Raw genomic sequence first — 70,376 nt, 5'->3', positions numbered from 1 at the left:
AATAAATAAATAAAAATACTTTGCCCTTGGGCTGGAGAGATGGCTCAGAGGTTAAGAAAGAGCATTGCCAGGAGTTCAATTCCCAGCAACCACATGGTGGCTCACAACCATCTGTAATGAGGTCTGGTGCCCTCTTCTGGCCTGCAGGCATACACACAGACAGAATATTGTATACATAACAAATAAATACTAAAAAAAAAATACTTTGCCCTACACATACACTGAGCATACTTATTTTCACATTTGCAGAATAGATTTCCTGTGTTTAACTACTGTTCACCTATCAATGATAGCTTTGTTTTAAGCCAGGTCTGGTGATGCCTGGATGAAGTGCAGCATGTAGGAGGTGGATGCAGGGGGATCAGAAGATGAAGAGTTCTCTCAAAATCCAAGACTGGTGTAAGCCAAAAGCTTGTCTAGCATGTACGAGATCCTAGGGTCCATTCCCAGCACCTAAACGGTGTCAGCATTTCCCTTTGAGAACTGCAACAACCAAATAAAGCTGATCAACATAGCCTAGAATAACCTCTGAGCTTCAGCAAGCTTACATGGGAAGACACACAGAAAGATCTTATTTCAGGTTGAAAAACATGGATCACAGGTTGGTGAGGTCTTTGAAATATTAAAAAAGAGATGGATAGTCAAAATAATTTGGAATCAAAATTCTTAAAACACTAATAGGAACAATATCAAGAGAAACCCAAAGGTTCGTAATCTTGTTAAGACTGGATTTTTTTTTTTTTAGAGGAAGAGGGGTTAGGACTAGAAACAAAGTCATAGAAACTTATGAAAAAATGAACCATATAAACTGTTCTCAACAAAATGGAAATGGCCACCAGGAAAACATTCCAAGTATGTAGGTTTTACATGGAGAACAAAAGGAAAGAAAAATACTAATTCTGAGAACTAAATGTTCTCATGGGAAAATAAAGTAAAAAAAAAATACATGCTTAAAATAAATTCAGTGTATTTTCTACAAGAGACAATTAAAAACAAAATAGATAAAAACAAAAAAAAACTATGTTGTGGGAAAAAAGTATGCTAGGTGCTAATGAATGGTAAGAAAACAAGGGTAGGATTTAAATATAAAATAAATATATCATATATATATACATAGATACATATCTGCATGTGCAGATAGTTAGAAAAATATTAGGTAGATCAATCAATAGATTCTTTTGAAATAGAGTCTCAAACTGCCGAGGTTGACCTTGAACTAGCTATATATAGTTGAGGATGACCTTGAACTCCTAATCTTCTTACTTCACCTCTGAGTGTGTGGATCACAGGCATAGACTGTCACAATGACTTATGAAACTGCTGGAATTAAAGGAGCCACACCTCTTCTTACAGCCAGCAAGCAGAGCCTATCTGAAAATATGCAGCTACCAAGAAATTCCAATTGACTTCCATTTTTGTGGGTCTAGAAGCCTTCTCTCTCTCTCTCTCTCTCTCTCTCTCTCTCTCTCTCTCTCTCTCTCTCTCTCTCTGTGCTTTCTTACATTGGAGTTTGGGAATTGGAACTTAGGTCTCATATGCTGCAAATAGTGTGCCAAATAAACCATCTCCCCAGACCCTTTCTTTGTGGTTTTCTCTGTTTGCTAGTTTTAAAATGTGGTCCTCTACCTGCTTCAGCCTTCAGAGTGTCAGGGTTACTTTGGTGCCTGGTTTACAGGAATCTTGAATATGTGATCTTCCATCTTGTAGTTGTTAGTATATGGAGTTCAGTCCTCCTAGTCACATAAATATTTTTTACATTTTCTCACATGACATGAGCACCTTGAAGTTACTTCATTATTTAATGGGCTTTCTGAACATCATCCTAATATATTTTTACACTCAACATCTGTACACATAAAATAGAAACAGCACGAGCTCTTGAGTAGGCATGTAAAAGTGCTCAAATTGTCAAGACGTGTAAATAACTTGAGTTATTCCCAATTTCAGGTGGGTTTATTATATTTAAGAAACTATGAAGAACATATACAGGGAGTCAGATACTCCCTCCGGCTTGAAAAATAAAAGAGAAAAGAAAGGCTATGGGAAAATAACACGTAAACTGGAGAAACAGTCCAAGGGGCTGTGGCTTCTAAATGGATGAGCAGCCCGGCCAAGGCTGTCAGGGACTCAGCACTCAGACCATCAGCTCAGACCTGAACCAGGTCTGTCAGGGACACAGTACTCAGATCATCAGCTAAGTCCTGAACCAGGTCTGTCAGGGACACAGTACTCAGATCATCAGCTAAGGTCTGAACAATTGAGATGGGCAGCAAGCAAGAAATTGGGTAAAGAAGAACCCTAGAAAAGAGATGCGAGGGAGAGCTAGGATGTGCCCGCTGAGCAGTCCCAGGAAAGCATGCCCCAGGTCAGATGTCTCTTCCATCTGTCACAATTATCTATCTTTCGTTTTTATTTCTTGCTTTCCAGGCAACCGTCTCCTTTAAAATAACACTTTATTAATTCTCTGAGAATTACATAAAATGCAGCTTGATCATACTCTCTTATCCACCAAGATCTACTCCCACTTCCCTACCAACTCAACTTCCTGTCATTTTTTTTTTAAAAAAAAAAAAAACATTATGTAGTCATCTGGCCATGATAGTGCACATCTTCGTCTCCAGCACTCGGGAGGCAGAGGCAGGCAGATCTACATAGTAAGTTCTGGGGCAGCCAGGCTGTGTAAAGAGCCCCAGTCTCACACAAACAACAACAAAAAAAAAACAAGCAAATAAAACCTTGTGGAATCCAGTTTGTGCTGCTCAGGTACTCCTGAGTGTGGGGCTTTTCCTGGAAGGAGTTCAGATTCCCAGTGGTCACACCCTTAGAGAAAACTGACTTCTTCTCTAAGCAACTACCAGTTGCAAATAGCTATTCAGGTGGGGGGAATTTCGTGCCCAGCTTCTTCATCCATCCTGGGATTTTGTCTGGCTGGATCTTGCGCAAGTCTTGTGCATGCTGTCACAGTATCTGTGAATTCACACGTGCCAATGGTCATGTGTCCATGAAACACTATTTGCACGTAGTCATCTATCACCCCTGACTCCTACGATCTTTCTGCTCTCTCTTCTCCAATGATCCCTTGGACTTGTTGGAGGAGAAGTGTGATATAGATGTTTCATTCCGGGCTGAGCATTCTGAAGCCTTCTATTCTTTGCAAACTGAGCAGTTGTTTCTGAGTTAATTGCCATTTACTATATAATGAAGCTTCTCTGATGAAGGCCGAGGAATGCACTAATTTAGGGGCATAGTAATGCCATTGGAATTAGTTATAATCCTATCTTCATTTAGCAGAATAATAGTAGTGGGTTCTCCCTAGCCTAGAGCTGTCTAGCCACAGGTTCTTGGCATCATAACCAACAGGTGTTGGCTCCATCTCATAGAGTGGGCCTTAAATCTACTAAAAAAATATTTGATTATTCTTAAATCCTCCATGTCATCAGTGGCTATATCTGGACAATACGCTCGTTTTTGAAGCTCACAGCTCACAGGGGAGGATTAGTAAGTACATGACCCCTTGCAGCACCAGGAAAGCTAGCCAGCAAGGAAGTTCCAGGTCAGTTCCTGCCTGGTTTCTCTATGCTATCTAACTCAAGCATGCGGTGTCTTCAGCAACAGAAGAGTTGGAGAGTAACCAGGAGCAATTATGAAACTTTTTCATAATTCTAATTTCCAGCAGGAATAAAGAATTCATTAATACTTTTCTTTCAGTAACCTTATTACTTACAACAAGTGAGTATCTTTTTGGTTTGGTGCGTATTTATGAAAAAACATGATGAGAGTAATATTGATTCATGAACGTGTTCAGGAAACGACATATTTGTAGGTTGCAATAGCACTTTTCATTAAGTGACAACTGTTTCATGTTGAGATGGCTTCTCATATTTTCTTAGAGCCACTTCCTTGAAACTTGTTAGATACACAGTCTCGTTACATGTTGAACCTGAATTGTCCTCTGTAAGATCATGTTTTGAACCCTTGGACCCAGCTGTTTGGGGAGGTTCTGGGGACTTCGGGATGTGGCAGCCACCTGAAGGCAGTAGGTTACTGGAGAGAAGTTCTCAGAGATATGATAAGTTCATGTCTCACTGCTTCCAGATCAGCCTAATGAGAGCAACCTCCACCACACACACACTTTTGCCTTCATGATCTGATTTTCTGCTGCCTCGAAGACAGGAGTCAAGAGTGCTTTCTTAAGCAACTATGGTCAGGCATTCTGTTGCAGCCTGACAAAGGTTAATAAACCCTGCCTGGCTTTGGATATTCTGGCCTAAGAACTATTGCTAGTGTATGATGTGAGATTTTAACTGTCTCAGCAGACAATGGCTAGTCTGACTTTTGTGGCTGTGAAGGGCATGTGTGTTTCTAGGCAGCACGGGTTAGTGTAAGGATCTGTTCACAAACCAGGATCTAGAACTACTGGACTGATGCTCCAACTCACAGTGCATTTCTGCACATTCTTATTTAGCAGGACACTGTTACTTCTAGGACATCTCACTGCGTTTTCTATTTATTTATTTATTGGTTTGTTTTGAGACAAGGTTTCTCTTTCTCTGTGTAGCACCCCTGGCTGTCCTTGAACTCATTTTGTAGACCAGGCTGGCCTTGAACCAGATCTACCGGCCTCTGCCTCTAGTGCTGGGATTATGGGAGTGCACTACCACCACCCCCTCCCTCCTCTCCTCAGTCCCCCCACCCCAACCTCACCCCACCCCCTCCTCTTCCACCATTTCTCTTCAGTTACAGGCAGGCCTCATGGGTACTGGCCAGTCGTGCCATATCAAGTTGCAGATCTCACTGTATTTGCAAATATGTGCCTTGCTTTCATGACTGTAAGGCAAGCCCTCTGCTGGAGGTTTTCAGAGGAAATAACCCTGTCGAGATCCACGTGACGCTGCTCTCACCTCCACCCCCTTGACTGAGGCTAAACGGGAACAGTCACGAGAATGCTGTACTTCTGTGAAACAGCTATAAGTGGACGACGGCAGAAGGGGAAAATATAAATTTCTATTAGGAAACTCAAGCCTGCTCTAAAGGCAGTAATAGGTCTCCAGGGCTATACTGAAAGATGTTGCATATGGAAACAAACATACAATCCAGGATGGCAGAATATGGTGAGAATGCAGACAGTTTATGCTTGTGAGACAGGCTATACATTTTCAGAGAACTTAAAACATAAGCATTCACGTTCATCTCCTGGGCTAGTTAAGGTCACATTCACTGGCAAAGCAGAATTCCAGAGAGATTACAAGTAAGACCAACAACACAAGCTCTCCAGCTCTACTGGAATTGGATGATGACATTTCTAAAGCAGTTAAGAAGAAGGATTACAACATCATTTTGAGATCAGATTGTCAGAAGCTACTTTTTTAGGTACCACAAAACCAGAGTTCTGAAATATACTAACATTTGTGAAGCAAAACAAAACAACACACACACACACAAAACTGTTAAGACCATGGAAAGCACTGGAATCCCCTAAAAAGGTCAAAATGAAAAGTTCAGTGCAACTTCAAGGAATAACAACAGTACAGACATAAGTGGTGATGGGTACGGGAAAATAAATAAATAAATAACAGCAGTGTTTCCATGGGGTGCAACCTCTCTATAGCAACACAGCCCTGGGCTGCACTCTCACAGGACACATGCTTTGCTGCTTAGATCTAAGATTAAATGAAGGGTGGAACCTGCATTTACCTTGAGGGGTGCCACCTTTTCTTAACATTGGAAACACCATTGCTAGTAACTTTAAGGTAGGAATGAAAGAACCGGGCATTGCTTACTCTAAGTGTCTGCCAAGTCTGAGACACCCAAGAAGTATGTAAACCACATAGTTTAGAGCTGACTGCTTCATCTCTTGACCACTATGTTAAGAACTGCTTGCAAGAATTTCCATCTCATCCATAAAGATTATAAATTAAGCTACTTAAAAATTTTGGCTAACGACAACTTAGTGAGAGTATGACAAACATAAGAGCCACCGATAAGTAGGCATTAGTAAGTCATGCTTCCTAACTGTGAATAATTAAGATAGGTAAATTTATAACGATTAAGCTTTACCAACATCGCTTGATTTTAGTGCACATTCACTCAACATGATTTTTTGCTCTCATGGTGCTGAAGACCAAATCCAAGACCTTAAGATGAGCAAGCAGTCCAACTAAGATATATTCCCAACCTGCGTATTTTTAAAAGCCCAATGATATATGTAAATCTGTCTAAATATTAAAAGACAACAGCTATTTCAAGCCTACCTATTTTAAAAAAAAAAAAAAGGAATGTAATTTTAGACCCCCAAAGCTATCCCTACATGTTAACTCTGTGTTGAGTCTGACTTTGACCAAGAATGTGACCAATGCTCTGATTTGTGTTGACATCCTTACTAGAATGCCTTTTTGGAAGCATCAGTTTTCAAAGGGGCTACACAAGGCATTCCTAAATCTAATCTGTGAGGACATCACCATATAGACTATTCAGCCCCAGTCATCAAAATGCTTCTAGAGACAAATGTGCAAATAGATTTTGTTATCTTAGGCCCCAAAGTCTAAAAACGATCATTCACACAACACACAGAAGTTTCAACAGAAAGATGTGGATAAAACAAACAAAAATCCAGAACATACTGCTGTAATAGAGAAAATGCTGTTGGAGGCTACAAATGTGGAGACTTATGTCTAAAAACAGCAAAAACCATTGGCCATACTAGCAAAGCTGCCTGCCATGCTTGCCAAAGTTGTCAGGACATGCTCGAAGCATGTCAGTTGGCGTATTTTTAGCTGTTTTGGTGATGCAAGATAAGACAGAGGAAACAAATCCTAAAATGTTCAGTCTTTGAGAGTAACTTAGCTGAAATAAAGCAGTTATTGTACTACTCAGAACTGTGCTCAACAAGCTGAAGATTTTGAGTATGGATGTTGTGTGGTAGAGATAAACATAAAAGTCTCTGTGAGACTCTGTTAAGATGTCACTGTTAAGTCAGTTTGCTGAGCTAGAGAAAGTGACCCCTACAATTGTTGACTTACCTAACATGATAATGGTTATGGGCAATGGTTTTTCACCATAAACGAGTCACAGGTGCCCATTTTCAAATCTACATGACAAAGTATGGATGTTCTAGAAAGGCAATCAAAGAAGTGGAGCTATACTGACAGGTGACACAAAAGCCTTAACATCTCCCCTTCTCTCCACAAAAGCCTTAACAGCCCAAGAGTAAAGCAAACACTTAAGTTTCAGGATATAAGAGCAACAAATGAACATTAGTGAAACGTGACGAAACAGTGGCATCAGGCAACACTGAAACATCTAAGAATAAAGTGCCTAGGGAAGGACTTGCATACCAAAATGGTAAAATTCTGAGAACTGACAAGATGGAAAAAGAACCTCCTTTATGGTTTACCAGAAACAATACTACCGAATAGGCAATATTCCTCTAGTGATTGACATATTCAATGTGATCTGTACCAAAATCCTGACGGTCACCCCACCACCATCAAGTAAATGTAATAAAATGTTTTAACTAAGTTTATCACAAGCTAGAATTGTACGCGAAGAGGAACTTCAATTGAGGAGTTTCTATTGGTTGTCTTTGGGAAATCATGTAGGGCCGTTCCTGAATTAATGATTGAAGTGGGAGGGCCAGAATAGGAGGAGTGATACCACCCTTGGGTAGGCAGCCCTGAGTTCTATCAGAAAACATGGTGAATAGGCTGTGGGGAGCAAGCTAGTAAGCAGCACTCTTCTATGGTCTGTTTCAGTTTGTGCCCTGACTCCCTTCAGTTATGTGAGAGTTAAGATGAAATCCTTTGCTCCCCACGTTACTTTCGGTCATAGTGTTTGAACACAGTAATAGAAACTACGTAATAGAAAATGAAGGCAGAAGTTATCAGCAGGTTTGTGGGATATTGTGGGACAGACCCGCCCATGTTTTGGTAGTATTGTGGAAGGACCTTGGGACTCTGGGCTGTTGTGGTTGTGAGAGCTTAGAAGATGGGAGCAGGGCAGATGACGTGGTCTTGGCTTGTTCAGTATCAGAAGTTTTAAGAATCTGTGGTGTTTGGTCAGCTGAGACTGTGACTCAGAGGCACTAACAAGTGACCAGATGCACTAAAATGAAATCTTGGCTTTGCTGCAACAAGTCAATACTGGCCAGTTGAGGTAGAAGAATCAATTGCGATTAAAAAGGGGCCAGCACCATGGAGGTAAACTCTGCTAGAAAATGTTTCCTCGGAATCAAGACAGAAGCTGTGATCCAGAAGGTCCAATGCTATCCTCATGGAATTGAACTTGGTAATGTAAAAGACAGTTCAGATGTGAAATCTCAGAAGCTGCTCGGCTAGCTAAGTGCCATTTGCCACCTCTGCTCTGTTACCATGGACTAGTATTCTTCTGAAACCAGAAACCACCAACCTTTCTTCTGTAAGGTGCCTTGGTCATGTCCATTTTTCACAGCTGATAGGTAAATATAGTTCACAATCAGATCTTAATATCTTACTCTTAAATTTTAAGGGGGCAAGTAAATTTGTGGGAACAGACACTTAAGGAACACTTACAATATAAAATTATATGTTAAAGACCAAGGAAACAATGACGGGGACATAGAAATTCACATTATCCAGGCATGGTAGCACATGTCTTAAGCCCAGCATTTGGAAGGCAGGTGAACCTCTGTGAGTCTGAGGCCAGCCTGGTTTACATGGTGAGTTACAGGACAGCCGGGGATATAGAGTTCCTGTTTCAAAAGCAAAAGTAAACTATGAAAAATTAGAGGCTATTTTTTAAAAATCTTTTATACCTTGTTTGTTGTCATTTATCTTACATCCTGGCCATAGTTTCCCTCCCTCCACTCAGTTCCACCCTTCCCCACATCCCGATCCACTCCTTCCCACTTCTGTTCAGGAAAGAGCAGTTCCTTCAAGGATAACATAATATGGTATATCACGATGCAATAAGACTAAACACCTTCCCTTATATTAAGGCTGGGCAATGCAACACAGTATGGTGAAGAGGATCCTAAATTCAGTTTAGCATCAGAGACAGCCCCTGCTCCCACTGTTAGGAGTCCCATAAGAAGACCAAAGCACTCAACTTTAACATATATTCAAAGGGTCTAGGCAATTCCCCTGCAGGCTCCACAGACTGCAGGTTGTTGGTTCAGTCTGTGATCCCCTGTAAGCCAAGGTTAGTTGATACTGTGGGTTTTGTGTTGTCCTTGACCCCTCTGACTCTACAATCCTTCCCCCCTTCTGCAAGATTCGCTGGGTTCATCCTAATTTTTGGCTGTGAGTTTGCATGTTTTTATCAGTCGCTGGATGAAGCCTCTCAGATACCTTATTCACTATTTCAAAACAGTACAACTGTAAGAGTTCTGTACACTGCATTTATTTTTCTCGGAGACAGAGTCTTGGAGCCCAGGCTGGCTTTAGATTTTGGATCCTCTTCAGATGTTTGAGATGCTTGACTTATAGGCGTGAGTCAGTCAAATATAGTCCTTTTATTATTACAAACTGATGTCACATGTAACATGCATTTTTCTCTGTGAAGCCCTGGCTATCTTGACAAGTTGGTCTTGAACGCAGGGATCTGTCTGCCTCTTTCTTCCTTCCAAGTACTGGGATTAAAGGCATGTGCCAACACTATCTGACATCCTTATCTACAAAGCCAAGCTCCTGGACAGTCAGGGTTTCACAGAGAAAGCCTGTCTGGGAAAACCAAAAAGTTTATGGTAAAAAGCTTTTTCCCACCTGCTCTTTAGATGGGCTCTTCCTTTTGCTCAAGCACTCCAACCTCAGCCTCCTGAGATGCTGGAACTGAATCTGGCCCCACCAAAGCTACATTTCTTTTGCCACATGACAGTACTGTCCATATAAAGAAACTTTTATATTAGTTAACATTTGTTGAGTATTGAATATTCCTAAATCTGCTTAAATCACTAATATTTATAATTTGCATTAAAAGTGCAAACTACATTATGTAGGTTCCATTACCCTGTTTTAAGCATGGTACAAATGAGGAGTAAGTTTATGGAAGTCATCTGAGACTGAAAGTTATGCATTCTAGTTCCAAAGCTCATATTGCTTCGAATTGTACAAAACTAAGACTCAATGAATTTAGCTTCTTGGGAATGTTTTGTTTCTCTTCTAACAAAATTATCTCAGCTTTCATTTTATTATGAGATGTGTGAACACTGACAAGATGAATGTGAATGCACCATGTAACAAAAATAATCAACAACCACAACTAACATTAAGATCAGTATTAAGGAGAAATTTAGTGTGTTACAGCAATAATTCTACAGCATAATACCATATATTAAATCTGAAGAGCATTAAGTAAAAAGGCCTGAGACTCAGACACAAACACAATTGTTTAAAAAAAAAAATACAGTCATTTCTGACATACTAGTAGTTACTCCATAAAGATGTCATCGAAGGATTGAATAGAAACGTATGAAATCATTTGTTCATTTATTCAGTAATGTTGTCAAATTCAGTATTCTATACACTATGTTTATTCTATTTTCGTTCTATTAGATTACATACTTATAAAAATATTCAACTTATTTTTATGAAGAAATTAAATATTTCTGAAAAAGAATTTCTTACTGCTCTCTAGCAATAACCCTGAAGACATTCTCTCCAATCAACCAGCTGCTTCAGCACAATCAGTGCAGTGCCAGCTTCTAAAGCCCGACTTTACAGGGTTCCCTTCCAGAGAGCACCACTTCACTGTTACATATGATACAAACAATATTTTTATAATTAACACGTTTCTCTTTGATACAGACATTTTTTACCCTTCCCGGCAATCACACAAATAGATTAGAAATGTAACCTTCAAAAGGCACACACATTTACACTTTCAATTCTTTATTGTCTTAAAATTGTACAGGTCCTTTACAATACAGTATTTTGTTATTTAAATGACCTCTATATGTTAATGTACAATGAATATCTTTATGAGTTCATCAATATGATTATTTGAAACAGTTCTAAGATGCTGAGACGTTTGAGTCCTGCACTTGAAAATCTCAGTGGTGCAGACTCTCCTTCCCCAGAAGAACGGTGGGCTGTCTGGAGAGTGCTTCTGAAGATTGCTCATCATTTATGGCTGATCTTAAAGTCAGTCAAATTACACTGTTATTTATTTTTTGAAACATCAAAGGGCATTTTAAAAAATTAAAGAATTTGCGTTAGCAGTCTTTTGAGTCAAACTCAAAATTATGATTATCTGCATGCAGTAACACTCCTCTTTAAATAGTTTGGAAGGATTTATACATTTTATAAAGTACGTGTTAAAGAGTGAAAGGACTCTTGAGTTCACAAGAGAACAGATGCTGGTAATGACAACACTGGTATCTATTCAGCTAATGTTTATTAACAGGCAATTAACGAGGCTAGTCTCAAGCCAAAGTGCAGGCTCCGCCCTTGAAGAAATTAACTAGTTTGGTCCGCATTTCTAGTTATTTGGGTGGAAACAAAACAAAACCATTTCGATTCAGCCAAGAATTTTGATGAATTTATTGTTCTTAAGATGTATCCACTTAAATGTGCAGATCACCAAAGAAGTATACTGTTGTGTTGACTTTTGTAAAAAGAGGATGGCCAGTTGTTTGAGTGATTTATTAGCACTGGAGGACAAATCAGAAAATGATATCAGATGTAGATTTCTTCTGTGGCTATACTTTCTTATTCCATGACACAGCTTTCACCCTGTAAAACTTTGTCCCCAAAGGAACTTTAAATCTGTTTTGTGCCTAGGAGGGAAAGAAAAAATGAAATCACTGAATGACTAAATCAACTCATACAAGTCCCCCTCAACCGCACTGCTTACTGCTAGAATATTGGGGAGGGGCGTAAAGTAGAATCTTTCCTACAGACTACAAAGGACAACGCTCCTGACCAAGTGAGAATATCCCGGGTAACTAACACTGGCGTGGAGGGTGGGGTGCTACAACTCCTCCTCTCTCTAATGCAGTCTTATACCCTTGATGCCCTGCATTCACTATGCTGATTAGACTCGCTTCCAATTTGCAGACTCCCAAAGGTTAGGATTACAGGCATATATATTCTTAACCCGGAATGGCTTAAAACTATTGATCATTCTGTCTCTGCCATGGCTTCTTAATTGATATGATTACAGTGTACTACCAATCCTGGCTTGTTAATTTCAGTTTAACCTCCAACCCTGAGAACATCTTTCACCAATGGGGTAGCATACAGTAATGAGTAAAGACTAACTCTATACACAGAATTCACTTTTGCTTGCAGATACACAATGTGCTTTCAACATGAGTTACACTAGCTGTTCTGCTTTGTAGGTGAATGGAATGTTTGTAATCTATCTCTTCTACCTAAACACAATAGCAATACTTACAAGCTTTCCAGCTTAAACTAAGTTTAATAAAACTCAAGCTCTAACTAGACTTAGCAAAAAATCTCAAAATACTAGTAACTATTTCCATACAATAAAATCCCTAGGTTATAGGGTATAATGACAGGGTATAACTATAGTTAAAAGCTATAGTTTTTTTACCTTTTTGGCTTGACAATATTCCTTTTCCATTACTTTTCCAAGGACCCAGGGTCGTCGAGATGCACCTGAAGCTAGTGAATAAATTGTTAATTTACTTTTCAAAGTTCACGGGAAAAAAGGAACTGCAGAATCAAAATAGTAATGGTGTTCTCAAGAACATTCAATACTCTAAAAAGCATTGAAATTACTAAAACTAACTTTTTTTATTTACTGAAGAAACAATCTGTTGCACTTTCCAACATGCAAAACGTGATACTCCCCTCAAGGAACACTAGCAAACTAGGTGGATATCATGAGCAAATAATTAACTCAACACTGCCACCTACTGAAGGAACTATTACGATGACCTCTACTTCCCAAAGTGGTAATACAATTCTAGGGTCCAAGTGAAAACAGATTTCTGTCCTTCAGTGTGGATTGGAACCTGCAACCACAGTGCCTAGCACAGCAATGTCAAGACAATTGGGATTCAGTAAGCAATTAATAATGAAAAACCAAATTAAATCCTGAAGTGGACTTCCTGTGCAGAGAGACTAAGAGTGGTGGACAGTACAGGACACCTAATGAGGAGGCAAGCCATTTCTTTCAGAATTATAGTAGCTGTGCACATTTCCAGATTTACATGTTTGGAAATATACATAGGAAATAAATTAAATTAACCATATGCTAATTGTCAACAGAATGAACATGAGAATTCTTAATTATATCATGTTTGAATATGTATACCATTTGATCAGTTGATCCGCTGGAGAGCACTACCATCAATTTTAGATTTATTAAGTCCATAAAACTTATGTAACTAATATAGATTTTGTAACAAAAAGTGAACACTATTTCCTCCAAATGACTTACTTTGTGTATATAATATACAACATGAGACTATATATATCCTCCACTCAAGATTAGTATTTTAGAACTGTATGTGACACTTACCTCCCTCACCTGGTTTGAGGTCCAGGGCAGGAAGAGACTCTGAATGCAGAAAATACAAAGTAGGACTAACAGTAAACAACACATAATTGTCATGCCGTTCATCTAGGATGATGAGAACCAAATCTCCCACCTGAAAACTAAGGAGAGGAAGGTTACTGTCCTAGAGAGCGTTTATCACATGTGATACAAACTTGATAGTATCCAGCTGGCTCTGACTCTGTGGGTTCTATATCCACCGGATTCAGCTGTCCAGGTGTAACTGCTATGGAAAGAGGTCAGTGTCTGCTGACCACGGAGATGCTCACACAACTTCCCTTTGTCAATACACGATGTGGTACAGGTTAAAACTATTTGTACTGCATTTGTATTAGGTGTTACAAGCAATCTAGAGATAATTAAAGTAGATAGGATGTGCATACAGGACACACATAAATACTGTACAATAAAATAGAAGAGATTGGAGAGGGTGGGAAGCTGTCACAATGGGCAGAGAAATCTTTTCACATATTTGATGTCCTGAGCTCAGTTCCTAGAACCCAATGGTGGGAAAAATCTGCAGACTGTTCCCTAACCTTCACACACATCCTGTGATGTACACCCATTGGGATGACTTAAGGGTCCCCATAAGTCCCTTGCATTTAATTGTACAGATGTTCAAATCAACAGCCAGAAACTTTTAAAAGCCAAAAATTTTCTTAATAAAATTTTCATTATCTAATTAAAGGAAAGAAAAGAAAAAACGACCACATTTTTATCAGGTAGGAGAAATATTTAGCCACGGGATAAGTGTCCCCCCCCCCCCCCGTAATCTTTCATTTTATACAAAGAAAACAGCCTGACACTCTTTATTCTAAAAGAAAAAGCAACTGAATTAAGTCCATGTGTTTAGTTAGGTCTCAGAAAGCCTCAGTATAAACCTTAAAGAACATATGAAGATGAAGTTGCAACTCTTACATGCACTTACTAGTGTCTACCTGTCAAATTGTGCTCAAAATATTAATGGGTTCTAGAGAGAGCCTCAGATTTTAGTAGTCAGGGTAATCTGATGCCAGGGCCGGAACAGATATCTAAGAACCATAAAAAAGTAAACAAGCAAACAAAAAAAATCTCAAACCAATTAACAACAAAAATCTATTGTAAATACAATCAAGGTCTTCACAAACATTTAATTCAGAAGCTGGGTCCTAGGATCCACTCCTTTCATCCTAACATCTGAGGCAACAATTCAAGAAGATGGTGTGTGGGGGCCAGACCAGCCTGGGCTACCTCTCAAAAAAACCAAATAAATGTTTAAAAGTTCAGCAATTCTTGAACAACAGGCCAGGCTTCATGAGCAGCTATGCTTCTTTTCTTTATTACTCTGAAGCTCCTGCCAGACAACCCACAGCAGAAACAACTACTTCAACAGGCTAGGTTAATTTGTACCAGATAAGCTATAATGTCAAAGGAGGACTAAGGAAGTTTTTCAGAGTAGATGGCAGCTCAGGTATTAGCCAGTACAAGAAATGCTGCAAGCATATTATGTCAATGACACAACGCTAATGACCCAGAACACAGTGCGCAGGGCTCCAGGATAATTGTGAAAACCCTTGTTTTCCAATGAGCTTTTACACAAGGCACTCAGCATGGTCTAAATGATCATTGTGATGACAAAGTCTTCATTAACTAATAATTTGATTCAAAACTCACAAAATAAAAATTAAATACTTACTCTCGAATGGCTATTTTTTCAGAATGCCTTGAAGACACTGAGGACATGCTCTGAGACATCTGGACAAAAGAAGGAATCACGCATGAGCTGCACACATCTAAAATACCACACTCCCCAGAAACGTTCAAGCTGAAAAGACCACACTTAAGTAATATTTACATTCAGGAATAAGTCAACAATGAAATCTAAACTTGGTGTACCAACTTCATTCATTCCCTTCCAAATACTATCTGGTACAGAGCAGAGCTTAGAGAACAAGGGAGTTTAGTGACTAGGAAGGCCTCACATCTTGCAGAGATTTGATAAAATTAACCAGAAAAATGACATATATTCTACCAGTGAAGTTCAGTCTTACACAGGTTCACTCTATAAATAAGGCTCTAAGTGTGGAGAACAACACATAAATACGTCTGTGTGAAGACAGTGGGAAAGCACACTTCTCTAGAAACCAGGTATGGATGCATGTGCTAGCTCTCTGGGTCATGTGGGAGTATCTGTTTCTCTTGTTACTACTATCCTACATGCTAGAACAAAGCAGCTTAAAAATGGTTCTTAAACCCTATTGCCCTATGAAAACAAAACAACAAAATATTAGTAAAAATCTTGGCCAAATGGGGCTTATTTTCCCTTGGGGACACTATATTAAAAAAATGTATTGGATAATATCTTTAAGGCCTTAATTTGTAGTCTATAGGTATATAACATCTAATTTTTGTTGTTTGTATATTGGCAAAAGAAAAAAAAAGAGGCTGTCAATGGTGGTAAAAGCCTTGCTGGAATTACTAAACTCTGGAGCTGGGACTACGCACTGCATGCAACTAGAAAGAGATGCTGTCTCATAAACAAAGGAAAAGAGAGGATATGCTTCACTACTACATTTACTTTTGTTTCTTGACGTATCACAGAGATTCTCTGTGTAGCCCTAGCTGCCCTGGAACTCACAGAGATAACCTGCCTCCCGAGCACAGGGATTACATGGACAGTTAATTCTTTCTGAGACAGCTTCTTTCTTTCTAGCCCCAGGTGAAGGGACACTTTCTATGTAAACTAGGCTGTCCCACGACTCAGAGATTTGCCTCCCTCTGCCTTCTGAGTGCTGGAATTAATGGTGTGTGTCACTAGAGTCGGCTCACTGTTACCTATTAAAACAATCAATTGCAGGGCCAGTAGAAATGGTTAATTGGCAAAAAAGCGCTTGTAGCATAAGTCTTGGGACCATGATGGAAGGAGAGAACCAACTTCTAAAAGTTAACCTTGTACAACCATGTATGTATTGTGATATGTATAAAAAACTGTTTTAAGTGCAAGGAACACAATCTGATTTAGGGAGAAATAAAGTAAAATATGAATGTCTCTACAGTGGGCTGCCAGAGGAATTAAAGTCACATACAAGATTCATCAGAGTAAATATAAATGTTAAAAAGCACTCCTAATTCACTCAATTATATGCACAAAGATCACAAACACAAATAAGGAACTCCAAGAAATATAGTGTTCTTAAATAAATTACTATATTATTTTTCATTTTCCCCCTAAATATTCTAGTAAGGTCTACTTGGTTCAATTTCTATGAGGATTATTTTCAAGTCAAGAAAAACAGAATGGGGCTGGAGATGGCTCAGTGAAGAGCACTGATTGCTTTTCCAGAGGACGTGGGTTCAGTGCCAACATCTACATGATGGGTCACAACTACCACCGGCACACACAAGGTACACATACAGAAATGTGGGCAAAATATTCATACAGACATCTATGGTGTAATTCTACAACCAAGTATTACTATGACCTGACCTCATCTACTAAGAGCCAGTGAGGGCCAATGTCCAAATGGCTTTACAAACACTAGTGTGAGTTAATCATATACATTCTGGGCTGGCAAGATGGCATAGCAGGTTGAAGGCACTTGCCACCAAGCCTGATGACCTGAGTTCAATCCCCAAGCCCAATGGTCACAGAACGTATTTTGTGAAGTTGTCTTCTGATTTCTGTACTCAAACCATGGTGGCACATATGTTCCCTTCCTGTTTAAGTGTTTTTTAAAAATTGGTAGAAGATGTCTATAACATTATAGAAACTGAGGGCTGGAGAGATGGCTCAGAGGTTAAGAGCACTGGCTGCTCTTCCAGAGGTCCTGAGTTCAATTCCCAGCAACCACATGGTGACTCACAACCATCTGTAGTAAGATCTGGTGCCCTCTTCTGACCCGTGGGCATGTAGGCAGGCAGAACGCTGTATACATAATAAACAAATACATTTAAAAAAATAGAAACTGAACAGTTTTGAAAAAGACATAACGAGAGACTCTTACCAGCCTCTGATTTAACCGCTTGTTTTCTTCTTCTTTCAGCTGCAACGTCTGCAGGGAGAGAGCGAGAGAGAGCCATGGTTTACCCAGAACAGCTGGCAAGGTTCTCATCTGTACACTGTGTGTCTGTCCAGAGACTCTAACTGTTCTCATCACTAATCACTTTATGAGAACGACAACACTGCTGGCTACACTGTCCCAAGACTTGCTTTCTCAAGTTTTCAAATTTTGTCATTAGCTGTGGAATTTTAAACACACAATAATATCTGCACTTATCAGAAAAGATTCTCTAGTTCAGAGGTGGAGCCTGCATTACAGTGTATTACTACATGCTGTGTGATTCTAAGCTAAACAAAAAAGAAAAAATGGCTGAATCATTTGAATAAGATGAGACAGTCTTACTTTGGGTTATTGTCACACATCTAAGCTTGTAAAGAATGAAGACACTGGTAAGAAACTTTATGATGCAAAGAATGAAACTAGTCATGGAGAGTTCGTGCTCTTTTCAAAGTACTTTTGATTCATAAAAATTGTCCAATTTTTTATCTTTTTATTTATGGTATTCATGTCTATGTGTTTCTGTGAGTTTGTATATACAATTTTGTTTGCAACTGGAATCCCCTTACTGCCAACTTGTCTTCTTTGCTTTAATTAATATTTATTAATTTTCTTATAGTCTTGCTCATTTAAAAAAAGAAAATCTTTTTAAAAAGCAAATGCAATGAAATTCTTAATCTATTGATTAATCACTGATGATTCCTGGGCTGTCATTAATAAAATGTATGCTCTTTTCTGACTCTATAGATGACATTCACTGACCCAATTGCTAGCTGTTAATGGAGAACAAATGAGAAAAGACAATAACATAATATTTAATTCATACAGCACCTCAAAATGTAAAATGTACTGGTCTCAGAAAGAAAAGCATTTGAGTGCTTTTATTTTGTACTTGTCATATTTGACAAGCACTGCACAGAACGTCTGCTCACCCGCTCTAGAAGCATGATCCTCTGCTTCTCTTCGGATAGCGTGTTTTCTCTGAAAGTGGGAGGATGTTTGTTAATAAAGTTTAAGAACTTTAAAACTTTGAATTAGACAATCATCAACAGAATTTTAGAAGTTTAGCCAGGTGTGGTGATGCAGGAGGGAAACAGATGAATTTCTGTGAGTTCAAGGTCAGCCTGGTTTACACAGTGCCAGGACAGTCTGGAGTAACCCAGTCTCAAAAAATAAAAGAATTTAGAAACTTAAATACTACTACCAATTCAGATAACTTTAGTAGAATAAGAACTTGTACTAAATTTTTCAAAAGTAACCCTTATAGATCAGAATAGCTATTAATCTGTATGTAAACTCAGATACTTCCTAAAATAATAAGCAAAACTTTGCATACCTTTTTATATAGAGAATTTCTTCAAAATCCATACTTTCCCAGATATTAAATACTTTTTAATTAAATCACTGCTTGGCTGATCACTATAGCATATTCCCAGCAAGCTCTTACATATTAAATTAACCCATTTCTATTATTTTATATTTTACCATGAGGCTCGTGGCCTACCTACCAGCAAGGTTCCAGTGATACTTTTTAATCTCAGTCAATTCATTTCCAAAGAAATGTATATGATGCAGTATAGCTCTCTGCAAATATTATAGTGACTGCACCTTATTTTGGGTGTGTATGTGTAGTCTATGCATGTGTGTGTGTGTGTGTGTGTGTGTGTGTGTGTGTGCGCGCGCGCGTATGTATGAAGACCACAGGTCAGCATTGGAGTCTTCGTTGAGAGGACTTGCTACCATTTTCTGACTTTTCTCATTGACCCTGGAGTTCAATAATTCTGCTGGTCAATGAGCTCGAGATCTGCCAGTCTCTGTTCCCCATGCCACCACCATCACACTGGGAATACTAGATAAATGCTCTCACTGGCCTTACACTGAGCTTTCTACATTGTTTTAACTGCCTCTCCTGTATATAGAATATAGTTAGGTTTATTTCCCCCTGAAGGTTTTTCCCACTCTGGATTAATTTGTATCATTTATGACTTCTAATTTCAACATTCTCTTAGCGTCTTTTACTTTGTCCTTTAATATCACACTTTTACATGGGCTGAGAACAATTAGTAAGGTAAAGAGGCAGGTGGATCTCTGAGTTCAAGGCCAGCCTGGTTTGCAAAGCTAGTTCTAGGACAGCCAGAGCTTTTAAACAAAGAAACCCGATTATCACAAAACAAAAAATATTAGAATATTTCCTTTTTTGTTTGTTTGTTCTGTAATTTTAAAACAGATCCTCAACTAAACTGTGTACTGTGGCCTTGAACGCGGAGCTTTCCCCTGTGATCTGCCTGCCTTGGCACCCTTCAAGGCTGAGATTAGCCGCCTGTGACAGCAGGCTCAGGCCCAGTGTGGCCGTGATGAACACAGTGGAAGACAGAGCTACTTACTGGACAGACATCATGCTGGTCTCCATCGCTGAGTCCACCCTTCCTCCATCAGCTATCTCTGTGGCTGCTCTCTCTGTTTCCCCAGGCAGCTCAGGTGCACAGGCCCCGTAGAGCTCTGGGGCTGCAGCTGCAGAGGCCGAGGGAAGGAAACTGCTGGTGCGCAATTTGCTCACTTCCTCTTCAAGCTTCTTCTTCTCTTCAAGCAAACGAGCTCGGTCTTCAGAAAGGGACTCTATCAAATCTAAGACCCCAAGTTAAAGAAGCATTACTTAATAATAAATAAGTGCTTTACAAAAAATTTTTAAAATCATATTATAAGACACCACTAACCTTTATCACGCTCTTGTTGCTGCATTGTACTTTTTAATTTATCACTGAGATCATTTATTATGTTTTCTTTCCTCATTTTCTCTCTTGTTAAAACAGTGTTAAAATTGGTCTGAAACAACAGTAAGAGTCAATCAATCATCTGCACACACTTAGCAGCCAATGCTATGAAAAAAGGTTGCGGGTACTCTTTTCTGAGGTATATTATGGAGTCACACAACAAAGCTAGTGGTATGTATTCCAATAAAGGTTATATTTTCTTGGTTCGGACTCAGTATCTTGAAAACAAATTTTATTTTCTCATTTTGCCTGTACTATTAGAAGAAAGGTATTAGCAAATGCTTGATATTTTAGGGAAAATAGTAAAAGGATGCACAATTTAAAGAGTGCTGTTGCATACATGACTTTTTCTTTGGGTAATTTTCCTTTTTCTGATATCTTTGATCTTTGGCTAACTCATGATTACCACACTGGCATCTAATTCTCTTTCTCTCGGTCTTATTTGGACTTTGCGATGGCCTCTGGAACCGTACAGTAACGAGACTTATTAATCCCAAGGTTTCACCATTTCTCACTGCAAAGACGTTCACATACCCAATTGCTTAGAGGGCTCTTATAACTGACAATTTTAATTACAGTTTCATTTACAAAAGAGGCTAAATTTGTTTATAAGAGTTCATTAAAATTTTCCTAAAATAGAAGATACATGAGAGAATGACCTACCCTAACTCTTTTATCAGCTTAGCAAACCTCCTTGCCTCACACTTTTAGGAATCCATTAATGGCAACAGAGAGATTTAACTGATAGTTTTAGACAATATCTATTAGTAAAGAACAAATTAAATTATGATTTCAGGCAAGGAAGACACTGAAAAACCTCTAAAAAGGAAATATTAATAATTAATAGTTTAGGGGCCAGATGGTGGTGGCACAAACCTCTAATCCCAGGAGGCATTAACTTGGGAGGCAGAGGCAGGCAGATCTTTGTGAGTTTGAGGCCAGTGTGGCTACAGAGTGAATTCCAGGACAGCCAGGGTTGTTACATAGAAAAACCCTGTCTGAAAAAACCAAAAATAAAAATTAAAAAAATGTAGCTTAGTACTATTAAATTTGTTAATATGTAGAAAATTAATACATATAAAAGCATATTAACCATTTTGAAAACTTTTCTATTTCTGTAATATGAAATGGATTAAGATGATAATCAAAATTTATAATAAGTAAATTTACATAAAAAGGAGTAGTGAGATTAAGAACCAATTGGCCTTTATTTGAAATTGTTAGATATCTTAGAAGTCATCTCTAGTATTTTTTTAAAACACAATTTTTAACTTAGGATAATTCAGATAGTTGTTAGCTTCACATATTTTCAGTTAAATCAGTTAATTCAGCCCCTAATCCATTATGGGAATTTGAAATCCAGTATGCTCTTTTTATTTTCTTTATATTTTTTGAGTATGTGCTTATGAAAGAACACAGTGAGAATTTGCAGAGAAAGAGCCTGGTCAATTACATATAGAGTGAGTTGTGCCAAAGAAGCTCTAAGTTCACATGCTCAAAAGCAGAGATTCCATGTCAGCCTGAGCTGAAGATTCTTACATAGTCTGCTAGCTACAGTCCTGTGACAAATCACTGTTAAGTTTTCCTTTTAAATAAATGCTTTTATTATTAAGAAGATAAACAAAAATTAATAAAACCAAGCAATGGAAACAAATTAACATCTAAGAACCCTCCTCAGCTGCACAGAGAACTAGCTTGGCTGGCTTCTATCCTGCTTCCTCAACTCTGAAACACACCTGTTGTTCAGCAATCAAAGATGTTCGGACATTCTGCATTTCTTCATTCTTTCTTTTTTCTTGTTCTTCAAGCTGTTCTAGAAACTTAGCTTTTTCTTCCTGAAGCTTCTCTTGAAGTTCAGCAACTAAGCTTGAAGAATCTTCTCTGGCTGATTCAAGAGCAGAACTTAAAAATTGAAGAGAATTTTTAAAAACAATTACAAACATAATCACAATCTATCAAATATTATACTTAAGGCTATTTACTTCCCAGAAACCCATGCTAATGGGAAATGTATTTCCATGTGAATCCTGTCCTTAGGACTGAAAAGTAAACTATGAAGTATGAAGTATAGGCATGTTAAGTAACATGGCTGATGACAGCAAGGAACGTGGCCCTATGGTGTTATCAGGGCTTCCACAGGCATCTATGAAACCAATGTGCTTCTCAGGCACTTTAAGATTCAGCTTTTCTACCCCTAAAACTGAAGAGAAAGCACATACCAGCTGACTTTAGATGGAAAGTTTTACTTTCCATAACATAGATTTTTGGCTTATTTTGATACTCAATGAATAAAAGTGAAGCTAAAATGAATTCTCCAGACAAAGGAAACGTATGTAATTCTGAACTGACTTATTTCATTCAGTCAAAATTTGCTCATCTTTTAGAAGTTGCTGACAAGGCAGCAGAGATAAGAATGGGCAAGTAAACAAAAGCAATACTAAGTAAATGATTACACCTTAGTTACTAATCTTAAATCTTAATTTGCTTCCAATCTTTAAAAGATTTCTAAAATTCTTCAAAGCTGTTGAGACAAGCCAGGCATGGTCGTTCATGTCTATAATCCCAGCATCAAGTTTTAGTCAAGTTTACCCAAGCCTGGGCTTCGCACAGTATCAAGTTAGCCTGGTCTGCACGACCAGACTTTCTCAATACCTCTCTATGTAATTCTTTAAAAATGCTACAACAAAATAAAGGCTATTGTGTTATTATTAGAAAATTAATTTTCAGTGTGTCTTTGTTTGATTTTAAAAGACACTGGATTTTTTTTTGGAATAGAGATGCATTTATAACCAGAGTTTTTAGTTTGCTCACTCCTAAATAGTTGTCTATTATAATAATGGTAGCAATGTACAACTAATATTATAAGAACTGAAATAATGTAGAAAAAAATCACTGGGAATCTTTTACTTATAGAGAAAACTTACTCAAATCTCAACACTCAGGTAAATCTTCCACACACACACACACTTAGAGATGTCTGATTTGTGGCTTAGTGCAGAAAGGTTGGGATTTTCTAATTAATGTAACACAACCAATTAAAGGTAAAGGATTTATTTCTATTTCTCCTTTGAGTTGAAAGAAAGGGAACTGTGAAAGTTAAAGCTTTGGCATAGCTAGAATGCAGTTAGCAGGGCTGCACACAGGAAATGTTAATGAAAAAACAGAATATAAGACTCAGGACTGTAACAATGGATAACCAGGCACGGGTAGGGCTAATACAGTAGCTGAAGAATTATCCCTACAGCTAGAGGGGAACTGGCCACATAAGATAATCAGACAGACTGTATAGAATGAGCTGAAAGAGTGATATGTTCAAATTTTACTGTAACAAAATGCCTTCTGAATGATACTATGATAAAAGAACAGAACATAGCAAATAAGTCTAAAAAAGAGGTTTGTATTATTATTTCTTTTTTTTTTTTTTTTGGTTTTTCGAGACAGGGTTTCTCTGTGGCTTTGGAGCCTGTCCTGGAACTAGCTCTGTAGACCAGGCTGGTCTCGAACTCACAGAGATCCACCTGCCTCTGCCTCCCGAGTGCTGGGATTAAAGGTGTGCACCACCACCGCCCGGCTGAGGTTTGTATTATTAAGAATAAAACAGATTGTGCCACTGGGGACATGTATGCACAGGAGCAAATACTTTATCATTCTATGTTTTTTATCTTTGTATTGCCAGGTGCACTGTTTCAGGATAAATGCTGGGCTGAGAGGGCGCAGCTAGAAGAGATGGTTCTAGTCAAGCAAGCACATACAACCACCACACTTACTCCCTGTGATTAGCACGGGTGTACTGCACAATGAAAACTAAAAAAGGCCTAAGATACAGAGAACAACCAATAATTATCCCGGGACGCAAACTGATGTTTTACACTGGCTGGCCTCTACTTCCCGTCTGCTGTTGAGGGTGACCTTGGCCTTCTTTTTGCTTCCACCTCCTGAGTGGTGGGAATTGAACCCAAGGCTTTACTCCAACTAGATAAACATTCTACCAAAAAGACATCATCTCCAGCCGTCTCAGAACAAAAAGCACATCCCGTGCCAAAAGATATTCTACAATGAGTTTTTACTGGACATGATTTTACATGGTTATCAGGTACGTAATTTTATTTTATTTTACCTGAAGGCCTGAGATGAATTAACTAACACAGTAGTGAAACCATAACTGCTTTGCTTTTCCACACCACCACTGGCTTGCTTCGGCGTAGCCAACTGCCTTCTGGGAAAGGGGTGGTAGTGGTGATGAAAGGAGGCACTGAAAATCCAACACTAATTGGCTGCCATCCTTAAGCTTAACTGGTTCTGTTTAAGCTCAATCAGACTCAGCTTAGATATGAGTCTGAAATGACAAAGTGGAACACCAGATCAGGCATTCCATACTCAATTTCATATGGAAAAGCAACAACAAACAAACAAAAACCAAAAACCCAGGATAGCCAAAACAATCCTGTACAGTAAAGGAACTACTTCTGGAGGCAGCACAATTCCTGATCAAACTCTACTACAGAGCTAAAGTATTGAAAACAGCCTGGTATTGGCAAAAAAAAAAAAAAAAGATAGGAGGACCAATGGAACCGAATCGAAGACCCAGATATTACTCCACACACCTATGAACACCTGACTTTTGACTAAGAAGCAAAAAATATCAAATGGAAAAAAGAAAGCATATTTAACAAATGGTGCTGGCTAAGTGGGTATCAACATGTAGAAGAATGCAAATAGACCTTTATCTATCACCATGCACAAAACTCAAGTCCAAATGGATCAAAGACCTCAACATAAAATTATAGGTTATTTTCTTAAGATGATATCATGACTTTTTCATCTGCTACTTGTATTGATGGAAGTCCAGGCACCAGAACAAATTAAAAACTACTTCAGAACTATATATCTGACATCCTACCCTTCGTTATAATGGTGAGAAGAGGAAGGTATTTCTTTTAGTTAACACAGTAAGAATTAATTCTTCCTTAAGTATGCAAGATTCTATGCTGGGTCTGGAAAAACAGCTCAGCAGTTAAGAACACTGAATGCTCTTCCAGAGGATCTGGGTTCAATTTCCAGCACCCACACACCAGTTCACAGCTGTAACTACAGCTCCAGAGGATCTGACACCCTCACACAGACAAGAAGCAGATCAAACACCAATGCACATGCAATTAAAAAAAAAACCTGTGCCATGAAATGAAAAATATTTATAAAGTTCTTTGACAACTAATCAAAATATAATAAATGCACCTTACACTAAAATACTTATACAAATATTTTGGATATGTACTGCCAGCTTCATTTTACAACATGTCAATATTTGTATAAATTAGTGAACTAGTGTTCATGGTGCTCGCAAAATCACACAGGATTTCTTTTCAATGTACAAGACATTGGTGTGTGTGTGTGTGTGTGTTTGTGTGGCTCACTGGCAGTTTCATGTCCCACAATGAAACCAATGAAAATTAACACTTACTGCATTTTAATTCATAAGAAAGGGCATGCAAAATTATGGGAAGACTACTAGGTATGTATTAAATAATGTTATATTTCAATCAAAATATACTGCTAAGTTAGCCATGGTAAAATCCTATTTATATCAAGAAAGGTTTTAAAATAAATCTGACCTATTATTAGTAGTATGTTTTTCATTTGTATAAGTATATACATATGTTCAGGTTCAAGTAAAGATTTCTTAGGTAAAAGGGGACTGAATAGAAAATGTCTGAAAAAAAAAATCCTGCCTCTTCTGGAAGGCATCGGAGAGCATTTCTTAAGTACACCCTAAGAATGTTTAAAGGAATATTTCCCCAATTATTCAAAAAACTTAGGACTAAAGGACTAACTCTCTGTGGGTCACAGGCTGTCGAGGTTAGATAAGAGCTGAAATGAAATGTATTTAATGAAAATAACTGGATTCTGCAGTGGCAGAGAACAATTAAAGGCAAATCATGGAGACAAACTATGACTCTTCTTCAGGCAGCAGATCCAAAGCAGATATCAGAAGACACATCCTAGACAATCTTTCCCAGTGGTCAGTTAGTGTCAGCCCACAAAACAGGGTGGATAAAGACTTACTAAAATAGAAAAAAACAAAACAATAAAGTTTTAATTGGGTATTTGGGAATCTAATTAGCTCTAGAAAATTACATTTTCCTCTGAATAACAAGACCTGGGCCAGCAATTGACTACTCTGCCTTCCTTAGACATCTGAGAGGATATCGTACCACACAGGTCATCCTGAGCCTACCGTGACTCATCAGGAAGACATTATGTATTGAGACTATGTGCTACGGGGTTGGAAAGCTGGCTTAGTAGTAAGAGCACTTACCACTCTGCTCCTGTAGAGGATTCTGCTTTGATTCCCTGCACCCACATGGCAGTTTATAACCACCTTTAACTCCAGTCCCAAGGGATCTTCTGAACTCTGTAGGCATCAGTCACACATGTGGTACATATTTATGCATGCAACCAAAACACTCATACATACAAAAGCAACAACAAAAAACCCAAAGATCAAAAATCCTGGCACCGGGCTGGAGAGATGATAGCTCTTTGGCTCGGAGGACTTGGAGCTCTTGCAGAGGAACCTACTTCAGTTACTAGGACCCACCGGGCAGCAGAGAAACCCTCTGTAATTCCAGTTCCAGGGGATATAACAGCTTCTTTTAGCATGTAAAGACACAACAGGCACATATGTGGCACAGACATGCATGTAGGCACAATACCCATACACACAGAGATCTTCAAAAAAAAAAAAAAAAGTTGATAAGACTCTAGACCAGTAAGTCACCCACCTGAGCTAGCGACCCCACTATTTGTAGCAGATACAAATCACTGTTTGTTTCTTCACTCGTGATGAAGGACGCATAGCAATATGCTGGATGCTACAGGATAATCATAATTAAGAACCTAGAGTTTGGGAGTATTTTTCTTTTGCTTGAGAGGCTAAGTCTTTCATGATTGGAGGGAAGCTGTGGCAGCAAACAGAAGGCAAAGATGAAAGCTCACTCTCAATCACAAGCATGACGCAGGATTAACTAGAAATGCACAAGGCTTTTAATCTCAAAACTAGCTCCCAGTGATGTACTTCCTACGGCAAGGCCCCCAAATCGCGATACAAACTGGGCACCAAGTGTTCAAATGTCCAAGATTGTGGGAATCATTCCTTATTCAAACCACTATGCTGTCTTAATTCATTAAGAGGATTATACATAGCAGCATTTATTTTGTTTTTTATACACCTGAATTTATAATATCCTAATTATTCTAAATATCCTAATGATTCTGCCTAAATGCTGACACCCTTCAAAAGCACAGGTGAAGCAGCAAAGCCACACAGATGGGCAGCAGAGCAGGCGGGAAGGGTGACCTTCCCAGAGGAAAGGCTGTAGAATCATGCAGAGCATTTGAAGTTATAAAAAGAAAACAAGGGAAGGAGTATGGACCTATGATTCATTGAGGGTGGGTGAAAGAATTTTTCAGACAGTAGACTTAAGAGATCTAGGTTAAATTTGGTAACAAGGCTATTTATAGTGGTACAGGACTATTTCAAGCACAAAAGAAGCTAAGGTGGGGTTCTGAGTTCAAGGAAAACCTGGACTGTGCAAGGAAACCATAGTCCTCTTACGCACCCAATTAAAAAGTTCGTGACAAGAAGCTAGTTCAGTATAATAACGGCTGCCTGATATCTTCTAGCTTTAATTCAATTCTCAGTACTGAAAGGATGGGGGGGGGGGGAATAGTGGCACTTCATGGAAAATGACCATGGATGTATCTCTGAAGATGGAAATCCTACCATGTACAAAGCTCTCGTGTGTACACACACAAAGATATGAGTCATGCCTGTCAGGTGAATTACAATCAGATAAGGTAATGACTAGAATGGGTAATAGAAGAAAGCTCCAAATAAATATTTAGAGTTCCAAGGGTAATTACAGAAATTACCTAGTAATTAAGTCTATCCACATTAAGGCATTTGTTTTTTAACCACTTTCATTCCCCCAATTTATGAAGTAAAGTATGATAATGGTGGTTACCCTGAATTCTTTTCAACTTATTTTACAGAATTTCAGTGATTGTAACAGGAAAGAACAGATGTTCCATTGAGGAAAGACAAAATAACATCAATTTTAGTCTTACCTTTGAAAAGAGAGAGGATAAGAAAATCTCAGGCATATGTGGGACAGAAGTTGCATCACGTGAAACAAATATGACCCTGAAGTGTCTTTATTTGGACGTACAGTATGGGTAAAGAAGTATGTACACTTGAGAACGGAGTCTAAAAAGGGCAATGTCAGACTGCTCTCTTCTGCTACTCCTTCTGCAATCTCACGGAAACTTCAGGAGAGACTGCGCATTTCCCAAAATCCCTTGAAGAGCTTCAAGTATAGCGATAAAAGAACACCCGCATGGTGTGGAAGACAGGAGAAAGACATAGTCCTATTCTCCAAAAGTGGTTCTAGCCAGTTCTCTCACAAGTAACTGAAAACTATTAATTTATGCTGCAGATTAAGCCAACATGTGATGCTTTGAGAGATTCCTGAGTGCTGCCTTAGCTTGTCAGTATGATGAGGCCATGAGTACATCTGCCTGGCATTTCACTGAGAGCTTGCTTGATACAGACTCACTAACATTAGTCACTCTCTTCTAGGCCCTTTAGACTCCAACCTTGACAGCTTGCACTGCTCAGTTGTGGCAACAAGTTTGGAGAGATTTCTCCACTCCTGTAATCTGATATCTCTGAATACTTAATCTCCTACCTTGGTTTCTTATCACTATAGCTTGCCAGAATCTTGGCAGGTCAGTTTTGCTAAGTTTCCTTTTGTTTGATTGCTTTCTCTTTATAAGGCTCCATCTACTGATCCTGACCCTAGTACCTAGAATAACCTTGAACTAGTCCATGCTGTACTTAGAACTAAGCTCACTTCTACAGTGATAATTTATTTTGCCTACTGCAATAATTCCTTAATATAATATTATCATGTTATTATCAGTTCTGGTCCTGAGATTTTCCATAGTAATTAAACTGTTTTAACTTTTGTCTCCCATAGTACTATAAACATCCCCCACAATGCTTATTTCTCTATTAAACCCTCTCATCTCTTAAAAATACAAAAGGCTATTTTAAAATTAGCATTATATTGCAGCAAGATAATTAAGAGTGTTTAAAAGTGGTGATGTGAGAGGTGGGAACTAAAAACAAACATATACACACAAGCATACACATATATATTACACGTAACCCTTTAAAATATTCAATTTGAGACTAACGACAGTACTAATGATACACCAACCATACTCTACAAAATGGGCAGAATTCAATTACAGTGTTTCTAAACCAATCTGTGGTAGTGAAAAAATATTAACAGATGGCAATAATAAAATATAATTAAAAAAATCCTTAAGTCTGGAATTTAAAAATATCTTTCCAAGCAGAGAAAACAATGAAACTGTGGTATCAAGAAACGAATAGCGAGGAACACTGTGCATATTCCCATCTGATTTAGCCTCAGCTAAACCACAGGCACAGGACACTTAAACTCTCATACCAACACAGGAAGAGAACAAAATTGCAACTGAAGAATTTAGTAAAAGCAACAAACCTAAGAGAAATTTTGAACAATTGATCTATTTTGTAGCTTGTTTACTCCTCAAGACAAGGTATGGCCTAGAACAAGTTCACTCTGTGTCCCACGATTGGGCCCATAGCAATCCTCATGCTTTGGCCTTCCAAAGTAGTTGGATTACAGGCACAAGCTATCATACCGAGCTCTAGCAATAGTAAATTTATGCAATGTCATTTTCACAGTTATAATGAACAATATTCTAAGTCTTTACTTTGTAAAAATGCCTCAGTTCCTCTAGCTACAGCAAATGAATACATCAATGCACTATGATTAAAACATACATTTGAGTCATCCGTAATAATCACACACTAAGCTTAATACTTACCTTTTGGCTATTTGATTCTCTAGATGTTTAACTTTTTCTAATAACGCTTTCTCAACAAGTTCTCTCTCCAACTTAAATTCATTTAGTGCAGTTTGAATAGCTTCGTCTTTTTCGTAATTAAGCCTCTGAATTAACTGTTCTTTGTCGTGTTCATGGCTCATGACCAACTTTTCCTTGTCTTTTTCTAGGTTCTGGATGAGAGCCTCATACTTCTCTTCTTGTCGGCTTAGTTTTTCATCTTTTTGTCTTTCAAGTGCACTCAATTCTGAGTTCAATTTACTCTGCAGTTCAACTATTTGTTCTTTCAAGTTTTTTTCTATTTCAAATGCTTGATGATGCAATGATGTTACACTGTCTAATTCAGCCTTAAGTATATTAGATTCTTCTTCGTGTCTACTAATTAATTCGGAAATGCACTGATCTTTTTCAATTGTCATTAAAGCTCTTAACTCTGCTAAGCCCACCTGATAATTCTCATTATTTTCATGAATCTTTTGGTTTAGTTTACTTATTTCTGTCCTCAAGTTTTCTGTCTCTTGCTCAAGGAGAGTCTTCAAAGTTTCCTTTTGCTGTGTTCTGCTCTCTTCCAATAAGATCTTTATCTCATCGGTTTCTGCTTCTTTTAATGCAAGTTCAACCTCCAATTTACACCTCATGTCTGTCAAATCAGAAACCTTGAGTTTCAATTCCTGCAACTGTTGTTCTTTTTCCTGGAGAGTTGAGGCATGAGATTCTAGTATCTGGTCAATTCTTTGTTGATTTTCCTTTTTCAATCTCTCCAACGACACTTTGTAGTCTGTCATAACTTTCTCAAACTCATGTGTGTGTCTGACATGCATTGTGTCCTCTAATTCCTTTAGGTGGCTTTGCTCTAAGCACTGAAATTCAGCTCTCAGTGACTCTATTTTCTTATCATTTTCAACATGTAGCTTTTTCAGGTCTTCTAACGCCATCTCTCGTGACTGCTTTAATTCTTCAATTTCACAATTTTGAGTACGCATAATATTTTCCATCTCTACCAACTTCTGGTCCTTTTCACGCTGCAAGAAGACGACAGCATCCTTTTCATGTTTAATCAATGCAAATTCACTGTCTTTACTTTGTAAAACTTCCTCAAGGGATATTAAATCTCCTTTCAATTTTTTAATTTTATTTGCATTTTCTTCACTGTCTTTTACTAGAGCATCAAGTTTACATTCATACTCACTTTTTAAAGACTGGAGTTCTTTCTGATGTTTTTCCTTTAGTGTTATTTCTAGGGAGCATTTGACTTTTTCAATAATATTTCTTATTTCTATTGCTATACATTTTAAAGAATTTGATAAATCACACTGTTCTTTTTGTACGAATGTTCTGAGATGGCACAGATCTTCCTTGATGGTTTGTATACCGATGTGAGAGTCTTGGGCAGCAACTTTGCATTTCTCCAGCTGGACATGCAGAGCAGCACGCTCTCCCAACCCCTCTTTTCCATGTGCACTCGTGTCCTGCAAGCGCCTACTATCTATGGCATTGATGACTGATGAATAAAGTGACTCCACCATCATTTCAGGACTTTGTGGATCACTTATAGGGTTTGGAGATGATAAGTTTTCCTCAATCACAAACTCATTCACAGCAGACATGAAATCAGACTCAGGACTTTCTGCTAAAGAATCCAAGTCTAACGAAGCTTGGTGAATTGTTTGTTCTGCATTTGGATGGGAGATGGTTTCAAAGTCAAATGTATGAGCATCAATGCTATCTGGAGACAATTCTTCTAAGGGACACACTGCTGGATATAAGGGATCCTGAACAGTTAGTGGAGGAGGAGTTTTTGGTGAGGTAGTTGTTGTACTTTCTATCCTTGGAGAAGCAGCTGACTGTGGGGATGCTTGACTTGCAGACACCTGGAACACAGAATGAGACTTCTAAAAATCTGTAACAAGGCAAACATCTTATATTAATAAAATTATTTAAAACTCATTTGCCTTTTGTTCATTCAGCAGATCTGTAATGGTCTGTGACATTTCATCCAAACTTTGTGCTGCTTTTACCAAATTATGTAGGGCAAGTACATGCTGGTGTAGAGGTTCAAAGTCACAAAGTAAGGGAACCCTGGAAAAGAATGCAAATAAACTACACTGAATTTTCAGTTTCTTAAAAGAACTATAAACAATTTCATTCTTTCAAAAACAACACAACAGCATGACCTTAAGCAAGGATGGGCTAGCTGGAAGAAGCCCGTGTCCTAAAAAAACATGTATGCCAGTCAGGAGAGTCAAAAGAAAACAAATAACTTTTAGCACTTCAAGATCAACTAAACTAAATGGCCTTTACCTGAGGAATGGCTGCACTTCTGAAGGACAAAATGATTGGAGAAACTGTAAATCTTTTAATGATATGTCTGGAAGTTCACAGTCAAATTTTCGAGGCTTCTGAGTCTACAAAAGAAAAAAACTTTACCAATATAAAGAATAAATTTAGATATTTCTTGTTATAATTGAATCTAACATAAGAGACTGACAAAATCACAGCAGAATTAAAATCAAAAACCATGCAAAGATTAAAGGGCACACTAGCTCTGTGAACCTTAATAGTCCGGACAATGAACTGTTTGGTGATAACCAATACTCTTATTCTTTCTCTTTTGTTCTTGCACCAATTCTAGAATCCCATCAACACTAAAGGGTGCCATGTGTTGGACTGTGCATAGGTTATTTCCAGATTTCCCCTTGACCCACAGAATGAACATAAAATGCCTCCCCATAGTACCTAGGAATATTTCTTTCTTTGCTTTTCACGCTTTAAAAAATACTATGGGTCAACTTTTAACTCTAAACAAAAAGTATTAATTGTAAAGTCCTACTAGTTGTTTTTTTTTTATAATACTGGCAAGAGTGGTATCTTTTAAAAATAACTTCAATTATCTTGGTTACTAGTCAAGAAGATTTAACTATGTCAGGACAATCTATATAAAACAGATAAATAAATACATACGTGAATTCCAATTATGTTATCTGTGTACACTCTTAATATATTGCCTTGCAGAAACATTTAAAAGTGAAATCCTTGCTGGGAGGTGGTGCAAGCCTTTAATCCCAGCACTAAGGAGGCAGAGGCAGGGAATCTGTGATTTCAAGGCCAACCTTTAGTTCAAGGCCAACAGTTAGTTCCAGGACAGGCTCCAAAGCCCTGTCTCAAAAAACAAACAAACAAACAAAACAAAACAAAACAAAAAAAACCCTGAAATCCTAATATGGGGGAGGGGTACAAAGCATTTCACGATTTTTTTAAAATAAAAATACCTCATTTGAAAAATGAATAGATCCAGCTAACTGTCCTTAAAATATAACAAATGGTATTTTCATGTTTAATTTTAATAAACATCTACTGAAGACTCAAGTTACTCTGACTTATCAAATAATGATATGGGGACAAAAGGATGAATGGGCAACAGACAACAGATGAGAATACAAAAAATAAACGGAAAAACAAAACAACTAAAAATGGCATTCCCGTTGCTTGACAGCCTAACGTGGGCTGCTGGGTGATGAAGGAGCAGCACACATACTTTGCAGCAATCAACAGCTCTCTAATTGAACTTTAAAGAGCTGTTCAACAAGAAAGGGAAAGTACCATGTCTGGTACTGGAAACACTCAGTGCTAGTGAAATCCTGATTCTAGGAGATTTGCTAAACTAGCATATATATCCATACCAACAATCTATAGATATTTGTTTTATAACCACAGATAGATATACATCTTTTGCCTTCAAAGAAACTTCTCTTTGCAACACAAACCACTAAAGAAAATCACAAGCAATCAATGTGAAGAGTTGTGGAAGACAGTAGTAAAGGTACACTCCATTACCACAGGACAACTGTAAAGAGGGGGTGGAAAACTATGCGAGGATTGGGGAATTTGCCTTTTAGTAACACTAAAAGTTACATCTGCAAAGTTTCACCAAACACGCAGATGTGAGCTAAACAAGGACCCCAACCTACATGGGGGAAAGGCCTGAATCCCACACAAAGAGCTACAGGCAACTGAATTAAAGTTGGGAACCAGATAGGTGGCCTTCCCCAGGGATGAGCCCACTAATCAATTGTCCAGTACCAAACTGTCAACTCTGAAATATACACATAAGTAGCATTAAATGGACTCATTAGGATATATTTAGGAATATATGACACATACAGTAACAACTGATGAAAAATGGCCATGAATTTGAAGGAGAGCAGGAAGGGTTTATAAGTTGTTTTAGAGGGAGGAGAGGGAGGGGACAGGAGGAGAGGAAGAAATACTATACTTAGAATCTCAAAAATTAACAACGAAAAATAACTGTTAACACATATCAAGGCTTACACCAGGTAACCCCCAAAACCAAAACCGTTATATGCTGATTTAATCCTATTCTGTTTCTGATAAATGCTTCTAATCCTGAAAAAGGAAGTTTTACAAAACACAAATTTAGTCACAGTGAGAAAATACATACACAAAATGATGGGGGCCAGGAGTCCAGTCCCTTAAATAGACGATTTCTTAAAAAGGACTTCCCTGTGTGAAGAATTAGAAACATGGTTATTCTGGAAATTACTTAAGAGGTAAAAATAAAAAAGGAGAAGGATAAAAAAAATTAGCGCTTACTAAATAATTTCCCAAAGGATTCCCTTTTGGACTTTTCAGCTTCATACAATTGTTTCCCATCTTTGACTAAAGCACCGGCCCACTGAGAAGAAAAAAGTTTATGTTAATGACATATGCCAATTATTAATGTTCATATATAATTACACAGCTAGAACTGCTTACCTCTCTGTAGTGTTTAATGAACATTTTTCTCCGCACGACCTCGACCACAGCTAGGCAGTACATCTGAGGGACTGTGCTGAGAGCCTCGACAATTCTGACTCTCTCTAACAGCTCTATGACAAGGCGCAGCAGTGCTTGTAGCTTTTCTCCATCTTGATCAGCATGAAGCATCACAAAACAACACCACCTACAGAATATGGGTTATTTTGTAATTCACTGTTTTCAACAGTCCCAACACTTGCTAAAAATTATCCTGTAGGTAAGCTGTGAGGATCAAGACTATGACATCTAATCTCAGGGTTAATCAATTACGATGAAATCACTCATTATTGGGAACTAAAAGCATAAATACTCAAGAATCTAAATTAAATATGACAGAATCTCTTACTTCAGTCTGACATGTAGGTTGTTTGCTAGCTCTTGTTTGGCAGTGGTACACTTCTGTTTAATATCCAACAATTTTCTGTGGTTTTGCAACATAATCATCAGCTGATTTGCATGACTCAGGCACAGATCAGGCAACACAGATGCATCCTTCAAGTTTTCAGCTCTCATCTGATTAGCTAAAAATCCCTTTGAGAAAAAAAAAGTTTTAAAAGTATTTAATTTTGTTAAATAAATGACATAAGCACTCAAGAGAAAAACAGACAATGGTGCACTTTCTATTTTGTCCCCTAAAGGACAAACATATAAATGGCCAGTTGAAGGACCAACTTAAAATAATCTCTGTCTTGAAGGCTGTACTAAAATAACTATTCCAACATAAGCCCAAAGCAAGTTCTTTTTAAAATGTCAGTAAAACATTTAATTTTTTAAGCATTAAATTTAAGCTACCTTAGATTTTTATCTTTGTTTTTTCTTATTAAAAACAAACACACAAAATATCAGTATCACCAGGAATAAAAATTTAAAAATGAATAGAAGCCACAGCACTTTAAAACCAGAGACAGGAAGGAACAACATGGGCTACACAGTCCATGACCTACAGAAGGCAGGAGGGAGGAGGAGGAGGAAGGAAATGGAAGAAGGAGACAGAGCAGCATGAGATGAAATTCAACTATTCTTCTCAGGGACTGGAAAACAAGTGCTCATAAATATGAAGAAGTTAATCAATTTTCAAGATTTCTTCTTTTTCTTGTCCTTTTTTTTTTTTGAGGGAGAATACAAGGTGCTAATTAGTTCAGCTTCTTTTATCTTTTTTTTTAACACCTTAACAATAATCTTTTCCACTCCAGCTGTGGAAAGTACTTTCCTGGTTTGTATTTCAGTTTTCATTCATAGTACCTGACCTCACGTTAGCAAGTTCAACCACTAGGAGCATGCCTTGGCTGTGTGTGATGGCTGTCAACTGTATTCACAACACACAAAAAAGAGGCAGATAGATGCACCTCAGGCTGGGTAACAGAGTGAGATCCTGCCTCAGACTGAATAACAACACAGAACATATCTTTTGTTTTGTGGTATCCTGTTATAAATCTGATTTGTGCCCACAAGCTCACTTTTTGAGTAATGGCCCTCCCTTGGTGCTGTTCTGAGAAGAGATGGAACCTTTGGGATATAAGACTTAGTCAAAAAATGGATCACTGTGGTAAGGGTCCAGCCTACTCCATCCTTTGCTTCTGTATCCTATTTTCTTCTTATCTTGCAAGGAGGTAAGTTGTACCTCTGCTACTACTGAAGCTGCTCTTCCTGAATCTGCTCCTGGTGCCCTACATTTATCATCATTTCAGACTATACCCTTCTGAAACCAAACAAAATAAACCTCTTTTCCCTTAAACTAACCATAGTGTTAGTTATATAGTCATAGAACAGGCAAACCTAATTAATACATGAGAATAATAATTCATTACCAACAGTGATGGGAAACATGTATAAATGTGTACACTAAGTAGACGTTGTACCTAAAGTATACCAAAAAAGCCAAACAAAATACCTGAGCAAGCTCTTTCTGTTCATTTACCAGTCGGCCACAGCTAGCAATCATCTGGTCCAGGGCATACAGACGATCTTCAAGTCCTTTAATGGCTTTCATATTCTGATTATCAAGTTTGGCAATAGTTTGATGGCATTCTAATATAAATGGTTGAATAATCTTTGGGTCAAGCTAAATGAGAAAAAAACATATAGGAGTAAAATCTTCTGGAAATAGTTTCAACTATATTTCACACTAATTGAACAGGGTCAGATATAAAAGTGATAGAAAACGACACAGAAAAACCATGCGTAGGAAATCAAGTTACACTTCCAAAGGAAGGTTACTAAGACTCGTCTCATCCTAAACAGCTGGTGCTAAGCAAATACAATAAAAAAATCAAGTGCATAATCCAGTAATCACAAACCTCAATCAATGCTATAATTTAATCATTTCTCAATATCCTTAAGAAAATGCTATTTTCAATGTCATCAAAGTCATATAAAGTAGAGGAAATAGCAACAAACTCATTCTTGGGCCGTAACTTTTATCAGTTCAACTTCTCTCAAATAACCCTCCACAATCAGGCACCTTGGCATACATTTGCAATTTAGAGATAAGGAAGCAATGCAGAAGAAAGGCCTGCACAAGCAACTCACCCCCGTCTTTAAAAAGGCAAGATTTTTTTCTTCCTCAGTAATACAGAAAAACTTACTGCAAGGAAATAGCTTAATCAATGTGCTATCTTAATTTTAATCTTTACTGAAAGGAAACAGCTTGATCAATATGCTTTCTTAATTTTTAATTCTACCTATTATCTGGCTTTAATTCTACATTTATGATGGTGACTATTTTCTAATAAAAACTAGTCACAACTATCGAAAAACCTTGTTCATTAAAGGCAGAAAACCTTTGCCAATCTCTTCAGGTCTGGCTGGCTCCTTCACAGGTTCCTTCACAGATTTCTTCTCAGAATCTAACTTCCATTTACAGTTATAGTTTTAATATTAGGCACAACATTCCATCCATGCATCCATCCATGCATCCATCCAAAGACAGGGTCTCACTCAGGGATTCAAACTACATTGCCTAGGTTAGTTTTCAGTGTTGGTATTATAGGTGGGAGATATTGCCAACAGCGAATTGTTCATCATTACTGTTATTGCGGTACTGGACCTTGAGCCTGCAGCCTTGGTAGAAAGTGTTCTACTTCTGAGAGCGGCGGGGCTGCGTCCCCAACACCCCAGCCGCCTGCTAGCTCATGCCCGAAATAACAACACACAAACTGTATTCATTTAAACACCGCTTGGCCCATGAACTCTAGCCCTTACAGGCTAATTCTCGCACCTGGACTAGCCCATTTCTAATGATGTGTATAAGCACCCCAAGGTGCGCTTACCGGGAAGATTCTAGCCTCCGTCCATCCTGGGTCGGAGCTGCCTGGGAGAGCGGAGCCTGGCGTCTCTGCTCCAGAGAGCAGAGCTGTTGGGTCTGTCCGGGAGCAGAGCAAAGTCTGACCTTACTTCCTCTTCCTCCCAGAATTCTATTCTGTTTTCTCCTCCCACCTATGCTTTAACCTATCAGGGCCATCCAAGCAGTTTCTTTATTGCTCAGCCAATGAAATCAACAGATTGATATGACACTCCCACATCACTGCACATGAGGTCAGAAGATTTCTGAGAATTAGCTCTCTTCTTTCACCATGCAAGTCCTGGGGATTGAAGTAAGGTTTTTCAGCTTTACCCACTAGGTCATACTGCCAGATCCTAAACTCAACTTTTAATGGAAGAAACCTAGCATAGTTTTTCAAGCCTCAGATGTGATCTTAAAGTGCCTGCTAATATCAATATGAAGGTATCAACCAAGTGTGTGTGTCTAAGCACATGTACATGTGTGGGCATCAGTGTGAGCTCTCCAAAGCCATGACACACATGTGGAGGTCAAACTACAACCAGTGGAGGTCAATTCCCTCCCTCCACCATCCTTTACCCACTAAGTCATCTCACTGACCAATGTCTTTGGACTGTCCTTCTGGTCTGCAAAGGAAATACTTGATGAGGCCATTTAAGTGGGGCTAGAGAGAGGGTGAAACAGGAAGACGGTTCAAGTGATGTGAACAATGGTCAGAAAGAGAAAATAATGGATTTTGAGTTTAACATAATTTCTGTGAAACTTATAAACACTATCAGGCAGTGTTGGTGTACACCTTTAATGTCAGCACTCGGGAGGCAGAAGCAAGTGGATCTCTGTGAGTTCGAGGCCAGCCTGGTCGTCTACAAGAGCTACGGAGAAACCGTGTCTCAAAAAAACAAAAATAAATAAATAAATAAAATTAAATCAGCTTTCATGCATTTTGACAATAGTGTTTGCTGGGGTGAATGCCTAACTGAATGGAATACCTACCTATCACATCAGATGTTATCAATGACACAGATGCTCAACACATTAGGAAACCAAGATCTTAGAGGCATTCACTTGACTTATAACTTAAGGTAGGCAGTGCTGTTCCAGGCATCCTAGAACACTTAGACCGGTTTGTTTTTTCTTTTTAAAAAGAATTAATGAATCAAGAACCAAATCTGTTTTCTCACTAAGTGCCCCTGTAAGCAAAGCCCAACTATTCCAGTCTTCATATTCTAATAACTGAAATCTTCAAAACCTTAGTATTTTGTGTCAATAAAACAATTTCCTTTGTGATGCAAATGTTTTGCATCAACTCACAGAGTAGATATAAATTGACATTTGTCCCAGGTTTACCTCTAGAACTGTAAATGTAATGCCTTACTGACCAATTTTGATAGAATAGTTATAATTTCTCATGTAGGGAGATGTTCACGAGGAAAAGACAACTTTCTGGACGATAGAAATATTCAACACTATGTGTTTAGTTGGTAGTGATTTATCTTTCAACTACTCAAAAATTACATAAACCCTTCTCACTTACAATAAAATCAAAAGCATGGTTACAAGTTATTTGATCCAATCTACAAATTCCAATCTAAGGTATATTGCTTCAACTATAACTTTAAAGCCCACCGCTGCCACACACTCAACACTTACCCTGCTCATAGAATCAAAGCACTTCCTGACCAAAGATTCCACGTCATTAGGTCTATCTTGAACATTTATCCAGTCTAATAAGGACACATTAAAAAAAGGAAGATCACTGTCTTTCTCATCTACTGAAGCTTCTTCTTGCTGGACAGTACTTTGACAAGATTCCCTAAGTCCTTTGCCCCGTTCAGCATCGGTGGGATCTGGAGGTACATGTTCCACTGACTTGTGAAATGAGGTTAACATGGATGTATTAGTTGTTCTAGGCATATCAGGAGAGAGCACCAGTTCAGTGGATCTTTTCATCTCAGTTTTCTCTGAGTCTTCATGTTCATTTAAAGAATCCAGTCTTCCCAAACATTCCCTGTAACTATGTCTGGTTAGGCACTCCAAGAGAGGAATCTTGGCCATTACTGAAACCGCGGTTCCTAAACTTAATATACAAAACATCAGTCAGTAAAGCAAGTGTGTTCTAGTACCATGCAATGAAATCACAAAACTTCAAAACACCAGCCTTACCGCTGTTCCACATATGTTCCATACATATGCGCTCTTTCATTAGCCAGCTAAAAGTATAGTTTAATAGAGAGGTGATAGCAAACACCAAAATAGAAATTTATAGTAAAGCTAGCTTGATTATACTAAACATGTAGATGTTAACTTTTAATCAAACTCTTTTCAAGTAAAACTTTTTTTATTAGAAAAAATATAATAAAACAAAGGTTGGCCAGAATAGTCCCTCAGACTATAACACTACCGTTAACACAATCAAATAAATTCAATGTGCTGAAAGCACAAAATAACTCTTATACTCACTACCTCAGGAAAATGGACTGAGACATGAACTGTTAAAAGAAAATGGGGGAAAATATGAAATCTCTGAGATTTCACAAAACTATATTGTATATAAAAAGATTCAGGTCCTTATTAAGTAAATTGATCTGGTTATTGGGAGTCCCTCCAAAATAGGTACTTAGAAAAGTTATTGTAATAAACAATTAAAAATGATCTGTTAATGCTGACTATTCATTCTCTTTCCTATCAATATTTCTTTTTTTTAAATATTTATTTATTTATTATGTATACAATATTCTGTCTGTGTGTATGTCTGCAGGCCAGAAGAGGGCACCAGACCTCATTACAGATGGTTGTGAGCCACCATGTGGTTGCTGGGAATTGAACTCAGGACCTTTGGAAGAGCAGGCAATGCTCTTTAAACCACTGAGCCATCTCTCCAGCCCCCCTCGATATTTCTTTCAGTGTCAATGAAGTCCAAAACTTTTCAATAAATAGTCAACCTATAATGCTGAGGGAAAGGAGCCATGTGGCCAGGATGCAATTTAAGAGCAATAATCTTTGTCTAATACAGGGAAGAAGTTGAATTGAGTCCCCAGAATCACTAAAAAAGAAGTAAAGATTAAGGAAAAGTAGAAAATTAAGAGAACATGCTATCACCTCTAATAAAAATTCAAAGCAAAGAAAAAGAAAATAAGAAACTAGAATACAAAATCTGGAAAGTACATATATGAGCATGAATTGACAATAGTTATTTTAAGGCTGAATTAATGCTTATTTAAATATTAATTATAGTTCTGTAGTATGTTTCTTTAATATATAAAGAACTTATACTAGGAGGGCAATATTTTAAAGATAACTTAAAATTGTCCATGTCTGATGGCTTTTTTATTTATATGAGATGTGAGGTCCTTTTTTTCCCTCTTCTCCATTTTACATTTTCTCTATTGGGCAAATTATAAAGAAAGATTCTTATTTTTACATATTACTCTAAGTTTTTCATATGACTAAATCACTCAAGGGAGAAAAAAGTTGTGGGACTCAAAATATGTATTTTTTAAAAATTACATTAACAGCCATAATTTATAGCTGGCTTGGTGGCATATGCCTTTAATTCCAGCACTGGGAGACTGAGGCAGGCAGAACTCTTGTGAGTTTGAAGTCAGTCTGGTCTACATAGTGAATTCAAGAACAGACACGACTACACAGAGAGATTCTGTCTCCTGGGTGGATGGATGAATACCAGCATAAAAAATGCCTAAAACCAAAACAACAAACAAACGAACAAAGCACCAAACCAAAAACCCACAACTTAACTACAGCATGATTCTAATATGGGCCAGTGAGATGGCTGAGTGGGTAATAGGAAAGGTCTGAATCCCACAGCGGAAAGGAAAAAAAAATCAACATCTAAAATTTGTCCTCTGACTTCAACATAAGCACCATGAAACACACAGGCCTGTACTTGCACATAAGAACAATTATTATAATAATATCAAATGTTTTAAGACTCTAAAATTATCAGTTAAATAAACATATGGCCTCTGAGGAGCAAATATCCAGTGACTGAAAATTACTGATAAATTTCAAAGGCATTATAAAAATCCACTTAATGATAAACATACTGAGTAAGTTTTAACTTGATGTCTTCTATGGACTGCAGATAATCTGAATAAATACTTTCAAATTTGATAAGAAGCTTTTGGTATGAATTTGAACAGTCCTCCAGATTGGCCATGATTGCAGCCCAGCCTTGGTGCTGTAGATGTTCATCATGGACAAGACCTTCACAGAAAGAGCAAAGCTTCTTGGCAACTTCATACATTTCCTGTTTTACAATGAGAAAGTATAAAAGAAAGCAATGATGTGTGTGTACATGTTTGCAAATACATACACACATATATTTTCACAAATATTTGTGCCAAACATAAAAGATTGAAAATGCATTATCAAATTCTAGAGTAACACAAACACATGTTGAAACTGTCACAGAGTCCTCAAAATATAATTGTGTCTGTGTGCACGCACTCTCACGCACACGCTGTGGTGTATATGTATAAGTTACCTGTGCGATAGTATAAACATGGAAGCCTAAAGAGAATATGAGGTGTCCTATCACTTCCATTTTAGTCCTTTGATACAAAGTCTGGGCCTGGGGCTGACTGGTAGCCAGCAAGCCCTGGTGACAATTCTATCCACTGACCCCCCAATTACTAGGATTAGCACATACAATTATTCCCAGATTTCTATATAAGTGTTGGGGACTCAAGTCGTCATTCTAGCCCAGCAAGTATTCTTACCATCTGAACCATTCTGCAGCCCTAAGAGTCAAATGACTTTTAAGAACAGATGACTGGAAGTTAGTTACAAAGAATGAAGTACCAACTGTAAACTGATAAAAACCGATGTGAGAGATTTCTCTTGTTTAGAGAAATTCCCTGACACAAAAAAATCTGGACCTGTAGAAAATAAATCACTCTGTCTTAGACACTTTAAAAAAGAAAAAAGGGGGGAAGACAAGTAAAGACTTTTAGAAGCTCGGGTCACTAATGAAGGTTCAAAGAAAATACTGACATAAATTAGAAATGAAAATTCCAAATGCTGGAAAAAAATAATGTGGAAAAGAATAGAAAATGTAAATAAAACTCAGTTCTACAAGAAAAAAATCAGCAGACCAAATTTCTTTAAACAAAGGTAAGTTATTTAAGCAGCTAAGATGTTTGAATCTTTAGAAAGACTTTAAAAGCAACTGAAAATTTCCCCCTTTACTTAAAAGTACACAAGGCCCTAAATAACCAGATAATTTCCAAACTGCCTATAAAACAATACAAGGACTGGCATTTTGATTCACTTGAATCTCAATACCAATGTTCCTCACTCATTTCAACTATTAAATTTTTAATGTTTTTTTCATCTATAATAAAAATCATCTCTCCTGATATACAACATTATTCTTTTTTTAAAGTTTGTTATATTTATGTGCAGAAAACTTAGCAGTGCACATTTAACCCAGTTTAGTTGTGAGTTCTTGCACTGCTATTGCCTTCGCACAGGTTATCTTGGTAGACAAGGGTGCTCTGGCAAAGCTGGGGAAGGTATCAGGACCAATTCATGACAGTATTATTCTTAATGTCCGAGTATAATCCTGCCATAGGTTTTCCTTGTCTAATACCTTTATCTTGCTTTTGTTAATTTACATTTTATCACCTTTCCCTTTAATCAGTTAAAATATATTAAATATTCAATATTACATTTTCTTAGGAGACCAAAAGGTTTATGCAAGAAGATGACACCATCATCAAGTGGGCCTGACCTCAGCCCGAATCAAGTTCTATCAAGTTCTGAGAGGTCACTTCCTGCTGTCAGTCAATCACAAAATCTGAATGTTTGTATACAAGAAAAAAATCTTTTAAAATCCATGACTAATGAATAGACAAATAACAAAATGTTACCCCCACACCAAAAAAAAAAAAAACAACAACAACAACAAAAAAAAAAACTCAAATAGAAGCCTGATGCTCTCTATTAGGCTACACAGCAGCTTCATCAGCTCGTGCTCCCTTCTGCTTCAGGTTGCCACTTTGATTTGAATGTGTGAATTCTCATCTCTGTTTCCCTGTCACAGGAACCTTCCGTTCAGTCCTAAGTTTTATTAACCAACACTGAAACTTTACTAAATGTTTACCTTCTAAAAATTACAATATAAACTATTACTTCACATGTTCTAAGACACATTCTTTATCTCAAAAAAAAAAACATAGCAACCTCTTGACAGCATAGAGTCAATGGCACTACAGTTAAGTAATAGTAAACTATAAGAAAAACAAGACATAGGGTATGCCTGTTGTAATTCTAGGACTCTGAAAGCTAAGACAGGAGGATTGACAGTTTGAGGCTAGCAGAAGTTACACACATAGACCCTATCTAAAAAAAAAGAAATACTATAACAAAACAGGAAAATCAAATAATTGTCAACAATATATGGGGATTGAAAGTATTGGTAAATACTACAGATGAAAAAGGACTGTGATTCCTTTTCTGATAAGGAAAAAGAACTGTTTATAAAATTACCTGAGCTTTTTGTCTATTCTAACATGGGTACCTAATCAACTAAAGAATGTTCTAAAGTAATTATCTGACCACCCCATTTTGGTGAGATGCTGGTCAAGTCATGTTTAAGACAACCTTCTCACACTATCTAGTAATATAGAGAACTAAAATTTTAAAACTAGGTATATTAATTATAAAATATAATTGATTAATTTTCAAAGATTTATTTTTATTAATATGAATTACAGATATGTATGCATGCCAGATGAGTAGAGGTTCCTGTGTAAGTTAGAAAGAAGCCTGACTTTAAGAAGAGGCCTGTGAAACAATTATCAGAAGGATGCTTACTGCCAAGTAGCTGAGTTAATCCTAGGAAAATACGTTGGAAAAAGAACCTACTACCACTAGATGTTTTCTGACCTCTATGGTTTTCACACTTGATCATGCACACATGCACATGCACACAAACTCAGACACACATACACACACACTAAAACAGAACATAAAAAAATGTAAGTTGGGTATTTTTAATGTTATCTATGTAATTTTGACTTCTCTGCTAACTAGACTTGAATGCTTTTCGAAGCAATTAATTAAAAAGAGGTGTTTAGATCTTACCACTGCAAGTTGTGTCCTTGAAGCAACAGTGTGGAAAACTGCAGGCATCATAAGAGACTCCTCAACTTTTATTTCCATGTCATTCTCTGTTGAAAAGGTAGTTTTAGGAATAGCAGGTGCGCGGTCACATAAGATCATTTCTTTGTTAAAGAGAAAAATTGGATTTGTGTCCTGTATTTAAAAAATGCAGAAATGATAGGAATGTTATAAATGATGATCTTGCACACTGCTCCCCATCTTGTGAGAAGGCAGAATGTGCAGTTTAGACACCTACCGTTCCAGCACTGTAGGTACACACTCTTCGATCTGTAGCCATGCATTCTCCTCCATTGACCACTAGCACCTGGTGCTGAATAGCAATCTTGTATTTGCTTTGAATGGCATGCTTAAGGTCAGCCACACTTAGAAAAACAAAATCCAGTTATTTACATATGCCTAGTGCCTTTATAAAAGCAGCACTTCATTAAAACACTTACACATACCATAATATGCTACTGAATTTCATTCTAATATTTATCTCAAAAATAAAAAAGGTAGCAAGTTTCCTATTTTTTTTAATTAGATACCACAATCAACTGGCTGTCCGTGAATTAAATGCCTACTGGGTCACATCTAAAAGTGAACCCATAAAACACAGGCAGCACTTATGATTACTTTTCTGGGTTTTTATACAATTGTCAAAGGTATAAATGGACATACATGTGACATCTAGTTTGGTCAACTGCCTCAGAACCCATAATTTTTGATTTTTTCACAATACACTCTAGAAAAACATTAAGTCTAAACCAAGTGAAAACTCCTTCCTTTCAGAAAAATTCATAATAATCCATAGCCACATGTGTAACCTGTAATCCCAGAAGGAAGAGCAAGTTCAAGACCAGCCTGGGCTTCAATAATGAGAAAAGTCATCCCTAGAGAAATAAAACTATATTGATGAAAAATGTATTTAAAAAATAAATAAGGGCAGAGAAGATAGCTCTGTGGGTAAAATTCCATGCCTATTGCACAAGCAAAAGGAACAGAGTTTGAATCTGCAGAAATCATATAAAAAAGGGGAGTAAGTGATGGCCCATGTCTATAACCAACACTAGGGTAGGGAGGAGACAGGCAGATGCCTGGATACACTGGCTAGCCAGTCTAGCCAGATCAGAAAGCCCTCATCTCAAGGGGTGACAAATCAAGACATCAGACATCTATATCTAGTTTCTACACATCTGTACACATACCCATATGTACATAAGCATGCACCACGTATGAAACAAAATAAAAATCATAAAATAACCATTTAGTGGCATTTGTACATATGGGTGCTTGGTGTACATTTTGGTATGTTCGCCTGTGCCTGAATGTGGACATGAAGGGTTGATGGTGTGGGTTATCCTCCACTGAACCTAAAAGTTCACTGTTTTGACTAGACTGGGTGCACAGCACACCCTAGGGATTCATCTATCTCTGCCTGCTTTCCCTTTCCCCACAAAGGGCTGGGTTACAGGAAATACTGAAACATCAGGTTTTTTATATTGGCATTGGGAATCCAAACTCAGGTCCTCTTGTTTACACAGCAGAAACGTCCTTCACCCACTAAGCTCCCTTAGTGACATTTTTAAAAAGCTTTTTATTAGCGCATTTTAATTATACATAATGTGTTTCATTATGACACTTTTGCAGATTCTCATATTCATTTTCTCCTTTTCTCTCCCATTCTCATTGGTCTCCTCCTTCCTCTTTCCAGCCACTTTCCCATCTTTTTCCTACTGCCGTGCTCACTTTTTATTTCGAGATTAATTAGGTTTATGTGAAGAGCATGGGTAAGGGATTGTGTACAGGAGTTTAGGCAACTTACCAGTGCATCCACTACTAAAGAAAATCTCTGCTCCCAGTACCCACTAACTGACTATGGATCTTCAGGGAGAGAACTATGTGAGGCCGTTCCTTAACCTTAGTACCATTAACGACAAACAAAAACAACAAAAGACCCTCTTTAGTTTGTGGATTTGTGCTTTTCCCACAGATAGCTGTGCACCATGTGTGTGTCTCTTGTTCACAGAGGCCAGAAGACGGCACCAGATACCCTGGAACTACAGTTACAGGTGGTTGTGAATCACCATGTTCAAACAGATCCTAATTCCTCTGCAGGAGCAACAGTGCTCTTAAGTGCTGAGCCATCTCTCCAGTCATCTTACTGCCGTCTTTAAAATAAGTATGATTCAAGTTACTGGCAATAAATTCAATGAGATTAGCTTATTCTGTAATGCTATCATATCATTACTATGAAGAAAGTAGCCTTGAAAATGGTGTGTACTACTTGTTTCTTTTTTCTATATAAGCTTAAGAGAACATTCAAATTTTGGCATCTTAATCAAAGCAGAAAATGATTAAAAATGAGCTGCATTCATTTAAAATTCCATTTGTTTTATTCTCTCATTAATAAGCCAAACAAACTCACTGACATATGCATGTATACACATAAATACAGACAGTAAGAAAGTAAGAAATAAAATGCAACAAAGTTTTTTTTTGTTTGTTTTTTGCTTTTTTAGACAGGTTTCCCTGTGTAGCTTTGGAGCCTGTCCAGGACCTCTCTCTGTAAACCAGGTTGGTCTCATTGCCTCCCAGGTGTTGAGACTGATGGAATGTGACACTACCGCCTGGCACAACACAAAGTTTTTAAAACACACAAATTACTGAAAACTGCAAAGTGATGCATGTTGCTCTAATAAACGTTCAGTTTGGAATTGCCGGTTCTTCGTTATAACTACTAATATAGTCATGAAAATGACACAAGCACAGTTTAAGAAATCTGAGCCTATCATTTCAGAATGCCAACAATTGTGCATGATGAATAAGGAAAAATCCTTGGGATATGCTGTAAGGCCACTAGGGTTTTTTTTTTTTTTTAAGATAAGATCTCATTGTATATCTTTGGCTGCTGTGAAAGGCCTATTTCTTCCTATCTCCAGGGTCAACTGCTGGGGCAAAAAGTGTGTTCACCACATCCAGTTGGTGACTTTCAATATAGATTGGTTACAAATTTTTTTTTTCTTTTCTGTGTGTGTATTTGCGTGTACTGGACATTACACATGTGCCTGTTGCCTGTAGAGGTCAGAAGAGACCACTGGACTCCCATAACTGGATCTGTAGCTATGAGTGCTGAGACTGAACCTGTTCTCTTCAAGAACACATGCTCTTAGTCACTAAGCCAACTCTCTAGCTGTTTTAGAAGGAGGTTTCTTTTTAATGTTTGTATGTATATGCACATGTGTGTGGTATATATGCACATGCACATATATGTCACAACTTCATGCTATCCACAGGAAGATGATTTACCTCCCTGGAAACAGCATCTCTCACTCTCTTGCATTAGGCTAGACTGTCTAACCAGTGAGTCCCAGGGGCCTTCCAAAACTGTGTTAACAACCACACACCGTGACAACTGGCCTTCCTATGTGGGCTCTGGGCATTAAAGTCATGTTGTGTTTGTAAGGTAGGCGTTCTTATTGACTATGCCGTCCCTACACCACAATAGGATATTATATTTTCTTAAAATATGGTATAAATTCGGGATGAAAAACCAGAGAAAAGTGAAATACAACTCACGTTTGCACAGTTAGCTCAGTGTCAAATGTTAGAGTGGTCCCAGTGTTAACCAGAAACACATATAACTTCATGATGATCTTTCTGGAATCTGTGAGCCGTACCTCACACTCTGGTGCACTTCCTAAATGGAAAAAATAAAGTGGGTAATTCAAGAGTATGTTAAACACCTTCATCATCGCAACAGAACACACAAAAATTTAAAATGTAGGTTGATTTTCAGAAGTGAATTGGATAACGCAGTCAACTCATATTTTTTTAAATGAGACTATTGAAAAGCCTAACACTTCTACATTGCACAGTTGGCTTGTTTGCATGAGGAAAAGGCCCATCACTAGAAAAACAATGTGTATTAATTTTCCTTGCTTTCTGTATTCAGAATAAAAATTTTGGGTGCCTAGAGGTGTAGTTCAACAGAGTAATTGACTTGTATGCAAAAAGATCTAGGTTTAAGCCATTATTGAGGATTAAAATAATACAAAATGTGTGTGTGTGTGTGTGTGTGTGTGTGTGTGTGTGTGTGTGTGTGTAGAGTGGGGGTTATATACTTGTAATCCCAGCAATCAGGAGGCTAAAGCAAAAAAGATGGCTTTGTATTCAAAGCCAGCCTCGGATACCTATTAAGTTCCAGGAAGCAGTGATTCTGATCTCAAAACAAATTAACACTTAACCCCCAAAGGCACTGCTCACCCTTTTTCCTATTTCAGTGTGTAAATAAAAACTAGAATTAGCCATTACTAGGCTAGGAAGATGGCTCATCAGGTAAAGACACTTTCAGCTTAAGACACAGGATCTGAATTCAAATCCCAAACACCTATAATAAATATCAGTGGAGTTCATGGGCAAGTGTGAGTGGATCAAAACTGCAGTTCTGAAGGTACGTGACTTACCCTGGTTCCGTGAAGAATATTACTGCCTTTCTTAAAAGAGTACCAACGGTTTATATGGGCTTGCTTGATATTGGCAACTGAGTGGCACTACTGGTGAACCTCAGAGAACTGGAAAGGACAAATTTCAGAGTCACTATAGAGAAATAATTCAATGACAAAACAACATGCAATTATGCGTTCTCTTCCTTTAAAGCTGCCAATTACAGTACTTTTCTACCTGGTCCAGTACCTCTGTACATTTTCTCACCTGCGTATTCACTGAATGCATAGCACAACTAGGATACAGACCCATAAAGACAAACAATTGCTATTTCTACAGCCATCTTTCACACCTTAAATATAATAATCAGACAGGCATGGCGACAGGAAGAGGATCAGGAATCATTCAAGATCATGTTGGGGTTCACCAAAGACAGAGTCAGAGGGGCTGGAGAGATGTTCAGTGGTTAAGAGCACTGATTTCTCTTCCAGAGAACCTGGGTTCAATTCCCAGCACCCACATGGCAGCTCACAATTGTCTGAAGATCTAGTTCCAGGGGATCTGACACATTCACACCAATGCACACAAAACAAAGTTAAATAAACCATAAAAATATTATTAAAAAAAAAGTCAGAGCAACAACTGCAAAGAGGAGTCCAGGCTGTAGAGATAGATGGTTTTAGGTTGGGAATACCCCATAACTTTTTAAAGATTTTAATTATTTAAGATGCATTTGTGTATGAGTGCTCACACACTTGTGTACATGCATGTAAAGGCAAGTGACCACTAAGGCTAAAGGCACTGGGATCCCACTGAAGCTGCAATTGTAGGTATGGCAGCAGTGAGCCACTCAAAATGGGTGCTGGGAACCAATTCTGTACGAGTAGTACAAATTTCTGATGGACCCATCTCTTTATGTACCCTCATTACTTAAGACACTTATAAATATTATTGAACCATTTCAGTACCTAGTTTGGGCTAGATGGCTCCAGAGTTACATAGACCACTTGCTGCCAAGCCTGTTGGTTGATGGCGGAAGAGAACCAGCTCCCTCAAATTATCCTATGATTCCCACCACATGAACTGTGGCATGCACATACCCACATCCACACATAAGCACACAAGAATAAAAATAGCAGGCAAGCTCCATAAAATAAGCATCTGTTATCTCTGAGACCCCACGTCCTGGTTTATTAGTCAACACCTACCCTTCCACTGCCTCAAGATGCAAGCAAAGCCTATGGTTTTAATAAATACAGTATAAAAAAAGTGACAGGATTAGGTCTATGGTTATTAAAATTAAACCTTCCATCTTACAGTTGACTTCCTTATCAACCTTGCTTAGCAAGTGGCCATATAAAGAGCTACACCTTTAAAAAAAATGGCCGCTTGCTAACAAACAGCAGGAAGCCAGGAACTTCAGTCTGACAATTCTCAGTGAATTGAATTGACACTACATGACTCTGAAGATAGCTTTTCCCAGCTGATGAACCTACAAGATACAATCCCTAGATACAATATTTATGTTGCTTCAAATAAACAGGTTTATAGTGAGTTTTTACTCAGCAAGAGATAATACAGTAAGTACAACCACATCAGAAAGATGTTATGACTACAGGAAAGGAAAAAAAAAAAACACAAAACAATGTAAGAGAACAGTATGAGGCAGATAATGATGTGGGTCACCAATGTCTACTTGAAATATCAGGCCTCCTTCCAGTCTAGACTAGAATGTGGCCTACTCCTATGGCTGTATGTAGAATATAGTATTGCTGATTACCAACTCTCAAACCTGACCCAAGATTTAATATAAATCCTTCTAAAAAAAACTCTTCTGAAACTCAACATATCCAATTTATTTCCTAGTATGCATATCTTCATCTGGCTTTGTAAAACTTAACTCCTAATTCTCTTTGCTTTTAGTTTTTAATTTCTCTCTGCTTACTGAATCTGCATTTACCTAGTTTATCGCACGCTGTCCAGCACTTTTACCAGGCAGACATTAGCACATCTATCCATTAATTCTAAAACTTAGATAGTCACAGATTGTGTACTCCTTTTACTGAGGTAAATCAGTTTCTCCTTGTTTAAAACAATCTCAATCTGGCTCTTATTTCTTCATCTCTAGTACACCCGATCTTCACTGCCTTCAGAAACTCTGGTTATGAGTTTGTAGTAGTATAGACTACAATAACAAACACTCAGAACACAGAGCAGAGCATCAGAACTGCTCCTTGGGGACTCCTTGGGCAGGCACACAGGATCAAAGACAAAAGAAGGACCCTAGCTGTAAATGCTAAGTAAACCCAGGTTCTCCTGCTATGTAAATCCTACTACATCAGTTGACAGCAGCAGCCATCACTGTATATGCTTTCATGGTTTTTTAATAGGTTTTCAGGAGATAGCCCAGACTTCCCTCAAAGTCTTTATCCTTCTCACATTTTCAATGTTGAGATTATAAGGCTTTACTATGCCCAGTTTTCTATGTGTTTCCATAAATGCTTTCATTTGATCTTCAGAAAAACAATCCTATAAAGATGGTCATTGTTATTTTATAGTAAGAAGACTAAGGAGTTGATGTCATTAAGCTAATGAGGTTGGCTCAAAGTTACATAATCCAAGGCTTCCATTTTATTTTGCCTTCAATAATTATGGTACTATTTAAATCAGCAAACTCCCTATCTTCACCCTTCTAGACCTAAATACAACACTGGTCAAATTCTTCAAAGCAGACAAGTTCCTAACTCTCATCTCTGAGTATTCAGGAGGGTAGTCTTCCCTGTCCCCTGCGATTACCCATTCTACTCTGATTACTCTTTCCTCCTGCCATACCTTCACATACACCCATTTTGATAGACAATCATATGATATTCATCACTTCATTAGTTATGCTATATATTCTATATACATTACAATGTTTTTCATATATTTCTTCACATTTATCAGAAAGGAAGCTTTTCAAAGCCAAGACTTGAATTTGGCCTTGACCAACATAAACATTTAACTACCTACTTACCTGTTACGGACAAAGCAAAGCTAGAAGGGCTAAGCCACCTAAGTCTGAGAAAAGACTTTGGGCTTGTAAACTGTTGAGACTAAGAAAGACGATGAGGACCTTTGGAGTTGGAGTAAAGGCGTTTTTAATTATGACACAGACATGAGCATATGGGGACAGAAAATGGAATGTGGGAATCTAAATGAGAAATGTCCCACAGGATTCATATTTGAACATTTGGTCCCTGACTGGTGGTACTGTTTGGGGAGGTTATAGAACTTTTAGGAAGTGAAGCCTTGCTAGAGGAAGTCCATTACTGGAGGAGGACTTTGAGAATCTCTCTCAAAAGCAAATTCCAGGTTGCTCTTGAAAATATGATCTCAGCTTCTTGTTCCTCCATGCCTCGTCATCATGATAGACTAATCCAAAATAAACACTTTCATGTATAAGTTGTTGGGAGGTATATTATTTTATCACAGGCACAGAAAAGTTAACACATTAACATTGACTAAAATGTACTTATAGTAACATGTCTTGAGGAATGATAAAAAAAAAGTAGGAATGGCAAATCACTGTCTGCAAGTCACATACTTGGGTCTGTAACAATGAACAAAGTTTCATGTAGGCTATCACAGAATTGAGAAGTGCATCATGCATCATGGGTCTCAGAATCATTTCCCTTCACTTAATCATTTTTTATTATCATAAATGCTTCATAGTCAGCAATACTATAATGCCTAACAAAGCATTCCCCTCAAAATTACACTATATTTACTTATTACCCCTTAGGGTTTAATCTCACAATAAATACTCACTTCTATTTAGGATTATTTTTAACAGAAATATTTTGTTTCAGAAATCAAACTGCTATACCAAAACATGTAATTTTTGTTGGTTTCTTTGATGTTGAGAAATGGCCTTACTATGTAGTCCAAACTGGCCCTAAGTGTGGCTCAAGCTCCAAGTACTGGAATTGTAGGCACACGTCTCAATTCTAACCAAAAAATTCAAGTTCATAGTTATCAAAGTATGCTAGAAACTTGCTTTTACCCACTCACACTCCTCAGGCCATATATCTTATTTATAAGGTTACAATATCTTTGCCAGTAACAATTCACTACTTTATATTTACATGCCATATTTGGCTGCCAATAAGGTTGTTACTCATTAACAGATTCCCTACTAAACACATCAAGCACAACAAAAGTCAGAGTATAACATTGCAATGACCAAGATAAATAAGCACAATCTCTAAACTACTATAAACTTCAATCACCAGAAAAAAAAAAACCACACACACACATACACACACGTGTGCACACTCCATTATATAGGGTCATCTTACTGAAAGGTTAGGCAAAGCTACACACACACACACACACACACACACACACACACACACACAAAACCTCATATTTTATACATACAGGTGCTCAAGTCTAACAGCCTCTAACGATATGTTGAGAAGCAACCCCTAATCTACTTAGATATGGAAGCCTATGGTTTCATCCACTGTTTTACAGATACAAGATTGGCACTTTGAGTAGGCTGATGTGGGATGACTGCTGTGAATTGCAAGACTGGCAGCTTTACTGAGAAATTCCCTTTTGAATCTGTACCCTCATTCTTTATATGCCCATAAACTGCAGGTAACAACGTTCCACCCAAGAACAAGGAGAAACCAAGTCACATAATAGGGCTCCACCCATATCTGTAGTCTAAAATATGGATTTTGGCCACAAACGCTTTTAATTATCTACACATCCAAGAATGTGATACATAAAGTTAGCAATCATTGCTCTCACCAAGAGACTGTTAGTTAAAATCATTATGCTAAATAGCTTTACATACACTGCCTCATTTATCACAACACGTAAAACAGAATTATTCTTGTTTCTATTTGTAAATGAAGATTCAGAAGTTACATAGCGTACTTAGAGTTAGAAATGCAGAAAATAAAAATCCCAGGGGCCAAGTTCAAGTTCAGTTTGCTATATAATTTCAATTAAAAAATAGCAGCCAGAACAGGAAAAACTGGCACACACTTGTAATGCCTGCACTGTAAGATCCCATGTTCAATTCTAAAGCTATTAAAATTAACAAATAAAAAACCCAACAAAAACAAAAACCCAAAACAAACTCAACATTTTCAGAGGGGAAGGTAGAACCATGGAATACATAAAGAAGTTAAAGGGCTGGGCTAGAAATATAGTTCAGTAGTAGGGTACTTGCTCAAGGTCCTGCTTCAACCACAGAGAGATGGGGGAAGATTATTTTGAAGATGATAGTACCAATAGGGAATAATCCTTTCCAGGGTATGTATTTCTCGCAACATCAATGAAAACAAGGCAGCAAAAACAGCTTTAGCGCTGGGCGATGGTGGCGCACGCCTTTAATCCCAGCACTCGAGAGGCAGAGGCAGGTTCGAGACCAGCCTGGTCTACAGAGCTAGTGCCAGGACAGGCTCCAAAGCCACAGAGAAACCCTGTCTCGAAAAACCAAAAACAGCTTTAGCATTCACAGCACCCACTGCTGTGAAGAACCAATCTCATCTGAAAAGGGATCTGATCTGTCCTCAACATCTATCAAAATCATCTCCAAGTTCATGGGATTTCGCACCAAATGGGCTTCAAAGTAAGCAATGTTTCTAATGGAAATGAGACTTTGTGACACCAGAGAGACTCAGTTCCAGTCCTTTCCAGATTCTACTATCTGCTGATCTTCCCTGTTTTGAAAAGGAGGAAAAAAAAAATTGCAGGGCAGCAAGTAAATCTCAGGAGCTGTCTGGAGGGGGAAGACAAAGGAAAGAAAAAGGTCATGCCATTTAAACTAAGTTAGTGTGATGGACAGTCACGTGGCAGCTCAGCAATCATAGAACAGGGTAGCAAGTTTTAGAATAAATAGTGTCAAAATGATAGGAAATGCATGCTTAAACATACAGAAAGAAGAGAGGGGAAAGTTTTCTGAGTAATGCAGAAAAGTGAGCAGGCAGACTTCTGAAGTTTCTGGGCCATTGCTCTGTAAGCAACAGCCTTATTTATTTTAACTTGCATCTTTTGCTACAGTGAAAGTTGCAATTACATATAGTGTTCTCTTAGTTTGTGAGCTATTCCATAGAAGTGGGGTGGTGTTCATCAGGACTGGGGATTTGTCTGTTGATGTGAATCACGTTTTCAGTTCGTCTCCACAGGAAAGGCAGTCTTTCACAGACAGAATTTTCTAACTAGAAAATTATCTGGGTAAACTCACTGAACATTGACATGGTGGTTTCTAAAAGGGCTATTAAAAGGGGTTGAATCTGTCTAAAGCAGAGCAGAAAATGTACCAATCATATATGCTTAGAACATCCTAGTGCACCATGGGGCAAGAAAAACTAGTACAGCCATGCCAAAATGGCAAAGCCAACATTATTATAATGGCTTTCATTGGCACAGTTTAATCATTAAAAAAAAAATTACAAAAACTGAATAGCCTCAAATCCATAAAAACTCATCTGTTTCTAACAATACCTTAGAAAACAAGCAAGCAAGTAAGCAAACAAACAAAAACTCTGGGACAAGTGAGGTAGCTAAGCAAGTAAACGCACCTACACCAAACATGACAACCCAAGATCAATCCCAGTATCCATGTGTAGGAGAGAAAATAGATTTGAGAGATCAAGTTGTCCTCTGACTCTCACAGACATTAGGATGTGTGTACTATGACCATACATACAAAATAAATACATGTAATTTAAAAATCAAAATAAACAACTTGGTGAACTAGTTTCAGAATCATTACATTTACTAGAGAGAAAAATTAAGCATTTACCTTTCTTACAGAAAATGTACTTCAAGATAACCAGCTGGTAACCACAAAACACATCGAAAAACACCAACAATAGTGCAAATGAAACACAGGGATAGTCATTTCACACCAAAATAACAGATCTACACATCAACAGATCTTACAACATGGTTCAATCCCTGGAACAATGTAAAGGTAGGCCAGAACCAATGCCAAAGTTGTCCTTTGACTTCTACATGTACTGTAAATGCAACAACATGTAAATTAATTAAAACAATCAAAAAAACGTGTACAAATACTTCTGATGGGTAAAGAAGGCTGAGAGATATGAACACAGAGATCACTTGGCACTCACTCTAAGCATAACATGCTAACATAAACATTTCACATGATTTAACTGGATAAAGTTATCGATAGTTTCTGGCTTACTCCACAAAATAAAGATTCCATACCTATGAGCAATACAGTAAATGCAAAATAGAAAATAGGCTTGTAAGAAAACAATCAACTGAACATAGAATGATAATCATTCCCTAGGACATCAACTTACTTTCTTCAATAAGTTATTTCCTGAAAAAGGGAAGCTTATAATAAGTTAAAATAAATTGAAAAATAATGCATGTATAGACCTGCTGGGGGAGGAGGGGTGAAATAACCAAAGCAACTAATAAAAGCCAAATTTTAGATAAATACAGAAATTTAATCCTGAGCTAGAAATTAAATTAAAAATTTTCAAGCTGGAAGTTTGAAACTATGAAATGCATGCCCAGTGTGCATGCATAGTTTGATTTCCAGCACAAACCTCCATTTTCCAAAAGAATATTTAAAATTTTGTTCTCCTACTAATGCTCTTCCAGGAGACCTGAGCTCAGTTCCCAGCACCACATTGGGTAGTGGCCCCTAACTCAAGGAATCATCTGCCTCTGACCTCCACAGTTACCAGCATGCCTACCTGAAACACATATAATTAATAGTATTTATAAACCCACTTTTGTTTGATTGATAATGGCTGGCATTGTAGTTAGGACAAAATAAGCTTCAAAAAACCAATGTGTAAGATGATATTTGATTTTAACTATTAGTTTAATGAAAACAATTGATTAAAAAAAGCAAACAAGGTTAGAAGAAATGAATTTCGTTCATGAAAGGTAGATAAATTTAATATTGAATGGTATACAAACAAGGGAGAAGGACATAGAAGGCTCACTAAATATTCTAACTTTGTATATTTTAAAATTTCCACAAAAAACATAAAAAGCAAACCATTTTTAGTAATTTTTACAACATTCATAATGAAGATATCAATTTAATATGAATAATTATAACCTTTCTAGAAAGGAATTGGTATCTGTGAGGGTAAGAAAGATTTTATAAATTCAGATCTTACTTAATTCAGTAATAATACTAGAAAACCCACCTTTTCCTTTAAAACTGCATCAATAGAATTATCAGGTTTAGCAAACACAAAACCAAGAAAATATACAAAGCCAAGAAGCCTACAAAGCCAGATATTGAATTTCTATTGCATCATGAGCACAGATACCCATGCAGTACAATAAAGACCATGTTAAGAAAACCGTGGACAGGCAAGGGGGTACTTGCCTTTAATCTAAGCAAATTCTCTTAAAATTCAATGTCAATCTGGTCTACTTAGTGATTCCAAAACATCTAGGCATACACACTCTGTTCTCAATCCCTCTCTGCAAAATGAAACAACTTGTTTAAAGTATATAAAAGATACTTTACTATTATAATTAATAAACCTGTGGTTATTCATTTTCTAGTGAGATACTGTAAGAAAACATGGGATAGTGTTTAGTAAGGCTAATAATGCTGTAACAGAACAATACACATAACACAAGTACAGATAGGTGTGATGACTCATGATATAATCTCAGCACTGGGTAGACTGAACCAGGAGGACTATTCTAAGTTCCAGGCCAGCCTTAGATACAATCTTGGTCTCTTGCCATCTCCCAATAAATAATGTAATCACAGATGGGCAGTGAAAATGTTAAGGGTACTGTTTAGAGGGAAAACAATGCAAAAATGACAAGTATCTCTAAGTATTGGATTAGCAACAGCTTCTATTGGAACATATTTCTTCTTGTTTGTTATGTTTACATTTTTTGTTGTTTATTTTGAGACAGGGTCTGACCTTGAACTTGTGATCACTCCCGGTCTCAGCCAGTGGAATGTTAAACTTGCCGGAAAGTGCCACTATGCCTGTTACCTCCCTGGTTATTGTCTGTCCCAGAAAGACACAGAAACAACTGACTTAGGCTAAGGTTAACACAGCCCTCCTCTGTCATTCCAGGCTGGGCAATGAGGAAAGTATTTTGACTTCTAGCCCTCTTCTCAAATTCAGATAATATATTCCTTGTAGTGCCAAATAAGAAGAAAAGGGGAAGGCAGAAATCTAGCAGAAACAAGGTGGGATTTATTTGGGACTAAATGGCTGTGGGACCTGGTGGGACAGAAACCTCTGCCAACACTTACTGGCCATCTTGACTCATGCTAACGTCCAGAACGCACTAAAAGCCAGGTGTGGTGATTCTATCTTTAATCATAGCACAGGCAGGTAGATGAGGACAGCTTTGAGGTCTACATAGAAAGACAGCAATTTCAAGCTAGCTAGGACTACACAGGAAAACCCCATTTCAAAATAAACATCTTTTAATTCTTTAAGATGGGTCTTACAAGTTTTCTTTCCTGTAAGATTTCAAGGAGAATCAACATGTTCTTAAATCATGTATCAGCTCTTAGCAAACCATTTGTAGCCAATCCATGAACATAAGCAGAAATACAAATAATATCTAGTAACGCCTAATACAAAAGTGAAAGTAAGGGGGCTGGAGAGATGGCTCAGTGGTTAAGAGCATTGCCTGCTCTTCCAAAGGTCCTGAGTTCAATTCCCAGCAACCACATGGTGGCTCACAACCATCTGTAATGAGGTCTGGTTCCCTCTTCTGGCCTGCAGGCATACAAGCAGACAGAATATTGTATGCATAATAAATAAATATTTATAAAAAAAGTGAAAGTAAAAGATATTTTGTACAATACCAACTCCACAGTAACTGTTCCAAAAATGTTATCTAGAGATAAAAATTGACTGTTGTAACATAAAAACTCACCACAAAGCACCTGCTGACTCCACTCTTACTAGAAGTCTTACAATAGACAAAGTAGAGTTAAAAAAAATAACTGAGAGGCTAGGAGTGTGCCTCACTGTTAAGAGTCCTTGTTTAACAGGCACAAGTCACAAGATTCAACGTCTAGCACTACAAAAAATGACAGAGTACATCCAGGTAGCTAATTTTTGGAAACTTGTTTATTAGCCAATGTATTACAAGACATGTAAACTTTTAAAAATCTACTTGGTTGCCTATCATGTGATTAAGTACTTCTTCCCTGAGCACATAACTAAAAGTCATTCAGGCTCTATCTCCTGTCTTCCATTCTATTCTTGTCTCATCTTTACTTACTAACATATACCTGAACCTGACAACATAATAGCAGGAAAGCACCAACAGAACATGCTTGGGCCCTGTTTTAATGCTATACTTCTCAAAACCAAAACCAGCTTCATTAAATCTACTCAGACATGAAAGCACATATATTTGACGGACATTCCACCAGTACCACCATGGCTCCCGACATGGCATTTAAATTGATGAGAGAGGAATAATCCCTGAGTCTTCATGCCTTTACTCATGTCATTCTATGCTTCTGGTAGTCTTTGCGGTCAATATTCTGTTTCACAGCCACTTACAGGCCAAACTTCAGGTTCTAGCGTCATGTATCTGCAGCCCTGCTATACCTTGTTACCTTGCTTTGTTGTTTTTTGTTTTGTTTCTGCTGCCAAATACTTTCTTTCCATGGCACAAATTGTATAACAAATGACAGTAGAAAATTGTTGGTCAAACTTTTTTTGAATGTTTGAAACCAGGTCTTACCTTGTAGCACAGGCTAGCCTCAAACTCACAATCTTCCATGCCTCTACCCTTCTAAGTGGTAGGCTAAAAGATGATAGCCAACATATTTGGGAAATACTGTTCTATAAATACTACAGTAATACCAAACATACATGATGTCAATGATTTTTTGAGGCATAAATGATGTGAGGACTAAATATCTCAACTATGTAATAAAAAACTCAAATGGCTCAAAGAGAATTCATAAGATACTATGTCAAATTAAGATGATCCGAAGTTGAATTGTCTGTTTAAAGTGGACACAGTGGCATGTGTCTGTAATCTCAGTACCCAAGAAGCAGGTACAGGAAGACAGTTAAACGTTTGTTCCAGGCCAGATAGAATTATTACAGATACTAATTTCAAAATAAAAAGATATTTTTTTAAAGTATCAATGGAGAGAGATGGCTCAGCAGGTTAGAACACTAGCTGCTTCTGTTAAAGACCTGTGTTTGATTTCCAGCATCCAAGAGGCTCATAACCATCTGTAACCCCAATCCCAATGCCCTCTTCTGGCCTCCAAGGGGAGCAGACAGACACTCAAGTGGCTAGTGCACAGACATACAAGCATGCAAAATACCCTTATACATTAAAAAACAAGAGCAAAAACAAAAGAACCAAGTAACCCAGCACATATATAATTACACTCCTGGCTTAGTAGCTACCTAGTTTTTCCAAGTCTGTGTTTTTGCAAAAGTCAAGAGATACATGAGTTCACTCCACCAATGTTTTAAAAACTGCTACATCGTCAGACTATTCATAAAACCCAATCCTTACATAGTCATTCAACAAATTTAATCTTTTTTGTTTGTAGTGCCAAAGTTTGATATTAAGTATCTTTTAAAATCTCATCTTATAAAATGACCAAGTATCAAGAAGGGAGGTATGCAAATGCTACAGTAAAAAGAACAGTCAAAATGCATACAATGAAGGCATAACTAAAAAACAAAATTTAGCCGGGTGGTGGTGGGATTGGAATCCCTTTCTGATAAAGAAACAGGGCTCCTATGCTCCAGGCAACCATGTAACCTTCCGTTTTTCCCCGACTTTGCCTCTCTACTTTTGCATATATTGATATTCTTTTCCCAAGACATAAGAAATCTGTGGTCAGCCGGGCGATGGTGGCGCAAGCCTTTAATCCCAGCACTCGGGAGGCAGAGGCAGGCGGATCTCTGTGAGTTTGAGACCAGCCTGGTCTACAAGAGCTAGTGCCAGGACAGGCTCCAAAGCCACAGAGAAACCCTGTCTCAAAAAAAAATAAATAAATAAAAAATAAAAATAAAAAACAAAATTTAAAAATGGCAATTGTCTGCCTCCTGCCTGTGGACCAGAATGTAAGCTCTAGTGCCATGCTTGCCTGCCGATCGATTGTCATGATGATCAGAGTCACCCTCTCAGACTATCAGCCCACAAGAAACTCTTTCCTCTATTAAAAAAAAAAAAAAACCTGGGTCCTCTGGATATGTACCAAGTGTTCTTACTAATGAGCCATCTCTTCATCACCCCAGACTCCCAGCTCCTATTATTTTTTGACTACGTGTCTAAGTATTGTTATTAGTTTCTGTCCAATAAGACAAAACAGTACGTTTCACTGGGACAACACTGGAGAGAAATATCAAAACATGTCAGTCGGACAAGCTTAAGTTAAAGCGGAGCTTTCATAATTTTCATAATAAGTCTGTCATTTTTGAGCTGGTGGCCCCCCAAAAAATCTATCTACATCATGATGTAGCACCTGTATGACCTAAATACCCTGGAGTATAGGGATAACCTGAACTGTATAGCCAAACCATATGTCAAAACAAAAATAGTAAGTTAAATAAACTCTGACTGTACATACTAAACTAAGAAATGATAACTAAGATGGCTACATCTTAGTTATCATTTCTTAGCATTCACAATACCACTAAAGATGGAAATGACTTATTTTATGTTGAAAAGGTAATAAACAGTTCACATAACAGCTCTCTTTCTTTTACCTTCCTACTTTTTTCTTTCTCCTTCCCTTCTCTTCCCTTTTTGTCCTGAGACAAAAAAGAGTTACATGTAGCCCAAGTAGCCTAAAACTTCCTAGGTAGCAGGTTGACCGGTCTCTGATGTGGGCCACGCACCAAACCTGGCTCTACGGGCACATTTCTGGAGGAATATAAACTGGTGGAACTCTTAAGGAAACTTAACCGGCAATGTGTACTAAAAATATACAAACTAAGAATTGTTTCTCTGAGCCAGAAGGTACTGCCAAACCTCTGATCCAGGTATTTGAGAGGGAGGCAGGAGGAGTTCAAGGCCAGCCAGGTTCACAGAGCAAATTCCAAGACACTAACACCACTGGGAGAAATGCTGTCTTGGAAAACAAAAAACAAAACAAAACAAAAAACAAAAGTTTGTTTTTAAATAGAGTCTCCCTAACTCAGGCGTAGCTTCAATATCAATTCTGGTCCTCCTGACTTCACCTTCTAATGGTCTTCTGTTATTAAGAGCATGCCACGACTCCTAGGGGTTTTTTTCTTTCTTTTTGAGATGAGGTCTCTACATAGCCGTAGCTGTCTTGGAACTCATTATGTAGACCATGGTCTACGTTGGCTCCCCTAAATGCCACTCATATTTAGTCCTCTAATTATTACCTATAGGGAGACAGAAGAACAGAAAACCTGTATTAAGCCCTGTACTACTCTGTGATCTTGACTGGCTTCATCTATCAATTTTCTTTCATTTAATTAAAAAAATAGAGAGAAAACATCTATTTCCCAAGATGGTTCTGAGAAGCTAAAGAATAATCTTCATATATTTGACAGAATTGTGCAAACTCTTCCACATGTGTATGAAAACAACCTCAGTTAACTTTAATAACAAATTCAGACTTATCCTCAACTCAGAGAGAGTACTGACTGGTGCAAAATATTTCCAAACACAAATCCTACTGTTAAACATGTCAAAATTTCTTTTTCCTATTTTCTTTCCTGGTTGTGGGGATTGAACACAGCATCTGCTAAGGGATAGCTCTACCACTGGTAGGGATGGTCAGGAAAGTCAGGAATCCTACCTAGCACTTGGACTCAAAAGATAAGGCACAGGAGTAAGTATGGGGCTCACAGGGGGTTGGTGATTTAGCTCAAAAAGGGGGTTAGTGGTGTAAAGAGACTGCCCTGTATGAGCGCAGAGGAAGCCTAGGGCTCACTCTCCAACACAATTATGGTAATGAGTATCCCAGTAATCCTAACATCTGGAAAGGTAAATGCAAGATGATTATAACCTCATGGGTATCCTTATACACATAGTAAATTTAAGGCAAAGCTGGGCTACATAAGACCCGCCTAAAACAAACCAACCAACAAACAACAACAAACCAAAACCACATAAACTGCTGAGGTACATACCCATAACCTGGCTAACAACTCCAAATTTTAATTTGATGCTTTTCCTTTACATCTTTCACTGATTTTCTTTTAGAATCTAACACCTAATCTTCCCTGGCATAACCTTTAGAGTCTACAATTTTTTTTTTAACTTTCTAGTTCACTCCAATTCCCCTCCGATATTTCTACCAGATGACATCAAATCTGATTCTGAGTCTCTTTTCCTATCTTATCTGAAGCTATCTTTTGTATGCTATACATCTAGCGAAGCACCCACCTGACACCACTTACTTCCTTTATTTAGCTGGCAACCCCACTGCATGTGAACTTGACAATGCTGACACATAATTAACCCAGGAAGATGATGCTTGAAAAAAGACTTATCTCCATCCAGATTTTACCTACTCTACGGGGACTCAATAACGTCAACATCTGAGTTTATGATTTATACAAACTGAAATGATACATTTTAGAGCATTGATACAGGAGAGTTGATAATAATGCACATCAGAATCCTTTACGGTACCCAAGAGTATAATAAAAATCACTAAGTGATGGATATTAAGCTTCAATATTAATAGCTTCAAAATTAACCCTATTTCCTTTTTCCAGAGTGTCATCAAAGGATCCCATACATAAAGAAAAAAAACTATACCAACACTTTAAACATTTTCATGCCAGGTAAAAATCCTTCCTCCACCAATCTCTGCTTATCTGAATTTTAAAGTCTAAGTATGGTCCTATCATCACTGTCCCCAGCTCCAAGTGACACTCAGAATTATTTTCTCAAGGTACAGAACTCTAACTAGCTACATAAGCGATAAGGATGGACTAAAGTGGGAGGTAAAAAAGGACAATTTGCTTCTCCTTAGATCCTTTGAATCTGTACTTGGCTATACAAGATGAAGGGAAGAGCTGTACATATGGCTTAGCAGTTAAGAACACTTGTTCTTTCAGAGGGCCCAGGTTCAATTCCCAGCATCTATATGGCAACTCCTAACTCTTCTACTCCAATTCCAGGGTACCCAATGTCACATAAAATAATCTAAAATAATAAAAATTAAAAAATAAAAATGAGCTTATTATATTAAACAGAATATATGGATAATGCTTGACTTGTCTCTATATAAAGTAATCAGAAATCAACTAAAAAAATTATCTTGACTTGCCTGTCAGGCCTACTGTTGTAACCCCAGCACTGAAGACAGACAAGTAGTCAAATCTCCAAGTTGGAGGCCAGCCTGGTCTCCTTAACAACCCAGAGCTACATAGTGTGAACTTATCTCAAAATTAATTTATTAAATGTCTAGCCTACCTTTCAACTGGAATAATTCTAATTTTCCTCATGAAAAATCATCACTGTGTTGAGGCTGGAGAGATGGCTCAGAGGTTAAGAATACCGACTGTTCTTCCAGAGGTCCTGAGTTCACTTTCCAGCAACCACATGACGGCTCACAGCCATTGTAATAAGAGCTGGTGCCTTCTTCTGGCTGCACATATACATGCAGGCAGAACACTCCATACATAATTAATAAACAAATCTTTGAAAACAAAAAACAAAAAGAAAGAAAAATTATCACTGTGATGACAAGGTGCAGTCTACCCTTACCACTAACTTTCTAAGATACTAAAACATCAGAGCTAGCTTTCTTATAAGGGGAAAGAAAGTGAGAAACCCCATATAAGAAACTTTAATCTTCAAAACTAAACACACTCATTAAATTCCAACACTATGGTGTAGGGTATGTATGATTTAATAGGAATAAAAATAAAGTTGCTTTCAAGTTTAACAGAGCACCAGATCTGGATGTTACCAAAGAAAGCAAACTGAAGGCCTCATGAAGAAAAGAAATTTTGAAATCATTTTGTCTCGTTTCTAATTCCACATTCAGCAGTTATTACTGGTTCCTGCATCAATGAAAATAACATCCACCTCCAAGAACAGATAGGTGAGCCAGACCCAGAACCGGGGGTCAGCCTCTGCAAATCAGATGCACCATCCCCCAATAATACCACTCCTTATTTGCCAAGAGTAAAAGAAACAACAGGCATCTTCCTAACATTCTACCAAAGAAAACCTTTTTCGTAAAGGTTCATAGTGCTCAATGTGTGCCTTCTGACACAAGACAAGCATGCTCAGATAAACAGCAAATGGAGGTAACATATGAAAAGCTCGTGACAAAAACCAGAAAAGAAATACTTTTAAACCAGGAATGGAATTCGGGAGTATATCGAACTATTTATTCCTTCAGCATACAGAAGGCATATGTATATACAAAATAACATGGTTTTCTAAAGCTGAGGAGTTCTGGGCCAGTCATGGCTACATACTTAAGACTGTCTCCTTCCTCTACACACATACACGCGTGCACGTACTCAACTAGAACAAAAGATGGTACTGAAACTTCCCTACAGGCAGTGTGAGTGCTGGGGCTGAACTGGAGTTCCTTTACTGCTGATAAATTTCCAGCCCCCAAATTTTAAAGATTACATTCATTTATTTTGTGACTGCATTTCCCACAGTGCATGTGAAGATCATAGTTCAAGTAATGATATTCAGTTCTTTCTTTCCACCATGACATACATGTCAGTGTATACTGTGCCTGGACTGCCTTTATAATACTGAAATAGCTTTACTCTATTAAACCAAGACTATAAACATAGGAAATTTAAAAAAAAAAAAGCTTGCTTAAATGATATCTGCACTCAATGACACCCAAGCCCATACACAGAAATAACAGTATAGTACTGAATTATTATATTGCTATATATTCTGGGAAGTTACTAACCAATGTTTGTGTATAGATAGTGAAGGAAAAACTGATGTGGACAGTTTCAAATTAATAATAATATGAAAATAGATCACTGTTTTCATAATTACAAACCACCACTCCATAGTCTGCTTCTCAAACACCTTTTCCCAGCAATTGATATTTGTCATTTTGCCTTCTTTAAAATGCCCAATGGTCCTACAAACACACATACACAAAACACATTACTATATTTCACTGGCGCATTAGTGAATGCACGTGTACTGCATAGACTCAGTTTAAGGGATAGACTCAATTCCAGGTGTTCCTGAAAGTTGGCCCCACTAGCACTCAACTATCCACCTTTACTCATGAAGGGCCCATATGCTCCACTTTATAAGGAGAGCTTATGTAAAGTTTCAAACCCACATAGACAGACTTCACAACCTTCCACTGGGTTATTTTCCTTTTTGAAAACTTATCAAAACTCCAAGATGTGTCAGATATGACAGCTTAAGCAAAGGGAACAAGAGCTGGAGGCCAATCTGAGCTAAACACTTAATCCAAGGCCAGTAATGATTAGAGACCCTTTCTCCAAACAAAACCCCAAACAATAAAACATTATAAAACTGAGATGTCTAGGGTGTTCTTAAAGAAAAGGGACTTATAAATATCACTTCTCTCCTCCCATGCTAATTCTACATTCCTTAAACTTAAGAGTCAATTTCTAATAGAGCCAATTATTTTATATGAACATCCAATTCTATTTCATAGCAGGACATGATAGCATACACCTGTAACTCTAGCACTTAGAAGGTAGAATTCAAAGACCAGCCTCAGTTGCACAGTGAGTACATGGCCAGCCTGGGCTACTTGAGAACCTGCCTCTAAAGATATTCTCACGTTCCTTTTATTCCTTAGTTCAATGGTCTCAATGTAGCAAGTATAAAGTGAAAGAAGCCGGGAGGTGGTGGTGCACACCTTTAATCTCAGCACTCGGGAGGCAGAGGCAGGCAGATCTCTGAGTTTGAGGCCAGCCTGGTCTACAAGAGCTAGTTCCAGGACAGGCTCCAAAGTCACAGAGAAACCCTGTCTCGAAAATAAATAAATAAATAAATAAATAAATAAATAAATAAATAAATAAATAAATAAAGTGAAAGAACTATGATGGATATGGAAAGATACTGTCAGGTACTCCTGAAAGCGCAGCAGGCTGCAGTGGCTTGAGTCTCCCACCCCAGGACTAGAAGGCTGACACAGGACTGCTGCTGGAAGGTCAGAGCTAGTGTGTACTACAGAGTAAGCTGTAAGCCAGCTGAGGCTACATTGTGAAACTCTTCTGTCTCAAAAAAAGTGTAGATAGGTTTAGGGATAAACTGAAAAAATTTTACTAGCTTTTGATTTTTAATTGAGTGGTCGTCTAAGTATGGAACCCCGCCCAGCCTGGAATTCACTGTGTAAAACCAAGCAGGCCTTGACCTCAGAGATCTGCCTGCCTCTTCCTCCCAAATGACAAGCTTAAAGGTGTGCGCCCACCACACCCTGATGTTTGTCAAAGAGAACCTAACAGCTTTGTCTCTGGGCTGACTGCTTTATTGTTTTCCCTGACTGCCAGTAACACTGGGAGAATCAGATCCAAAATACCTCACAATTTAATTCAAAACAAACTAAGTTATTTTTAAAATGTGGCCCAAATCCACAAACTAGTTACAGCAATAGACTAATCAATGCAAATAATACGTTATGTGCCTCATGACATTACCACCATTTTTGTTGTTGTTTTTCTTTTTTCAAGACTTGGTCTCACTACCTTTCCCAAAAGCACTCTAACTCACTATGTAACCCAAATAGCCTAAAGCCATCCTCCTGTCTCAGCTTCCTGGAATGCTGAGATAAATTTAGCAGCAAGATTCTAACCCTAGATTCTAGATAAAGTTTTAAGCACAGCTGTAAACGCTAAATGTGACAAAAATTAGCTAGAAAATGTCATCCATTCCATATTTTATATTAACACTAAATAAAAGATATTCTCACACACAATAACAGCGGCCTATTTATAGATCCAATAATTTAAAAAATCACCTATTGAAATACAGTAATGATATTTGGTTAAGCACACCTGCTTGACTGTTTAGGCTGCCTCTAAACTGCTAGCCTTGCAAGCCCCCAGATAAATAAGTCTCATCAGGCTAAAGTCCTTTTACAGAAACTGCTTACCAAAATGGGCAAATGTTAACGGTTATAAAAGACATGACAACATCCCCACCCAACTGAATGTCTTACAGGGACTTTATCAATAAGTGAGTGCATAAATGTGGCACCAGGCCTATACCGGTTCACAGAATGATCACATTTTAAGACTCATGACGGAAAGGGCAAAATTACGAAACCATAAACAGTCACCACCGCACATCCACCAGCCTGTAGAGAAACTACAAACACTACGTTCGGAAGCTGTCATTTTTTTTTTTTTTACCAAGTTTTGGAACCCGCATACACCCTCACCCCAAATTCATCAGTGGGGCGAGCGGAGGCTGAGTCATTCCGAGGAGTAACTTTACACCGATGCTCGCACTCCGGGGTCGGGACAAAGGCATCACCTCTGGGGTTCCACCCCTCAGTGCACTCCCGTTCGGCCGCGGTCCAACCCTTCTCGGGTTTCCAGAGCCTGACACACCGCTGCGCCGAACACAGGTGGCGGAGGCCGCGCGCTCCAGACCTCCGGCGGGCACGGGGCGCCCCGCCGCTCCCGCGGTGCTGTCAGCGGCCGGCGGATCCCACCGTCCCCGGTTAGGACCGGCGCGGCGACCCTGACAACCCGTGCCGACGACCGCTCCCACAATCCCGTCAGGGGCCCCCGAGCCCTCCGCCAGATGGGGGCAGGGGCGGCACTCACCCGGCGGCAGCGCCTCCTCCGCCCGCGGCAGCAGCACAGCCGGAGGCCCCCGGCACCATCTTCTGCCGCCGCCCTGGCCTCGGCGGCGGCCACCAACCGCCCCAGCGGCGCCGCCAACCGACACAACCGTCGGCGCCCGGCCGCCGAGAGCCCGGCGCGGCTCGGAGGTTCGGCGGTTGCGGGGTCGGCCGCAGCCGCTGCTCAGACCTCTTGGCACCGCGCGGGGACCGGAGTCAGCCCGCCGAGGCACTGGGACCCAAGGCAGCACGAGCTCGGTGACACCGGGTCGCGGCCGCCGCGGGGTTTGTTATTGTCAACTCGGCCCTTCCGCCGCAGAGCACGCCGGGAAACAGCCAGCCGGGGGAGGGGCGCTCCGGACGGCGTCGCCGGGGCGTCTGCGCAGATCCGGAAGTCGCTGAGCAGCCGGGACGGGCGCGGTTCGGTCCGCCGGCGTCGCTGCCCGGCTGGCGGCTCGTCTGTCCTGCCCTGTCGCGGGAAGGTGTTGCGATCCCCCCAAGGTGAGTTTGACCTTCTGGCCGCGCAGACCGACCCCGCCGAAGCTGGAGCAGCCCCAGGCGATGAACCGGAGGCGGAAGATTGAGCGCTGTCCAGCTCCGGGGCCCTCTTGGCCGCTCTGAGTGCCAGGGCAGCACTGAGGTCGGTGTCTGGGTCAGCCGACTGTCACCTGGGC

The 70,376-nt window shown here is 38.3% G+C and overlaps 1 protein-coding gene and 1 non-coding gene across 2 annotated transcripts; both read right to left on the bottom strand.

Moving 5' to 3' along the window:
- Positions 1-10,443: 10,443 nt before the first annotated feature.
- Positions 10,444-69,833, bottom strand: Rb1cc1 (RB1 inducible coiled-coil 1). Its single transcript, XM_050163641.1, has 24 exons — positions 69,686-69,833; positions 49,949-50,056; positions 49,062-49,182; positions 45,739-45,865; positions 45,465-45,635; positions 42,422-42,624; positions 40,008-40,434; positions 36,969-37,139; positions 35,424-35,608; positions 35,036-35,222; positions 34,874-34,955; positions 34,722-34,783; positions 32,564-32,667; positions 32,215-32,341; positions 30,245-32,133; positions 22,042-22,207; positions 20,249-20,357; positions 19,919-20,159; positions 18,467-18,515; positions 17,481-17,528; positions 15,173-15,231; positions 13,462-13,598; positions 12,529-12,599; positions 10,444-11,749 (listed from the first exon to the last, which is right to left on the bottom strand). The coding sequence occupies exons 3-24, from the start codon at positions 49,130-49,132 to the stop codon at positions 11,672-11,674; spliced, it is 4,764 nt and encodes a 1,587-aa protein (XP_050019598.1). The 5' UTR covers positions 49,133-49,182; positions 49,949-50,056; positions 69,686-69,833; the 3' UTR covers positions 10,444-11,671.
- On the bottom strand, positions 58,139-58,259 carry LOC126486854 (small nucleolar RNA SNORA8). The gene has a single exon (XR_007588216.1). It is a non-coding gene; the product is annotated as a small nucleolar RNA SNORA8 (small nucleolar RNA).
- Positions 69,834-70,376: the final 543 nt, after the last annotated feature.

Source organism: Alexandromys fortis, unplaced genomic scaffold (assembly GCF_014885135.2).
Source record: "Alexandromys fortis isolate MF-2015 unplaced genomic scaffold, M_Fortis_MF-2015_v1.1 scaffold_18, whole genome shotgun sequence".
Lineage (NCBI taxonomy): Eukaryota > Metazoa > Chordata > Mammalia > Rodentia > Cricetidae > Alexandromys > Alexandromys fortis.
The sequence above is the reverse complement of the archived record's forward strand: the minus strand, read 5'-3'. Positions and strand labels throughout refer to the sequence as shown.

Bases quoted from the DNA above. Each gene is read 5' to 3' on its own strand.
- Rb1cc1 (XM_050163641.1), bottom strand. From the start codon at position 49,132: ATGAAGTTATATGTGTTTCTGGTTAACACTGGGACCACTCTAACATTT. The intron at 20,160-20,248 runs GTTAGTGGTGTC...TTGGGGTCTTAG, and splicing joins GCAACAAGAGCGTGATAAAG to ATTTGATAGAGTCCCTTTCT. The intron at 18,516-19,918 runs GTAAGTAGCTCT...TCCCACTTTCAG, and splicing joins ACCAGCATGATGTCTGTCCA to AGAAAACACGCTATCCGAAG.